At 44.6% G+C, this 72,089-nt stretch overlaps 1 protein-coding gene across 2 annotated transcripts; it reads right to left on the reverse strand.

Annotated features, from left to right (window-relative positions):
- Positions 1-12,699: 12,699 nt before the first annotated feature.
- Positions 12,700-40,763, reverse strand: BMF (Bcl2 modifying factor). Of its 2 annotated transcripts, XM_021009340.2 has the most exons (5): positions 40,657-40,758; positions 39,364-39,440; positions 37,434-37,730; positions 34,890-35,050; positions 12,700-12,946 (listed from the first exon to the last, which is right to left on the reverse strand). In XM_021009340.2, the coding sequence occupies exons 3-5, from the start codon at positions 37,723-37,725 to the stop codon at positions 12,845-12,847; spliced, it is 555 nt and encodes a 184-aa protein (XP_020864999.1). In that variant the 5' UTR covers positions 37,726-37,730; positions 39,364-39,440; positions 40,657-40,758; the 3' UTR covers positions 12,700-12,844. The 2 variants fall into 2 exon arrangements, with proteins under 2 accessions (XP_020864999.1, XP_020865001.1); XM_021009342.2 differs by lacking the exon at positions 39,364-39,440 and having other exon boundaries at positions 40,657-40,763.
- Between the last annotated feature and the right edge of the window lie 31,326 nt (positions 40,764-72,089).

Genomic DNA, 72,089 nt, shown 5'->3' on the forward strand with positions numbered 1-72,089 from the left:
TTGTGAGTTCCTCCTGGGGCCTCCATATTGTGTAAGGGCCCAGGCCATCCAACTTTTAGTCCTTTCCTGGCTCTTCCCCTGACTTTCCGGAGTTCAAAACTGTGCCCCACATCGGTGAGTGACACATAAAAAGCACCCAATAAATGCTCGCTGTCTTGCTTTGCTATGCCTCCCCTTACAGTATATGAATGTATTATTATTGTCATAAGAAAATTATGAAATGGACAGTTTCAGAGGAAACAAAGAGGACTTTCATGAACTGATGCAGAGTGAAATGAGCAGAACTAGAACCAATTTATACAATAACAACATTATTTTTTATTAAATTTATTTATTTTTAGTTTTCAACATTCACTTCCATAAGATTTTAAGTTCCAAATTTTCTCCCCATCCCTCCCCTCCCCCACCCCAGCACGGCATGCAATTTGACAACAATAGTATAAATAAAAACAGCTTTGAATGACTTTAGAACTCTTATCGATGCAATGATAAACCATTAATTCCGAAGGGCCAAAGATGAATCCCCATCTCCTGCTATGGAGATGGACTTGAAAAACAGAATGAGATGTACATTTTTGAATGTGGCCAAGGCAGAAATTTTCTTGTAGAACTATGTATATTTGTCATGAGGATTTCCCTTTTTCTTTTATGGTTCAACTGGGAAGGGGTAGTGGAAGGGAGAAAACTAAATGTTTGTAAAAAAAAATGTAATTGGGACAGCTAGGTGGTACAGTGGATAGAGCACAGTCCTGCAGTCAGGAGGACCTGAGTTCAAATCCGGCATCAGACCCTTAATAGCTATGTTACTGTGGACAAGTCAGTTAACCCTGATTGCCTAAAAAAAAAAAATGCAATTAAGAAAAGAGCATAAAAAAGAAAACTTGTGAGAATCAAGGGGTCATCCAGTCTCTGCTTAAAAATCTCCAGTGTTTAGAGGGAATCTCTCACTTTTTGAGGCAGTCCATTCCAGTTCTGGCATACAAGGAACCTCTCTGTTGCTGTTTGATTCAGGCAAATCACTAGGCCTCATTTTCTTCAACTGTAAAAGAGGGTTGGACTAGATGACCTCTAAGATCCCCTGCAGTTCTAAATTTATGATCCTATGATGCTCTCTGGGACTCGGTTTCTATTTTTGTAGAATAAAAGGATTGGATTAGATGGATTTAAGCTTCCAACTCTCAAGCTACGATCCTATGATCTGGGCCTCAGTTTCCTTATCTGTAAAATGGATGTGTTGTACTAGATAGCTTCTAAAATCCATTACAGCTCCAAAACTGTAAATTATTACTACTTTATCCTTTTACAGATGAGGAACCTGAGGCACATAGAAGTGATTTTCCACAGCAGAAGAATTAGGATTTGAATCCGAGGCCTCTGAGTCCAGAGTCAGTGTTATGGCCCTTCCTTTGATAGGAGGAAGCAGAGGGCTAAGAGCCCTGTAGCAAGGCTCACTGGACTAAATGTAGGATCCAGCCAAAGAATGATTGCTCTTGACCCTGCCTCTACCGTAGCCTTGCTATATGGCCACTGTCCGCTCTTTATTACTAGAGTGGGGCTGCTGACCTTTATCTCAAGTTTAACTTGATAAGCAATGAAAGGCGTCTTCTAAATCCGCCCTGAAGTCGACAGCATTTACTTAGCTGGGGCCTGCTGCACAAGGTCCACAAGGTACAGGAAAAGCAGGCTCCCTGCAATACCACCTTTCAGGCAACTGGAAGAACTTGAGTTTTGGTTTTCTAGGAAGCGGAGTAATGGAAGCTCTGCCACCTTGTTTTTCTTTTACTCTTTCGACCTCCCTCTTTCCATCTCTAAAAAGAAGAGGTAGCAGTGTGTGTTTTGAGACGCTCAGATGAAAACCCCTAAGCAGCAGGTGTGAAATGTTGGATCAAGTAATGCTGATAGCTGAAAATACTGATGATGGAACGGTTAACCTAACAACCCGATGCCTCCTCACATCAAATGAGGAGGGGTTTTCTTGACAAAGATACTGGAGTGATTGGCCATTTCCTTCTCCAGCTCATTTTACAGATGAGGAAACCGAGGCAAACAGGGTGAAGTGACTTGCCCAGGGTCACACAGCTAGTCAATGTCTGAGGCCAGATTTGAACACAGGAAGATGAATGAGTCTTCCTGATTCCAAGCCCAGGGCTCTATCCGCTGTGCCACCTAGCCAACACATCGGATGGCAGATCAGGATCTGAAAAGACGAACAGGCTGCAAAATGAGGATGAATCAAGTTAATAAGATGAATTTTCTGTATGTGTGACTTCTTTGGTGTCGGCAGGGTAAGGATATTCCCAGTACTGATAAAGCTCAGAGCTGTTCTGCATTTTATGAGTCTAAGAAGGTTAGTTGCCTGGGGCACTGAGGAGTGAGGTGATGTGCCCAGAATCACACAGCCAGGGTATGTCAGAGGAAAAAACTGAAGCTAGGTTTTCCCGACTGAGGCTAGCTCTCCACTCACTATAAAATTCACTTGAAATGAGTGAAAATTCCACGCTTGGGCTCAAAAAATCAACTGGGTGGTACCGAGAGAGAGAAAATGTAGGCACAGCATAATTCACTTTCTAAAAAAGATCTCGGAGTTTTAATGGACAGAAAACTCAATAGAAATTAGTTTAAAAAAAAACACAACGTGATCCTGGGCTACATTAATAGAAATATAATGTTCATGGTGAGCCACAGGAGTAGCACACCTGGTGCGAATACTTGCCGAGCCCTTTTCAGGGCTCCTCATCCACCTTTTGTGTCCATTTGGTCACCCAACTTTCACCTGTGGCTCCACGAAGCTGTAACACACACAACAGCCATACCCCGGATAAAACCATCTCTGCAGATCCGCTAAGTCAGGTTGGAGGCAACTGATAGGCCTCAAACCCTTCAGTGAGTTAGGGAGATGTCTATCCCAAGCATGTGAAGACTTCCCCTAACAGGGGGAACGGGTGGATGAGAACAAATTTGTTCCAACAGCCACGAAGGCAGCTGAAGCAGGCACTGTGGAGCACTTAGAGCTTGGTCAGACATTGAAGACTCCAGGGTCATCCACTGCATCGCAGGCCATCACCAGTTATCTTGACTTTTGTCTTGCCCTGGACTCTGATGACTCAGAAAGAGAGAGTGAGGCGGACAACTTGGTACAGCTCTGCTTCACCTAAATCCAATTCAAGAGCAAGTCAAGACATCACCCAAGACATCATTAGTCCTCCTGGAAAACAAAGATGAACAACAACGTTCTCGAGAAGGGTGGGAAGTGATTGTCTCTTTGTCAGGTGATAACACTACCTGAAACACAGTGGGCATTTCATATATGTTTTCTAATTGCGTGATGTAAAACTGGTAGGAGTCTTTAGAGCAGAGGTACTTAATTCCCCAACTCAGCTCCCATTTGAAAAATTGTAACTGATTCTAGGTGCCACGTTTTAGAAGAGATATTGACAAGCTGGAACAGATCCAGAAAAGGATAGCTGGGGTAGTGAGGATGCTCAAAATCCCAGCAGATGAGGAACAGTGGAAGTACCTGAGTCTGTTTAGCTTGGACAAGAGACTTGGTTGAGGGCCTGTCTTCCACTATTTGAAGGGCTGTCATAAGGAAAAAGGATTAGAAGAATCTGGGAGCCAACATGGCGGAGTGAAAGCAGTGACTTGCTTGAGCTCTCCTCCAAACCCCTCCAAATACCCATAAAAAATGGCTCTAAACAAATTCTGAAGCAGCAGAACCCACAAAAAGACAGAGTGAAACAAATTTCCAGCCCAGAAAGGTGTATCGCACCGGGCCGGGAGCGCAGCACGGCGTGGGCACACAGGCTGCAGCGAACCTGGAGCAGGCCTCAGAGGACTGAATCGTGGGCAGCTGTGGAGGTTTCCGGACTCCTCAATCCACAAATGCCAAAGACAACTTAGAAGGTCAGTGGGAAAAGTCTGTTTCTGTCGGTGCTGAGACAGGAAGGTGGGTTTTCAGATCCATTCCCCAAGAGCGTGGCTCTGGGCTCAGGAGCAGCTGCTTCCCAAGCTTCTGGCCCACAGACTGAGGGGGAGCCCAGTGGCTGATCAGAGAGGGACTCCAGGGATCTCTTTGCCAGTGCTGAGGCAGGAATCTCTTGCTTTGCCCCTGTTTGGATCTGGGTCACAGTTCTGGGCTGCAGTGCTGGGATGAGGAGGAACGCTGGCATGGTAGAGCTTGGCGTGGCTGTGGAGAGGAACCCTTCCTCACAGTCACGGACAGAAAGGAATACCTGTGGTCACAGGCCAGGAAAGGAGTAAATACCTCGCCCCTTATCATACCACCTTGGAAGAACTGAAAATTTATAGGTCCCTACAAGTATCTCTGAAAACAGCTATACAAACCCCTGAAGCTTGGGACAATACATTCTCCACATTGGAAGCAGACTCTTACCTTGACAAAGAGTTTAAAACTCAAGTAATTGGCTGGGATCATGAGCAAGCAGCACAAAAAGAGTCAGACCATAGAATCTTACTTTGGTGACAAAGAAGATCAAAATAGACAACCAGAAGGAGACAACAAAGTCAAAGCTCCTACATCCAAAGCCTCCAAGAAAAATATGAATCAGTCCCAGGCCTTGGAAGAGCTCAAAAGGGATTTTGAGAAGCAAGTAAGGGAAGCAGAGGAAAAACTGAGAGTGATGCAAGAAAATCACAAAAAACAAGTCAACAGCCTGCTAAAGGAGACCCAAAAAAATACTGAAGAAAATAACACCTTAAAAAATAGCCTAACCCAAATGGCAAAAGAGGTCCAAAAAGCCAATGAGGAGAAGAATGCCCTAAAAAGAAAAATTGGCCAAATGGAAAAGGAAGTCCAGAAGCTTACTGAAGAAAATACTTCCTTAAAAATTAGAATAGAGCAATTGGAAGATAGTGACTTTATGAGAAATCAAGACACAGTAGAACAAATCCAAAAGAATGAAAAATTAGAAAACAATGTGAAATATCTCATTGGAAAAACAAATGACCTGGAAAATAGATCCAGGAGAGAGAATTTAAAAATTATTGGACATCATATTTCAAGAAATTATCAAGGAAAACTGCCCTGATATATCAGAACCAGAGGGCAAAGTAGAAATTGAAAGACTCCACAGATCTCCTCCTGAAAGAGATCCCCAAAGGAAAACTCCTAGGAATATTGTAGCCAAATTCCAGAGTTCCCAGGTCAAGGAGAAAATATTACAAGCTGCCAGAAGGAAACAGTTCAAGTACTGTGGAAACACAATCAGGATAACACAAGATTTAGCAGCTTCTACATTAAAGGACCACAGGGCATGGAATATAATATTCCAGAGGGCAAAGGAGATAGGATTACAACCAAGAATCACCTACCCAGCAAAACTGAGTATAATCCTTCAGGGGATAAAATCATCATTCAGTGAAATAGAGGACTTCCAAGCATTCTTGATGAAAAGACCTGAGCTGAATAGAAAATCTGACTTTCAAATACAGGACTCAAGTGGAACATGAAGAGGTAAACAGGAAAGAGAAATCATAAGAGACATATTAAGGTTGAACTGTTTACATTCCTGCATGGAAAGATGATATTTATAACTCGTGAGACATTTGTCAGTATTAGGCTAGCTGGAGGAAAAAAATTACATATATATATATATATATATATATATATATAATATATATATATATAGTAGATGTAGATAGATAGATAGAGGGCACAGGGTGAATTGGAGATTAAGGGGTCATATCTGGAGAATAAAATTAAGGGATGAGAGAGGATTATACTCGGAGGAGAAGAAAGGGAGAGGTAGAATGGGGTAAACTATCTCACAAAAAAAGAACAGAAAAGTCTCTTACAGTGGAGGGGAAACAGGGGAAAGTGAGAGAGAATGAGTGAATCTTAAATTCTCATAGGATTTGGCTTAAGGAGGGAATAACATACACATTCAATTGGGTATGGAAATCTGTCTTACTCTACAGGAAAATAGGGGGAGAAGGGGACAAGAGAGCAGGGGGATGATAGAGAGGAGGGCAGACTGGGAAAGGGAGTAATCAGAAGCAAATACTTCTGAGGAGGGACAGGGTCAAAAGAAAGAATAGAATAAATGGGAGGGCAGGATAGGATTAAGGGAAATAGAGTTAGTTTTTCACAACATGTCTACTATGGACATGTTTTACATAACTGTACATGTACAACCTATATTGAGTTGCCTGTCTTTTCAATGAGGGTGGGTGGGAAGGGAGGAAGAGAGAAAATTTGAAACCTAAAGTTTTAAAAACATATGTTTAAAAAAATGTTTTCACATGCTACTGGGAAATAAGAAGTACAGGAAATGGGGTACAGAAGTCTATCCTGCCCTACAGGAAAATAGAAGGGGAAGGGGATAACAGAAGGGGAGAGAGATAGAAGAGAGGACAGACTAGGGGAAGGGATATTCAGAATGCATGCCATCTTGGGGTGGGAAGAGGGGGGAGATGGGGTATAAATTTGGAATTCAAAAACTTGTGGGGAGTGAATGTTGAAAGCTAAAAATAAATAAATTTATATTAAAAAAAATTAAAAAGAAAAAAGAAAAGAAAAGAAAAAGGATTAGACTTCTTCCACGTGGCCCCAGAGGAAAGAACTACAACCACTAAGGTGTAAGTCATAGGGAGATATAACTTACTAAAAATGAGAGCTGTTCAAAATTAGGATGGGCTATCTTGGAGCAAAGCAAGTTTCTCCATTACTAGAGGTTTTTAAGTGAAGGCTGAGATGTTCTATATAGGGTTCTTAATTTGGTTAGGGGTTGAACTAAATGAGTCCTGAGGTCCCTTCCAAGATTGTATGATTCTATGGTATATAAAGTGGTCAGGAAATAACCAGGTTTTACTGGGTTAAGGGCAGTTATTCTGCATTAAAAATAGACTAGGCTTGGTTTCCTCACAGAACTGAGCTAACGCGTAGTATTTTACAAATGGAAACACAAACAAGAGTTGGCAGCCCTAGTGGACTAAGTCATTTCAAAACCCAAATGAAAACTCATTTCATTTCCCTTGGTTTCCTCAACTGTAAAATCAGGAGGTTGAACTGACAGCCTAAGCTCCTATGAAATTACCAAACTGACATAGCTATTCTTCATATCAGAATCCAGATTTAGATCAGGAAGATCTTAAAGGTCATCTGGCCCAACCTTCTCATTGTATGGAGGCCAAGTGTGATTCAGTGATTTGCCAAAAGTCACACAGGTAAGTGGCAGAGTTGGGACTGGAACCCAGGTCCTCTGCTCTAAATCCACTGTTCTTTCCACTATAGTACTGAAAACTTACTAAGTTATGGTGGCCCAAGAACTCTGGGCCATTTGGGCCCAGGGCGAAGCCATGAGGAAAAACTTTAGAACCACCATCATACCTACGATTGCTAAGAGTAGGATTTGGTTTGGCTCCCCCTTGGGAGCCCTCTGACATGAGATTTTAAATGTTTTTTTCAAACCAGAAAAGATTAGTAAAAATAGCAGCTGTCTTTCCCAAGTCCCCCGACAACAAATACACCCCCTCAAACTTTACCATGGTGAAAGGAAGGAATCTGACACCATCAGTCTGACTGTGGGTCATGTTGAGCAAGGTCACTCTTTGGACTCTGCTCTCCCTCCCTTGCTGCCTTGGTGAGAAATCACTTCAGTAGCCAGAATGTTGGACTCTAATTTTAGTTAAGAGTATCTAGGACTCATATAAAAGGAATTTTCTAACTTCACCTAATTATTGCACCACAGATCTAGAGTCAGAAGAGGTCTCAGAAGCCATCTCATCCAATACCTTCATTTTACAGGTGAGGAAACTGAGGCCCATTGAAGTTAGGTGGCTTGCCCAAGGTCACACAGGTAGTAATATCAGAGGTGTCACTCGAACCCAGGTTCTCTGACTTTAGAGCTCTTGTTTTTCCAACTGTACCACACAGCTTCTGCTGATGAGAAGACGAAGGTCCAGAACTGAAGTATCTCCTCCAAGATCACAGAGTGAGTTAGCATCAAGGCCTGGACTAGAATCCAGGCCTCCACAACCTGCCCCTCCCCCACAAGTGCTGTATTTTTTGTTGTTTTGTTTTTCACAGCACCAAAAAACAATCAGAAATGTTCTCATTGACAAGAAGGCAAAGGCAATACCAATTTCCCTAAGGTTATACAAAGAGGCAGCTGAGAACGGACCTTGTAACCCTGGCTATCGCCCATATCATAGCATCGCTGCTGCTTAAAAAACAAACAAACCAAAAAAAAAATTCGTACAACGGAATAGACAAGAGAGGACATCTTTGCTTTAAATGATTTTATTAAAAATTGTACCAGTTGAAAAAAAGACTCCATATATATATATACACATATATATATGCGTGTGAAGAACATAAAGGCAGTATACTGTACAGATACAAAACAGGCTCCCTTTCCCCAATTCCCCTCCCTCTTCCCCCTCCCCCAATTCTCCTTCCCTCCCTCCTTCCCTGCCAGGTCGCAGGAGGCAAAGGGCAGAGTCCTGCAGCTACATCAGCAGGGGGAACACAATGCTACATTCTCACTGGGTCTCCATCCACAGCAGAGAAATGGGGTCTATGCCTCTTGGGAATAGCCCAGTTGGTGTGGATTGAGAGGGAAGAAGACAGGAGGTTAGCCAGCTGGCCAGCTTCTCCGAGCAGGGCCACTTCAATTCAAGCAGATGAGGTCTGCCAGCTGTGGAGAGAGAACGTGTGGAGCGCATGCCCTATCTCCAGAGGGCACTGAGCACCAAGGGCTAAGCACCAGTTAGAAAAACCTTCTCTGCCCAGCACTGGCAGCAGCCCAGGAAGCAGCAAAACCATGGCATTAGAAGCAAGTCAGGAAGTCAGTCACAACCACAAAGGAAGGCCCTGGGAAGCTGCTTGAGCTGGAGTCCCCATCAGATCCTAAATACTTACTGCCAGCCCTGGTGCCTGGGTATCCCTCCAGTCCCCACAAGTGAGCAAACTGCCTTAAGGCCCTCAGAGAAATGGGGGCGGGGGGGGGGATTCCTACTATCTCCTATCCTCCCAAGAACTGGGATCCACCCTGTCCTTCCCAGTAGGAGCCTCTGACTCAGGGAAGTTCCAGGACAAGGCTCTTCAGCATATGATTTGCAGCAAACACCAGACACCCACATGTATCTTAAGCCATCCCATTCCCGTTTCTTCTCTTACTCTTCCCCCCATTAAAAAAAAAAAAACAACTTCCCCCTAAAAGCAGGCAATCTCATGAAATGAAAGGCATAGGAATGGTTTCCCCAGTTCTCACTTCCCAGAAAGTAGCCACAGTGAAGGATCAGATCCTTCCCCTGACAGCTGGCAGGAGCACCGTTTCTGTCTGTGTCCCTTTCTCACATACATGCATACACACATACACACATACATACAAAAAGCACATACACGTTCCAGTGCATTCAATGTGGTGGGGCCAGGAGAACAGTCCTGACGTCTGCAACAGGCCAGTTGGGTTGCACTAAGTCCTCCCAGTGCTTAGAAGCCACAGTTGTCCGCTCTGAACACAAACACACCCCACTAGGGGACTGGTTTGTAGGTCATTGGGAGGTGATTTTTTTCCACTTTGGATTGAGCAAGAGTAGAAGGCTGTAGAGAGGTCAACTCCCTAGAGACCCAAGAGTGGGAGGCTCACACAGACACTTATTTCTGCTTCTCAACTCTTGGGGGAGGAGGAGGAGAGTACGTCTCAGATACCCCCTCCCCCTTCCTTTTCAAATCCAACCAACTCCACTGAGAAAAGGAGTCCCAGGGTTTGGCCCCAGGCTGTTACACAAACCATCTTGCTCCCATCTTTGGCTGATCCACTGCAGCAGCTATAGACCTCTAATTCTGGGACGCCAAGCTCCTGAGCCAGGGGACTGCACTGATAGTGACAAGGGGGCTCCCAAGAGAAATTCCAGGATGAATAATATGGCTTTGTCCTCCCCTCACTACCCCACTCCAGTCTTCAGCCGGTTACAGGTCACTTCTCTGGCCTGCTCCCCTTCCACCTCCCCGCCCCAAAAGGCAGCCAGGCTACTGGGGGGAGGGAGTGTCTCAGAGGCCAGACCTAGGAACCATTCCAGCCTTTTCATTCGGCGGGAGGTGGGGAAAGCAGGGGATAGAATCCTAAACAATACAAAATCAGCCCTTTCCTCCCCCTTCCAGTCTCCTCCATTTAGTTTTCAAATTTTGCCCAGGCTTGTCTGAGGATACACTCGTTCCTGACCTCACATCAGTTAGCAATTTTGAGGGGAGAGAGGGAAGGGAGGCTGTAGATGAGGGTGGGATGGGTAGGATGAATTCAGTGAGTCAGTAGGTGAAGAGGTGGGGTGGTGGGGGGTGGGATCGCCTGCTGTGGCTTGAGCAGCCCCTGCCCCAGTCACAAGGACTCTATGGCTCAGCTTGAGAGAAAAACCACAAGAAACCAAGCACTGATCCCACACATACGGGATAGAGTTGAGGAGGGAAAAGAAGGGGAAAGCTTCTGCAAGACAGAAGAGTAAAGATTTCGCCTTCAAAGCCCAACTTCAAGGACCCCAGGTGGAAATGAGGCATAAGGACAATGCTACCCCTTCTCTTCCCTCTCCAGCATGGAGGAGTAGCGGTAGGCCGGCAAACTCCTAGTTACTTAGATTGTTTGTAACAGTTGGAGTCAGAGCACTCAGTTACCTTGGCCTTGATTCACAAAAGGAAGAGGATGCACATACATCCATCACACTTTGGAAAGGATGCCAGAGTCCCAATGGCAACGTTTAGGGGAAGAGCAGTACTGGTTAAAAGATGGGCAGGTGAAAGGACCCCTTCCCAAAGGCCTGCCTCCCAGCCCCAGTTCCCTGGGAGACTTCTCTTTGTTCACCACAAGCTAACTTTCTTAGCCAAAAAAATACAGTTGTGTACCCTGAGATGAGATTCCAGGCTATAGCAGGGGAGGCCTTGGGATGAGACACCATGGAATCCAAGCAGAAGGGACCTAACACCAGCGATGTCTTCTAGTCTTAGGCTCAACAAAAGCACCAAGTCAGCAGCCTGCTCCACAGACTGACCTAATGTCTCCTCAACCCCACTAGTCCTGAGGGTGATCTGGTGCTGAAAGAAAAGAGAGATAGCAGCCCATCTTCCATTTCTGATGGGAGCCTTCTCTGCCCAGAGAGAACATCTTCTTCCATGAACCAAGTTCCTTTAGCACCAAACTGGATCCCTTCTTGGAGACTTTTCTCCCAAAGTATAATTTAAATTTGAGATGGTTGATTAACGTGTTTCCTGTTCCCTCTTCAGACCACACCTCACTCAAGAGATACCAGGCAGCCATTCTGATTGCTTTCTTTGGTGGAGTCAGGGAGAAAAACAGACAGACAAGTGCAGAAGAGTTATACCCAGGGGAAGATGGAGAAACGAGGAGACACCTGAAACCGGCCTTGAACTCTGCTCCATCTTTTGTTCCACAAAAAACAAAACAAAACACAAAAACCATAGTTCAGCAGATAAAAGCCACTAACCACCTGTACTCCTTATGCCTTGTTTTTTCCCACCTAGCATTAGGTACAAAGGAGGATGGTGCAGAATTCCATAGAAGCCAGAAATTTCATCTTCCTCAAGGCCTGACACTTCTTTCCCACCAATAAATGGGGAAATGGTTACTTGTCTAGTGCCCCACATAACCAAGAATTTTAAACCATGGTTCTCCTGTGCTCACAGAGTGGCTTTCCAAAGAGAAGCTGCCAGCCCTCCACCTCCCCTTTTCCTACTAAGGAAGCTGCTGCAACAAGCTGACTGACCACTCTGCTTATTTCAAGATGAAGGTCAATTTACTTTTGAGTGACTTCTAGTTCCTAGAAGAAAATGTTCTTATCAGTTCTGGGTCACTGCCAGACCCAGAGCCTGCTTATAAGTTTGGTTCACTCTATAGCAGGCCTCATGCAGCTGTGGACCCAATACAATCCCTGGGAATGCCAGAGTGGCCTTACCCACCCATCCACAGTCCTTGTGAGTGATGCTAGAGATCTTGAGGCAGCCCTCCATGGGATTACATCCTCTGGGGCTGCCACTGGTCAGGGTTGAACCTGGATTTGTAACCAATTAAGTGACTGCTGAACTTGCTAACCCTTTAGTCCTTGATGGCTGTATATCCAAGATGGAAGCCCTCTTGAGTAAATTTCCATTACACTCAAATGACAGTGGTCAGAACAATGCTACCGCCGAGTCCTGATCTGTATTGGGCTCAGCAAACCTATCTTCACTCTGAGGGGAAGGAATTCACAGCCACAATCTGCAGTAAAGAGCTGCTGGAAAGGGGACCATGGGAGAAGCCGGGTAAGGTGACCAACACAGGACTGATGTCAGCACATCTGGTTTGTTTTTCCTCACACAAACCCAGACTCCAAGCTTGGGCATTAGAATCTATGCCAAACATCAGCCACGGAGAAGAGCTGGTTCTTGTGAACTGGGAGGAGTCCAACCCAACTCCCTCTTCATTCGTTAGCACTATCCTTGGGAAGATGTCATCCTTCCCAGAAAGGACTAGTTGATGGTCATCTTCAACACCTGCTGCCTCAAAGGTCCATTTGCCAGGAGCCAGCAGAAGGTCTCATCCACACAGATACACCAGCCATTCCTCCAACAGTGTTTGACCAAGGCTCCCCAGCCTGGGAGATAACTGGGAGCAGAGCAAATGTCCCTTGTTGAATTGGTCTTATGTACATAAAGATAATAAAACAAACAAAACCCCAGAAACAAACAAAAAATTTTCAAAATAATAATAATAAAAAAAACTTCACAAGACACAGTGCCAGTTTTCCTGGAGTTCTGCCCGATGTCCTGCTCCAGGAGTAGGAGTGGAAGTGGAGCTCTCCCTGTGGTCCACACACAGAGAGGGGCAGCAACGTCTCACCTAGGGCCTGCCCCATTCCTGTTCTCCTCTCTGTTCAAGGCCAAATTGTGAAGGAAGAGGAGGATCTGCCACCACACATGGTTTCGGTTCTGCTGGTGCTGGAAGACAAAAAAAAAGGTCCACCTAAGTCCCATATCAACTCCAATAAAAGTTCAGTTCCACATTTCATGGGGCAGGCACTTTAATCCTATCAATACAGCAAGCTGAAAAAAGGAGGGGAGAAAAAAGGGTGATGGAGAAGAGAAAGTTAAGTTCTCCAAAAACAATTGTCCTTCTAACATTAAAAAGAAAAGACCAGACTCTTTAGGCATTGTGCACAAGAGGATTAAACTTCTTTCCCTCTCCTGCTTGCAAGATTTTACAGAGTTTAGCCAAGAGCTGTTTTTAATCAGATTGGCTCCTGAGCCTCTCAAACCCCAGCTGCACTAACAACAAACTTTTTTTAGAAAGAAAGGGAAAAAAAGTGCCCCTTTTCCCCCCAAAGTAACACAGAGAACAAGGGAGTGGAGAGGGAGAGGGGAGGGAGTCTCCATCTGCAAGTGATTTGACACTGTGAAGGTCAAAGGGTTAATCTTCAATTTAAACCACACTGCTGAGGCAGCAAAAATCTGATTTCATCCAGTGCAAACACACACACACACACACACACACACACACACACTCTCTCTCTCTCTCTCTCTCTCTCTCTCTCTCCTGTGCAGGCTCCCGCTCCCCCTGCTTTCCCTTCCCAGCATCTCCAGCTCAGTCCTGCCCTTTTTATAGCTATTCTTGACAGTAAGCCATAAATAATCCCTCTTGGAGCCCTTTCCTACTGACTGGAGCCAATTAAACCTTAAGCAAGAGCATACTTGAAAACAAAACAAAAACAAAGCGTGCACACTACACTCCCGGAGGTTATCCCAGGTCCTACTGTTAGGCCCGAACACTGGAGGCAAAGCTCAGGGGTCAGTGGTCTCCAGGGCGCCTGCTCGTGTCCTACTCAAACAGGTAACATTTTTGGGAGCTCAGTAGGGACTGGAGAGAGCGGGCACTCCTCCACCTCCAATCGCCCATTGGCTAGGAGGGTCTTTGTTCAAGAAAGATAGACTTCTCTCCTTATCCAGCCAGAGGACTGGGTTGGGGGAGTGTGTCCTGGAGGGAGAACATGGTGGAAAGCCCCATCAGAACCTGCAATGAGGAACCCGATGTACTGGAGCTTCTGCAATGGCTCAGTCAGCAAATAAGCATTTGAAGAGAAATTTCATAAAATGTTTTCCCAGGGGACTTGAACCTCCTCTTTAAAGGAGGCTTCAACCATAGCACCAGGCGACTCAGGGTATGAGTCAGATGGCCTGAAAATCACATAGTGAGTCAGTTCCAGCAGAACTGGAAACTGACCCCAAATTTCCTGACTCCCAGGCCAATACCAATAGCAATACCATCTGGCAACCAACCTTCCCCACGTTCTCCCTTAGCATAGGTGAATTTCCTTAGGTTCTCCCTCCCCTTTGACCTTGGCCACAGAGATAAAAGATACCTTCTAGGGTCCCTGGCCTGAGTGGTTTCACCACGAAGAGCAAAGAGATGCCCTTGAAGAGAAGTCTTAGAGCCCAGTAAGCAATAGCATTCCTCTCCCCTACCCAGAGGGATAATCAGCTGGAAAGGAGGGGTAGACGATTAGAAATCACGTAGGAGCCCAAGGGAAAACAGGGATGTGACACTGAAGGAGGCCTTCAGATACGCTTCAGGGGGAGACTGATAACTTCCTCCTGTTTTGTAAACAAAGACGGTAAATGAGGAAACACACGCTGGCCTTAGAATCTGGTTAGAGTAAAGCAGCATGAAAAAGGGCTCAGATGCAAACTTGACTATTCAGGTAGGCAGCAGCCCAGCAGACCTCTTCTGGCCCCTTCCCCCAGCTGCAGGGGGACACAGCTGCTAAGTCTGGGTGGTGCCACAAGGAAGGACATAAAAAGCTGCTCTTCAGGTGGGTCAGGTTGCTGCTCCCCTGGTGAAGGCTTCCCCCATTCTCCTACACACAACCTTTGACCTTCACAATCAACCCCCACCTCCAGGGAAGCGATAAAGCTGAATCCTCCTGTTTCCACCACACTACCCCTCTTGTATTATCAGAGTAGACCACCTGCTCCTTCTTTTCACTGGGAGTGAAGAACACAGCAGGAAACCAACTCAAAACCACAGCAGAGGTAGCAGGGTATGGTAGGAGAGGTCCAGCTCTGGAGTCAAAGACCTGGGTTCAAATCCCCCTATGAAATTGACTCCCTATGGGATCTTGGGCAAGTTGCCTCCCTAGGTCCCAGTTTTCTCATCCATAAAACAAGGAGGTTGCCAGTAATACCACTTCTAGGGCTGTATCCCAAAGAGATCATAAAAACGGGAAAAGAACCCACATGCACAAAAATATTTATAGCAGCTCTCACTGTGGTGGCAAAGAATTGGAAATTGAGGGCATGACCATCAACTGGGAAATGGCTGAGCAAGTTGTGGTATATGAATGTTAATGGAATACTGCTGTGCTATAAGAAATGATGAACAGGCTGACTTCAGAAAAACCTAGAAAGACTTGTGTGGTCTGATGCTGAGTGAAGTGAGCAGAACCAGGAGAACATTGTACACAGTAACAACCACATTGTGCAATGACTAACTTTGATAGACTTAATCCTTCTCAGCAATGCAAGGATCTAAGACAACTCCAAAAGACTCACCATGGAAAATGCTAGCCACATCCAGAGAAAGAACTATGGAGTTTGAATGCAGATGGAAGCATACTATTTGTTCTCCTTCTCCTTTGTTGTTTTGTTTTATTGAACTTCATTCTCATGGTTCCTCCCATTAGTTCGAATTCTTCTTTACAACATGACAAATGGGAAAATATGCTTAATATGAATGTGTAAGTAGAGCCTATATCAGATTGCACGGGCGAGGAGGAGGAGAAGAGGGAGAAAATTTATTTATTTATTTATTTGGCTAGGCAATGAGGTTAAGTGATTTGCCCAGGGTCACATAGCTAGTAAGTGTTATGTGTCTGAGGTTGGATCTGAACTCAGGCTCTCCTGAATCCAGGGCCCCTGCTCTATCCACCCGGCCACCTAGCTGCCCCAGGGGGAGAAAATTTGAAACTCAAAAGCTTACCGAAGTGAATGTTGAAAACTAAAAATCAGTTAAAAAAACAAATCAAGGGGGTTGGACCAGATGGCCTTGGGAGGTCCCTTGCAGTGATACAGCTATGGACCTAGGCCCTGTTGACCAAACACCTGGAACTCCATTCCAGGATGTGCCGCTGACCCATCTCCAGGATCTTGGCTGGAAGGTTAGACTGACAACTAACTTAACCCAGATCAAGAATCCCCAGCACAATATCTCCCATGGTCAAAGACCTCCATGAAGGGGAATGCACTCCCCAAGCTGCCCATTAGACTTCTAGGTAACTTCCTAACAATGAGAGGGTTTCTTTCTATTCAACCGAACCTTCACTCTGCCGCCTCTCGCCTTCCACTCACTGCTCCTTGCCCTGCCAGCAGAAATCAAATGCCCTTCCAAACAGCAGCCTGTCAAAGACTTCAAGACACCTGCTGTGTCTCCCCCTACTGTGTCTTCTCTTTCCAGGCCAAACATCCCCCAGCCTTCCATCATCATGGATTCCAAACCACAATGGTTCTCACTGATTGGCCAATAATACATCCCAGCCCAAGCCTCAATTGGTCATTAGGTTTTGATGGCTCAGAGTAAGTGTAAACAGTAATTGTTTCTGCTCTGAACAGAAACTCTGAGGGTCTTCCCCTCTCAAGATTCATTCTTTTATGAAGGCAAACTAGGCCATCTTTTGCCTCAATTCTTACCTGCCTTAAATAACTGAATGGGTGTTTCCTCAAACTAACTGGGACAAACTAACTTAGCTCAAAAAGGCCAAGGTCAGGGCAGCTAGATGGCACAGCGGATAGAACACCAGCCCTGGAGTCAGGAGGACCTGAGTTCAAATCCAGCCTCAGACACAAGATACTCGCCAGTTATGTGATCCTGGGCAAGTCACTTAACCCCAATTGCCTCAACAACAACAAAAAGAGGCCAACGTCTCTCACTGCATCGGGGGCCATCTCCAGTCATCCTGACCTATGTCTCACTACTGGACTCCGGTGACTCTGGAGGAGAGTGTGAGGCTGGTGACTTTGCACTGCTCTGGCTCGCTTAAATCCTATTCACTTGCAAATCAAGACATCATCCTCATGATGTCATTGGTCCTCTTCCAGAACAACATCACATCACGGGTTCACAGTATTATAGATTCAGAGCTGGAAGGAAACTGAGAGGCTAGCCCTCTTCATGTTACAGTGAGGAAGCTGAGATCCAGGGCTGACAAGGTCACAATGGCAGTAAGTGCCAAAGGAAGGGCTGGAACCCACACTGATGAATGAGTCAATAAATGAAAAGGCATTCGCTAAGCACTTCTTCTGTGCCAAACACTGTGCCTAGAGCTGCAAACAGAAACACAAAAAGCAGCGCGGGTCCTGACTTCAAAGAGCTTCCGTTCTACGAGGAAGACTACAATACAGGGGAGTGCAGGCTAAGGCGGGAAACAGTGCCTTGTTCTAAAAAGTTGCAAAGATAATGAGTGGAGTCTGAGGACAATAGAGTGAAATGTTCTTTCTAGGAATGGCAGTATTGATTTGATTACTGACCTCACAGCAAGCAGTGAAAAATGGGGAGGGTGTAAACAAAGAAGGAGGACGGCATGAGGGAAGTGTAGAGCAGAGGATCTAGTGCGGAGGGACCTGGATGACCCACTACCAATCAGGAGCACAAGGCCCCAAGGTTGGAGCTAGAGTACTTGGTCTGAGGCAAGAGTAGGGAGCAGAAGCAGGAAGACGGTCTGACAACTGTACCAGGCTGCCTTCTAGATCACCCTCTAGCTTACTATCGTTCTTTCTAAAATGTGGCATCCAGAATGGAGCACAATGCTCTAGCTCTGATCTGAGCAGGACAGCGTGCAATGGGATTTCCTATGTTCTGGACATTACGCTGTCCTTAATTCAGTCTAAAATCACATTGGCTTTCTTGGCTGCCATTTTGCTGAGCTGACTCGCACTGAGCTTGTGATCCACTGAAACCCCAAGATCAGGGGTGCTTAACTCTAGGGTCCATGAACTTTTTTTTTTAATGTTTTGATAACCACATTTCATCATGATTGGTTTCATTTGCAATTCCATGAACTTTATTTTAAGCATTTAAGAACATTCTCCTGAGAAGGAAAGGGTCCATATGATTCACTGGACTTCCCCACAAAAAAAGTGAAGCACTAAGACCTCATGCTGGATAATCCTTCCATTGAATGACTGTGTAGCTATCCCTTGCCCATCTCATACTTGCCGAGGTGATGTTTTAATCCAAGGGTAGGATTTCATATGTATCTCCATTAGATTTCATCCTATTCTTGTCAGCCCACTATTCTAAGCCTGTAAAGATCTCTTTGGATCCTAACTCTGTCTGCTAAGGTATATGCTATCTTACTATATCCATGTCTTCTACAAATACAACTAGTAAGTCTCTATGTGCTTCAATATTTCTCCCATTCCCAATAGGGAGCCGATTAATCTGTCCACGGTTAGACACTGGGCTTGGTACCAGAGTTGAAAAACAACAAGTAAAACAGTACCAGCACTCAGAGAGCCTACATTCATTCTATTGGAGGAGCCAACATGTGTATCAGAAAGCCAGAAACAACGTCCACTGGTGGACGGAAGCACCAGCATTCCCCAGCTGCCCCACCTTAATTGATCCCCCGAGGAACTGCCCCAGCCTCCTGTTAAGTTGTTGTTGTTCAGTCGTGTCCAGCTCTTTGTGACCTCATTTTGGGGTTTTCTTGGCAAAGACACTGGAATGGTTTACCATTTCCTTCTCCAGCTCATTTTCACAGCCGAGGACCTGAAGCAGACAGGGTTAAGTGACTTGCCCAGGATCATGTAGCTAGTAAGTATCTGAGTCTGGATTTGAATTCAGGAAGATGAGCCTTTCTAACTCCAGGCCCAGCACTCTATCCACTGTAGACAGCTTCCCAGCTTCCCATCCTGTTAAATAAGTATATACAAAGTAGATGCAAGGAGATAGAGATGAGGGTGGGGGAGGGAACTTAGCAATCACTGGAGTTAGGAAAGGCTTCCTTCTTAATGGGTAACGCTAGCAGAGAAGCTGCATTTTGGCTTATAAAGCACCAAGAATTCTTGGGAACCAAAACACTTCTAAGTTCATTTCTGGAGAGTAATGCCAATATTGTGTGTGGAGACACAGAATCGGCTGAGGAACTGAACTGCTGTCCACCCGGGAAGGCTGAGCTGATTCAGGAAAGGGAGGATCAACAGGGCAAGGCCCTAAACTGCTTACTGAGCTCCACAAAAGCCAATGTACGGACAGACTGTATGGTCAGATTTAGAGCTGGAAGGGACTTGAGAGGACAGCTAGTCCAACCAACCTTCTTCTTTTACAGATAAGGAAACAGAGGCACAAAACAGTAAAGGGACTTAGCCAAGAGCATATCAGTAGTAAGTGACAAGAGCTGAGACTCGAACCCAGCTCCTCTGACTCCAAATCTGGTACTTGGGTAGCCTGCTGTATTTATACTTCTCAGGTGCAATGAGTAAATAGAGTCCCAGATCTGAAGTCTGGAAGACCCAAATTCAAATCCAGCCTCATACACTTACTAGCTGTATGACTCTAAGCAAGTGACTTGATCTCCTTGGGCCTCTGTTTCCTCTTCTGTAAGATGGGGATAATCAATACATATTCATTAAGCACCTACTATGTGCCAGCCGCTGTAGTAAGAGGCAAACGATAATCCCTGTCCTCAAGGAGCTTACAATCTAATGGAGGAGACAACATACAAACAAACATATACAGGATCAATAGGAAACAATTAAAAGCAGGAAAGCACTGGAATTAAGAGTACGGGTAATAATAATAGCACCTACATCCCAGGGTGGTTGTAAGGATCAAATGAAACATTTATAACGTGCTTTGCAAAACTTAAAAGAGGGGCAGTTAGGTAGCACAGTGGATAGCGCACCAGCCCTGGATGCAGGAGGGCCTGAGTTCAAATCTGGCCTCAGACACATAACACTTACTAGCTGTGTGACCCTGGGCAAGTCACTTAACCCCACTGCCTAGCCCCCCCCCGAAAAAAATTTAGAAAAAACTTAAAAGAGTTATATTAATGCTGGCAAAGAAATAAACTGTGCCATGTTTTCGATGATTTGCAAAGTGCCTGCTACCACAAGAACCCATCTTTCTAACACTAATAGTCTTTCAGGGATGTTGTACGTGGCAAGGATTCATCATGGAGCACCACAATCCCAGGAGTAAGACTGCACACAACCCAAAGGGAGATGGAAAGACACACGGTGCGGCATAAACTAGATGCAGCACGTTAACAAGAACAGTCTGGGCCTCAGGTTTCTCATCTGCAAGATGAAAAGGTCAGACTAGATGACCTCCAGGTTCCCTTCTAGCAGCACTAAATCTATGATGCTATGGATGAAAAAGTGGCAACAGATACATTATCAAGGGCAAGGATAACCCAAAAAGGAGGTGAGCCTGTCAGATAGAAGGAGAACCAGAAGGTACTATGTTCATCATACTGGTTCCCTCCAAGATATTAAAAGAACAAGAGGAAGGTCAATAAGAGTATAAGCTCCTTGAAGGCAGCAACGGTCTCATTTTAGTCTTTGTATCCCTAGTGACTAGCAGAGTCTCTGACACATAGTAGGAGCATAATGCTAATTGACTGATTTCATCATATTAGATAGATTGATGGGAAAATATGGAAAAGAAATGCATATACCAGATGAGAAGTTGTGGAAGGAGTTTCCACACTGATGGAATCCAGACACCAAGTAGGTAGTTAGGGTACTAAAAGCCAAAGTCCTCCTGCCATAATCCCCGTGGGAGCCTATCCAAAGGTAGACCTTTGATTGAGCGAGAAACTCCCAGGGCTTAGTTTGTGCATCAAACTTACTGCATCCTAGGGTCATAAGATCATATATTTAGAACTCGAAGGGACCTTATAGGCCATCTAGACCAATCTCTCCTTTTTTTACACATGAGGAAACTGAGGCCCAGGAAACTGAAATGGCTTGTCTACATCACATAGCCAGTAAGTAACAGAGCCAGGATTTGAATTTAAGTCCTCTGACTTCAAATCCAAGACTCTTTCTACTAAGCTATGCTGCTTCCTTGATAGATGACAATATTTGTGGTGGATCTCCTTAGCATTTGTTGGTAACAAATTGAGACTAGAGACTTAATTTACAACCAAGGGAAGGAATCTGGTGTAGTGGGAACAACACTGGGAGTGTGTATCTAGAGAGTGGGAGCCTCGGTGGCCTTACCAGTAAAATGAGAAGGGTGCACCAGATGATTTCTAACATTCTCTCCAGTTCTAAATCCTATGATCCTCACCCTGGTTCAGCCATAGACAACCTATGTGATGATAGGAATATCTGTACCTGAGTGTCCATTTCCTCACCTGCAAACTGACTGAAAGCATTGGGTGAAGCCTCACCCAGCTCTACCATTCCACATTTGTTATTCACGTGTCTTCTTAAGATTCTGACTCAAGAGTTCCATCTACCTAGCCCCACTATCCCTGGAGGGTGGGGCATGAAGGGAGCCTGGAGACCAGACTAAATCGTCCAGGAAGCATCTGAACCCCACTGCATCGGCAGCATTATGCGACAAAACAAGGAATGGGAATTGTGAAATATGCACACAGCCCTCACATGAGCTCTCAGGGCACAGCCAGACACAGACATACATACATAATCCACTCCATCTTCCCTTGTCATGAAGTAGCCCCCAAAAGGCCCTTCCTAAAAGGAAACCAAGCCACCTCGAGCTGAGAAAAATCAAAGAAGATCCTGATTACAAGAAACAACTTTTTTTTTTGTAAGTTTGAAACAAAGAGGTTTAACTAGTGAGGAAAGAAAAACTGTTTGGAGGGAAGGCAGTGGGAGAAACACGGGAAGAAGGAAGGAAACCAATTTTTTTCTGAAAAGAACACAGGGAGCTCAACAACACCGAAACACTGGAGCGTCAGATTTATTGTTCAAGAGTCCTTCAGGGGCAGTGGGGACTGGGAGAGTCTGTACTTGGCATTCAGCTATCAAGATGACCCCTTTTGCAGCCTGCTGTAGATCTAGACTCACTAGATGGACTTTGGCCTAGAAAAGGAACCAGTGGCCCAGTAGCTCCTTCCAAGCTCCAGGATATGTGGTAGGGCCATTCCCTTTCTTTTTTTTTTTTTTTTTGGCAATTGGGGTTAAGTGATTTGCCCAGGGTCACACAGCTAGTAAGTGTCAAGTGTTTGGTCTAAGGCCGGATTTGAACTCAGGTCCTCCTGACTTCAGGGCTGGTGCTCTATCCACTGCACCATCTAGTTGCCCCATTAGGGACATTCCCAAGGATGCCAAGCTGGACTGGGCCTCACAATGTAAACTCATGCCCCGGCCTCCTTAGTGTCTTCCCTCTCAAACTATCCCTAGTTTATCCTGTATATAGGTTTTACACAGCTATTTTCATACTGTCACCCCCATTAGACTCCTTGAGAGCTGGGACTGGTTGTTGGGGGGGGGGGTTGCCTTTCTTTGTAAACCCAGAGCTTAACACAGTGCCCAGCAGACAGTATGCACTTAATTAATGCTAGATGACTGACTGAGTGCCTCTATACCAGTATTATATAGGATAGTGAAGGATAAGTTTAGGCAGTGAGGAAAAGAATACATATAATTATAATAGCGGTTATTATTATTATTACTGGCCATTATAAGGAAAGACAGTGGATAGTAGCAGATAGAGTTGGCCTCAGAGTCCTGATGGCCTCTAGCTGTGTGATTCTAGGATAATCACTTAACCTCTCAATGCTCCAGGTAGCTCTAAGAATTGCTGATTCATTTCAGTCATGCCTGGTTCTTTGTGACCCCATTTGGGGTTTTCTTGGCAAAGGTACTGGAGGAGTTTGCCATTTCCTTCTCCAGGTCATTTTACAGATAAGGAAACTGAGGCAAACAGAGTTAAGTGACTTTTCCAGGGTCACACAGCTAGGAAGTATCAGAGGTCAGATTTGAACTAGGCCCAGAGCTCTAATGACTGCACTAACCCAGTTGCCCCCAACTTTCTAAGGATAGCAGTGACCAAGCAGGTACTGCTCTGTGTTGGGAGAGGAAATTCCCCCCCTGGGAGAGATCCTTATGTCTTTGAAATCACAGGTGAGGTCCAAAAAACATTAGCCATAGCTGATCTTCATATAAAGCTTTTGAGTTTAAAAATACTTTTTACATCCAACCCTTCATTTATTCTTCACAGCAACTTTATGAGGCAGCCAATATAAGTATTATTCTATTGTCCCCATCTTACAGCTGAGGAAATATTAAGGCTAAAGAAAGTTAAGTCAAGGTCACACAGTTAGTCAATGGCAGAACTGGGATTCAAACCAGGTCCTCTCCAAACTATGGACATGTTTGAAGGGGCCCCCAAATGAAGCAGTGAGCAACTGGGACACAACCATTACAAAATAGGGTCATTGCTGCATTCAGGAGAGCATTACCAGTACTGGCATAGGCATTCTAGGCCAGTTCCCAGCTCACCATTACTTCTGGCCAGAAGCTCGCCTGCATCATTTAGAGCAGAGGTTCTGGGATCCACACGGTCCACAGACAGATTTTGGTGGGTCCATGAACTTGGACGGGAAGAAAGAAAGTTACATCTTTATTTTCCCCTAGCTGAAATTTAGAATTTCCTTCCCCCCAAAAAACATTATTCTGAGAAGGGGGCCATAGGCTGGATCAGAGTGTCAAAGGAGTCTAATTAAGAACTCCTGACCAAGCGGGATGAAGAAAACAAAGAAAGGGAGTGACCACATGGCGTAGCTTATCTTTATATGATGTATGATGGTTAGGACCACGGATTTAGAGCTAGAAGGGACTTGGGAGATCTTCTCATCTAACCCCCTCATTTTACAGATGAGGAAACTGAGGCCCACCCAAAACCACACAGGTAGCAATTGGTAGAATAGTTACAAAGTGCTTCCACACACATACAATTCTAAAAACAACGGTGTAAGCATCATTATCCTCGTTTGACAAATAAGGAAACCAATGCTCAGAGAGATTAAGTAACTTCCTCGGTTACAAAAGTATTCAATGGCGGGGATGGGGACTCCAACTCAGGTCTTCTGACTGGATGGATCTTTCCAATAAACCACACGCTGCCTCCTCATCACTCTCTCTTCAAGACCCAGAACATGCAAGTACCCAAAGCAGGCACCCAGTCATCAGTCACTTGTGGAATGGAATACAAAGAAATTAGTCTCGGAGAAACCCCTTGCCCAAGGCCAGTATTAAAAGAATTATTTTGTCTTACAATATAATATGTTCATTGCTTATAGGGAAAGCCAACTAGTCAAAAAAAAATGGTGGTTCATTTTATCTGACAAGGTTGAATTATACAATCTAAACCTTGCCCTGACCTACAAGGCTTCTGTCTGAGGGAATGGGGACTATACCCTGCCCTCAGTATACAGGATCTTAGCTCCCAGTTTGATCACCAGGATCCGTTTCTCTCTCTCTACCAATGAGTTTGTATATACTTTATGGTCATTTATGTCCCAATCGCACTCATAAGCTCATTTTTAGCTCAAAGAAATACAAAGAAGGAGAAGGAATACAGGTGTGGCTCACTTTAAGAAAATTCAACCTATGGGATTCCAAAATGACAAAGAGATAAAGCAAGGCAGGTAAGGGAGCTGCCTGGAACACACAGTGACTTGACCAATGTCATCCAGTCAGTATGGGCCAAAGGTAAGATCTGAACCCGAGTCATCCAAACTCTGGGGCCAGCTCTCTGTCCTCCACATGATGCTGCCTGCCTCTGAGGTTACAGACTGCCAAACTGTTGCAGATCTGCATTATCAGAAGGAACTTCCTCACAAAGAAGCCCTCTCCCCCAACAAAAATACAGGTCCAGAACGAAGCGGGCAGGAAAGGCGTACAAACCACACTGTAGATTTTAGAGCAGAGTAGCAACATCAGCCATTGCTAGTCTTTAGGTTCAGGGATAGTTTCACGGGTGTGGGAGTTTCCTCCTGTCCCCCCCCCCCCCCCCCCCGCCATCAACTGCAACACCCTCACCTCTCCAAATCTCCTCAGGATTCTCAACCATTCCATATGAGTCAACAACGTGAAATGATGGCCTAGAAAGTTAATTGGATCTTAGGCTCCAAGGTCAGAGGGATGGTAACCAAAATTGGGGAAATGAAAATAGCTGTACTGGCTGATAAGAGAAATGGTTATTTTTAACCAAGGATATAGGGAGATCCAAAGCTCCCCCCTTTTTCTATTGTCTTCATTTCAAAAACTCAGTCTCTGAAGATTGGGCTAATTTTCTCCTCTCTCCAACCCCACCCAACCTTACAAGCAATCTCTAATCTAAAGTGAATTCCACTCCACTCAGTCAAGCTTGGGTGGAGATAGATCCTTTTATCTAGATTGCCCAAGGCTGGGGGTGGTGTGGGTATAGAGATAGTCTCTCTGGCCAAGAGTGACATGATGTCACTCTCAGCTCCTCATTGTAATATTTATTTTCTAATTAATTATTAGCCAACCAGAGTTGATTGCCACCCTCAGGAACAACCCTCTTCCAAGGGTATATAAGACATGAGCCGCCACCATGACTGTCTTTGGCATTCGAGTGTGCCACTGACGTTTTATTAAAAATCTAGCATTATTAATAAAATTACTAATTACCCAGAAAATATATCACTTGAACTTTTTAAACATTGCAATGAACTCTATCTGGAGTATTGTGCTCATTCCCATGCATGGCCTTTTAGGAAAGCCACTGATAAGCCAAGAGTATCCAGAGGGTGAAGGAAGTCAAGATCATACATAGCAGGATACATACATATATATATATATATATATATATTATATTTATATATCATAGCAGGATAAGTTGAAGGAACTGAGAATGATTAGCCTTGAGAAATGAAGGCTTGGGGGAGGGGAAAAGGTATGTAATACAGTTTAGGGAGGGTGGGGTGTGACAGCTGTCTTCAAGGATTTGAGTGGCTGTCATCTGGAACACATCCTGATTAGTCCCAGATGGCAGGACAGGGAATACTCAAAGGAAGTCACAAACAGGCAAATTTAGGCTTGATATAAGGAACATTTTCCTAATGATAAGAATTATCCAAAAGTGGAAGGAGTTACTTAGAGAGGCAATTGGCTACCTCCCCACCTTTTTGGTGGAGGGCATCAAACAAAGGCCAGATGACCACTTACCAAGCAGTTTGCAAAAGAGATTGTTGCTTGGGTATGAGAGATTGGGCTAGATGGCCTTTGAGGTCCCCTCCAAATATGAGATACTGCACCCCATTTCATAATATTGCCTTTTTATAAAGAGCTTGATATCTGACAAGCTGTTTCCATGTGTCTTATTCACTTGTCACAACAGTCCTGTGATGTTGGAAGGACAGGAGCTACTTCTACTCTAATTCGGAGAGGTTCAAGGAGATTGAAGGACTTGTCCAAGGTCACACTGCTAATTAGTCGTATTGCTATTTAAGTTTTCTGCCACCCCAACTTAGTGCTCTCTTCACTATGTGATAAGCAGATTGTCCCATCTTTGCCAAAGAATTAATCACAAAAATAACATTTAAGGGAATTTGTTTCCTGATCAATGATTGCTTGACAAAAAGACTGGAAATAAGAGTAAAGTAAATTGTGAAGGAGCCATGGCTCAATGAAGATAGAATCAGAAAACGAGATAAAACATGCCTGAAGTTACAATGCAGATAACTGTGAAACATGATTCCATTTCTGAAAATGCTGGTGAATGTTTCAGGAATGGATCTATACCTTCTCATGCTATTTTTCTCCATCTATATGAACCCTAGAGAAGGGCTGACGACAAGGTCCTTGTAGCCACTACAGTGTGAGAGAGATATCAGGAAAATCCAATTCAAAAGACTCAAAGAAAATCCCAGATCTCTTGCTTTTGACATGAGTGACTTTTCTAAAGTCACTCAACCCTTCTAGGCCTCAGTCTCTCATTTATAAAGTGAGAGGATTTGACTAGACCTCTAAGGTCAGCTCTAAATCTGTGACTCTCCATTCTACCTGTACACAACAGAATGTGAGTTCCTTGATAGGTAGGGACTATTTCATTTATGCCCCTGTATCTCCAGTACTCAGTACTACCTGGCACATAGTAGGCACTTAATAAATGCTTGGTTATTAACTGTATTTGGGGAACGTGGACTGTTGTTATTGTTGGTTAATAATTTTCACTTGTGTCTGACTCTTCATGACTCCATTTGGGGTTTTCCCAGTAAAGATAATGGAGTGATTTGCCATTTCCTTCTCCAACTCATTTTACAGATGAAGAAACTGAGGCAAACAGGGTGAAGTGATTTGCCCAAGGTCACACTGCTAGTAAGTGTCTGAGGCTGGATATGAACTCAGATCTTCTTGACTCCAGGCCTGGTACTCTATCCATTGCACCACCCAGCTGCATAGTAGGCACTTAATAAATGCTAGTGTCCTTCTGTCTTTTCTTTCTACCTAGCTTCGATGTGGACTAGTGAGGAATGAAATGGAGCCCAAGGCAAGAATGGGCCTTATCTTCATTTTTGCAGAGAAATTCTCTCAATATGGGAAAGGTCACCAGTTCTGGTGGACCCAATTTCAAATTCAGCCTCTAATGCTTATTACATGTGGGACTCTGGGCAAATAACGTATTATTGTCCCTGCTGGCCCTCAGTTTCCTCAATTATAAAATGACAGGGTTAGACTAGATTTCCTCGGAGAGCCCTTTCAGCTCCATGATCCTACTGAAAGGGGCCTCAGGCTCCAAGGCCCACCAGAGAAACACTCTCTTCCCCTCTAGACAGTCAGACCTTATAGCTATTCCCATTCTGTTCCCCCCCCCCCGCCCCGGCACCAAGATCAGAGAGTGAATTCTGTACACTGTCCAAGGGGAGATTAAACCCCACAGGTACAGACCTGGACAGGAAACAGACCAGCCAGGGAAGACAGATTGATAGGACACTTCTTAAAATTCAATGTTTCGGTTTTTCTGCCCTAGGGGAAGAAATTACACCAAAACAGAAAAGAAAAATACCTTGCCAAGAGCTGTGTCCTTTGACGGCTATGCCTACAGGAAGTGGAAGCCACTCGCCACCATGGCAACGCCAATCGCCTCACGGGGAGGAGAGGGCAGCCTTAGGACAGCCTGTTCTCATGCCCAGCAGTAGCCGGGCTTCCCTTCTTACCCAACCCAAAAGGCTGACTTTGGTGGCTAGTGGGTGGCTACAAGGAAGGGAGGGCTAAAGAGGCTGGGGGAGAGGTGAAAAGGTCTGGATTGACTGCTCTCCACTCCCCCAAACCCACAGGCCCTCCTTCCCCTCCTTGTCCCCTTATCACACTGCCAGTCTAGGTGATGGAGCAATTTGAGTATGGGTCTCCGAGGCAGGAGCTACAGAACCCCAGGCCCAGTTTCTCTAAAAGCCCCCTCAATGCCTCACTTCCCTTTGGTCTACAAATGGAGAAGTGAAGAAGACTCTTGGGAGCCTGGCACAGAATTGTGGTATCTAACTCCCCTAGGACACAAGGGTAGGAGTAATAGTTCACAGGATCAGAGATTTGGAGCTGGTAGGAGCCCTAGAGGGCATATGGCCAACTCCTTCATGTTACAGATAAGGAAACTGAGGCCACAGGAGATAAGTGACATGCCCAGTGAACGACTGGAATGGGATTTGAACCTGGGTCCTATGACTTCATGGGGGGTTTGGGGGGACAGGGTGCTATTTGGATCCAAAAGGCTGTGGAGAGGTAAGACTGGGCTCCTTTCAATGACCCCTGTGGCTAGCTGGTTCCTGCCCCACTGGGGCTTTCTTTCCTGGATGCTGCCAATCTAAGCAGGGGAGGAGGCTCTAGTTCCCGTCTCTCTTATATACACTTTGTTCTGGTCATGGTAGGAATAGCAAGGGTATTTTTTTTTCCACCAGTAGGTAGCACGGGTTAAAATCCAAGCCAAACCCTTACCTCTGTTCCCACTGAGCACACCAGTATAATCTCTGCCCCCCCCAACATACACACAACAACATACACACAACAACACACACACACACACACACACACACACACACACACACACACACACACGCCTACCACCATGGGGAGAAACTGACTGGCCCCTTCTCCTGGAACACTGAAGGAGGAGCTGTCAGGTGCAGAGCCTGTGGGGAACTCGGCCCCTTGTCAGCCACACAGATGACTCAGAGGCTAAATATAGCCAGCGATATAAACAGAGCCAGCCACAGAGCAAACACAGGGCCCAGAAGACCGGGCTCTCACGCACAGCCTCTCTCAACAGCTACCCCTCTGCCCACCCACCCCCTCACCTCCATTCCTGCCCAGCATCCCCCCCCCACCTCTCTGAAGTGCTCCAGGCAGGCTTTCCACTTCAGTGGCAGAGGCTGACTCCCCAGGGACTCCTTCTCATCAGTCTCTGAGGCTTTCCTATCCCCCAGCCCAGGACCACCCCCTCTTAGAGGCTAAGCTACAGTGCAAGCAAGCCACAGTTTTGGTTTAGAAAAACCACCCAACAATGGGAGGGTTTTAAAAGGCCAAGAAGCTAATGAGCCAGGCACTGGCCAAAAAAAGTCACTAATAAGTCTAATTATACCACATAAGACAACAGCTTAGCCTGGCCTTTTCTCTCTTTTAAAAAACGTTTCATTGATGCTCTTCTTTTTTTATACATCACTCTCCACTTTCCTCCCCTACAGCCCCCCCCACCTCCCTAGCATTAGAATTTCCTCCTGAATAAATAGCATAATCAAGCAAAACAAACCAAAATGTTGGCCAGGCCTGAAAACGTATGCCTCATTCCACACCCACAGACTGCCACCTCTTCTAAGAGGCAGCAGCCAACCTCCACCATCAATCATCTGCAGTCATAACTGGTCATTTGCAAGATTTCTCCCCCAAGGTGCCTAAATTTTTATATAAACTACAGGCTATAGGCCTATGTCACAAACTAAATTTATTTTTTAACTCCCTCTGGAAAAAAAAACACCAAACAACCACTTGCCATCAAAGTGGTCTGATGATACTTTTGCTTATAGCATAGGTGAAACCTCATCCAGAATTAATTTTCTAAGGATCTAATAACGATTATACTCAGGATTTCTAAGTCAGATTGGTCAGGGTGGAATTATTCCCCAGTGCAAACCAAAGAACAGTCTCTAGGTGCCTAATTCCTATCTCCTTATAAGTTTGCTTGGCCAGTCGTCCTGAAGTGAAGGGTGTCTTACCTTCACGAGCTCTCTGGGAAATGTCCCAAGGTTTAAAGAGACCCATACGCCTCTTCTTCAGGGAGACAAGGAGACCCACTCACCATCAGCCCAATGCATGATGGCTGAGCCACACATGCCCTCCTTCACGCCATGCTGTGTTGGGGCAAAAGTAGAGCAGAGCACAGGAACTAGTCCTGTGTTGTAAGAAGCAAAGATCCCTCTCTGTGGAGGTCCTAGCAAGGTATCTATTGAAGTAGCCAGGAAATGTTTCTACCCTCTTCCGGAGAAGGAAGAACACATGAACTCAGAGAACACCAAGGTCAAACCTAAGTAACCAAACCCTGGGTGCCCTCACTGGACCTCATACTGGACTACATACTTCATCAATTCACGGATGCATCAAGGAGTCGGAAGCCTACACTTCTGGGTTTAAACAATGGAGTTAGCAGGACAAATAGGACTGATAAGTATGTGGGAAGAGGTAATACTACATTCTGCCTCCAAATGCCTTGGAAACCCAAAAAGCCATTAACAGGCACACCTCAGACTTTGATTTTCTGTCTCCAAGTTATATTCTGTCTCTAACCTAAATGTCCGTCCCTAAATGACCACCATCACAACTGTACTAGTCCCCAGAAGACAATGCAGCTCGGGAAATAAGCCAAGTCTTCAACTGAAAAGCTATCAGAGAGGTTTTGGCTAACACAATCAATCTTCCGACAAGCATTTTATTAAGTGCCTATTATAAGCCAGGCGTGTGCTTGACACTGGGGGGACAAAGGAAAAAAAATTAAGCAGTCCTTGCCTTTACGGAGTTTACATTCTGTTTCAGACAATTTCCACATTGGGGTTCTGTTAGGTGACACATTCAGCTCTCCATGCCCTCCATGTAGTCCCATTTTTCAGTACCACAGATCCATCCCTAACTTCATCTAGTCTTCTGACCTTGACCCATAGCTCCCCATAGGAGGAAGGCTTCCCTGACTTTACAGAAAGAATATCTGAGGGAAGACACAGAAACTAGGAATATAAGATAGATACCCAGTCCAACATGCAGAGTGAAGTGTCTCAAGATGTGAGGAGGTAGGAGGAAGGTGATTAGATCTCCCTTCGTCCTTCCTAGGGACCCTACCACACAGCGGGCACCTCTCTCCCCCTTGGCTCTGACTGCATCACTCAACTCATCAGGGGCCACAACTGAGGCATTTAGAGTGAGAAGGAACCTTAGGGGCCTCCAGAGATTGAGTCACTTGTCCAAGGCTTCGTAGATAATAAGAAAATAGCAATCCATCAAATCCAACGTCATCCGATACTAAATACAGAGTTGTTTCCACTATACTGGAGCCTCCTTAAAAAGACTGTAGTGTGTGTGTAGACATCCTGTAACTGACTGACCACCTGATGAAGATGAAGCTATTGGGCTGTGCCTCAGTTTCTCTTGGAGGATCCAAATGACTCCTCTGTTTGCAGCATCCGGAAAAGGGAGGGGAGCCTCTTGGCATCCCACTATTCTAAAGCCAAGGTTCCAGACCAGGACCAGCATCAATGCCCCAAGAAGCAAAGGAATGACCTCTTCTGCCATCGGGAGCGGGAGTCCAAGTCGGACTCATGAGGCAGTCATGCCATACCTGTCCATGAACTTTGCAGGAACAATGTTATTTAGGAACTGAGCTAAAGGGTGAGCCTGCTCCCTCAGAGACAGAAGGGATACAGGGGAAGGACGACTTGGAAGTATTGCAGGAAATGTCTATATGTTTATTCTGACAACATATTTAAAGTAAAAATTCCTTTGTAAAAGCCAAAAAGAAAAAAAACAAACCTGGAAAGGAAAATACTGGCCTTGAATCAGAAGGCCTGCGTTCAAACATCACCTCTGATCCTTACTACCTGTGTGACTTTGTGTAACTAGAAGGCCTCAGAAGTCCCTTCCAACTTTAGATCTATGATCCGATGATCTCCCAGAGCCTGGACCCATGGGAGAAAGCCTTAGCCAAAGCCACAGGTTACTTCGCGGCTATGTCTTAGGAAGGGACAAATGGAACATAAGACCAAGCAGGGAGAGCAGCAAAGAGGGAAACAGCAAAAGCAGGAATGGGCCACAAGGTGCTTTGTAGACAGCAGATGCCAGCCAGCAATGGATGCAAGAGACGAATGCAAAAAGTGACTTACTTTCTAAAGTCAGTTTCTGAAAGGTCCAAAAGAGAGAATATCTATGGCCATTTTGCTTATGGTTATTAGACCTCCTAGTTTCCCCAAAGGCCCTAGTGGCAGGAGTGAGCCTGGTGTTAGAAATGAGAGGAAGGAAAGGAAGAAAGAAATGCTAGGGGAAGTTTTCAAAGAGAAAAGAAATAACATTAGGGCCTGGCTTTTACATAATGTTGGAGCTGAGAAAACAGGTTAGAAAGTCAGAATTTAAAGTCACTCCAAAGCCACTGGCGGGGGGAGGAGGATCAGTCAGGGTCCATCCATTGCACCCTGAGTATTTGCTTCCCTGGAAGGTTGTACTCCAGTTCCCCTTCCCACCGCCCCCCACCGCCCCCCCCACCACCCCTCGAGCTGAGATGGCCAGGGCCCTGGGAGGTCAGCAACCCAGACTGAGATTGAATAGTGAGCGCCTCTGGCTCACAGCCTAAGTAGGACTGGGGAAGTTGACTCTGTGCTCTTAAAGGGGCCACTCTAAACTCCTGGGTCACCTTTTCTTGTTTAGTAGCCAGAGCTGGGGGACTGAGGTTGGGGGCTGGAAGAACTTTAGTTGCAGCCAAGCCCTGGGAAGAAAGGATTCCCTACCACTTTTTCTTAGGTGTGTTTGTAGGGGGAAATCTCCCTAGGTGAAAATGTATTAATGTAACACAGAGGAGTCAGACAACTGGGCAAAAGCAGAGCCAGGAGTGCAAGCCAGGCCCTAGGAAGGGGTGGGAGGCCTTCACCTCACATTCAGATCCCACACCAGACTAGCTAAGCAGGAATTGCCCTAGAGAAATAACTGACCAGACAGCTCCCACCACTGGTGACCAAGGACAGACTACAAGAGAATCTCTTCCAGCCAGAGGAGGGGAGCCAGTGTGTGGCCTAGCTCCCGCCAGTTCTAAAAACGTGACTGCAGAGAAGGAACAGTTCTGAACAGCTCCTCCCTGCGCCAAACCACTGTGTAAGGTCCAGTAACGGAGACAGTAGATTAGGGGACAGGGGTAAGGATGGAAAGGAAGGCCAGGAAAGAATTAGGCCAAACTGGAACTAGGTCAAGGGCCCAGAGTGGGAGCCAAAAAGGGAAGCTCTTGGGGCCAAGGCATAGAGCAATTTGGGATCCCTGGGGTAGAAACAAGGGGATGGGGACTCTGGGTCATGATTTCCAAGCCACCTTTGGTGACGTAACCCTTCCCCTTCCCCTAGAGATTACTCTTGCTACCCGATACTAGATGACTGCTTCTGTCCTTACATAACCCACCTGCCCCCACCATGAGTAAAAGCCCAGCAAAAGAACCAGAAAGTATTCATGGGCCCATAGTGGCAACCCCATATTTTGTCTCATTTTCTCCCCTTGCCCCAGATTCTAATCAGAACTAAACCTCACAGGCCTATCCATGCCTGGGAAAGGACTGTGGCCAAGTGGACACAATAAAGATATTCCAAGATCCAGCTACTGTTCAGCTCTGATACCAAAGCGGGCATTGGAGACCAGGTCTACACCTAGTCAGTCATTCCCTCTGAAACCTCTGCAATCACTTATTTAATCTTGTATCCCTAAGTGAAGTATCCTTTAGTATGGGGGTGGGTGGAGAACACAGCCACCACCAACTTAACGTAGATCAGCTAGGATGGTGCACCTCAAAGACTGGTTAATTCGATTTCTAAGTGACTTGAATTCACACTTGGCATTTCCTGAGATACCTCTCCCTGCCTGGGCAACACTCCAAAATGTTTGCCAGGGGAGGAAGGGTTAAGTGTTCTGGCTGGGAGGACCGGCGCAGAAAGGCCCAGTGCAGGGGGGCAGCCCAGGGCCCTCCACAGCTCCTCCTGCACGAGCCAGCCGGCCGCTGCCACCTTTGTTGACTAACTCTGCCACATGCTTAGCTGACACGCGATGCTCCACTGAGGCGCTGCCAGGGTTGGGCTGCTGGGCTGCCACTGGGCACCCAAAGCCCCAGGCCAGGAGGGATTCTCAGAGGTACTATTTTCTCCCGAGTCCCTGGCTCTGGTTCCCAGACAGAGACATCAGATCAGGCGGCCTCCCCAGCTGGAAAGTGTCAAATTACAACCGGTTCCACAGCTTCCCCCTCCCATGCTAGAGCCCCACTGCCTGGGTTAACCTTCCCTCTGCTGCACTGAATGCATGAGCAGGCAGTGGGGACTGAGCATCCACTCCAATCCACAGGGGTGACAGTGCTGGGGCAAGGAGGTGGGGAGGTGGGGATTGTGACCAAGCTGCTGCCCAGCCCTTTCATAGCTCCCATCTCACCAGAACCCTCCTGTCTCCCAATCAAGGTGAGACTCTTCCTAACTTTCACCTTCAGCGTTCAAAACGCTCCCCGCAACTGGACCCAACTATTCCTCAAAAACCATGGCAAGTCAAAGAAGAGCTCGAGAGTCCAACTGAAGGATGTCCCATGTCTGGATGAGGATTTCGAATGAGAGAAAGGCAGCATAGGGTTCTTATGGTCCTGGCACCTGTTTAAGCTCAGCGTCTATTACCTGATACCTACCCGCTGCATGTGGAGTCTGTGGAACTGGTCCGCTATGCACTGAAGCTTTCGCGCAATCTGCACCTCAGCTCGATGTTCCCACTGCTCTTGAGGGGGCTCCTCTCCAAGCCTCAAGCTTGCAGGAAAATTGGCTGGGAGGGGAAGTCGGTATCCAGCATTGCCTGCAAAGATGGCAGGAGGGAGACGGTAGACACGAGCCAGCATTTTACACAATAGCCAGAGTCCTTCCTACAGGCTTCATCCACAAATGCCTAGGAAGGTCCACTGGTAAGCATCAGTTCCAAGTGCAAATCTGGAAGGATCTCATTGGCTATGTAGTCCAACCCTCTCATTTTACAGATGGGGAAACTAGACTCAAAAAAGTTAAATGATTTGCCCAAGGTCACATGGGAAGTTAGCACCAGAGGCCATATTTTAACTCAGATCCTTTGACTCTTTCCACTGGACTTACTGGAGCCTTGATCAAAAATCAAACAGTACAAATTTCAACTTTGGCATGACTCCATAGCAGACATAGTCTCTCATCTATTTTCCAAAGTTGATTAATTACGAATTTATGCAAGGAGAACAGATTTCATTTTTATAACACCCCCCCAAAAAAAGAGCCTACTAAGTGCTATGTTGTATTATAGGGGGAAAAAATAAGGGAAATAAAACTCAGTACCTGAGTACATAAATAGCTATGGTACAGACTAGAACATGATAGGAGTACAAGAAAGATTAAAACAGTACTTTAAGAGTTGAGAAGAAAAAAATGATCACACATAGTTGGGAGGTGGAAGAGAAAGAGAGAGTGAGGAAGAAGAAGAAGATGGAGGAGGAGGAGGAAAAGCTTACTATACAGGTGGTATCTGAGCTAAGCCTTAAAGGATGGAGAAGAAGAATAAGGTAGGGCATTCCAGGTATATAGAGCACTGTGAGCAAAGACAGTGAGGCAGGAAAATACAAAGAGTCCAATCTGGACAGAATACAGAGTAAGTGATGGAACGGGGCATAAAATTTGGCTAGAAGGTCAGAAAGGTCCATTTGAAAGAGCAGACTGGTAACAAATCTGAGAGTTATTTTTATGGCTGTATATTACCATAATTAAGCACTCATTCCCCTCCAGGGTGAAGCCCTGCTCTAGAAGGAATTTTTAAGCTCTCCAGGGTTTTTGGTTCCAATAGACTAAGAGACTGAGGAAAGGGCCAAAAGGTGGAGCTGCAGAGGATGATACGCCCTGGAACATCCCCAGCACGCTTCAGGCAATACTGCCAAGACCAAGAAGAGAGCGCCTTAGGCCATAGGAAAAACAAAGTCCCTGCAGGCAGCCTGAGCTGGGACTCCTGGGATGCCCTCTGAATGTAGAGACTGTAGGCATCCCTTAAATCGGAGACTCTCCACTCCCTCCCCTCCTTTTCTAATTACTCAGGCCAACTCTGTACAGAACTAGTCTGCCTTATCACTGTAAGGCAGTGCCTTCTGGAAAGAAATGCAGTCACCAGAGGTCCTCTGCCTCGTCCTATACACATAAGATAACTTCAGAACCTGGTTTCCCTTTCCTCTCTTTAAACTAAAAAATGGGCCTAATGCCCAACCTCACTCCTTATGCCTGCCTCTCACGCCCCTTAAATTTAGGTAATGGAAATGGGCTCTGCCCAGATTTAAGCCACCCTGTTCCTGAGGACCAGCCTCTCTCTCAGCATGAAGCCAAACCCAGCCAGCACTTGGCAATTTTCTCCTGTTGTCCTTCCAACCACAAGTAGTCTTCAATAAAAGCTGGGAGCCAAGCTTGGCCCCTAGGAACCGTTCTCTTCCAGAGGGAACTACAATGTAGCAGCAGAACAAATGATAAGTCCAGGGGGAGTAGGGAAGCACTTTTATGTCTTCCCCACCACCACCCTTTCCTTACCACCACAGGTCACTGATAACCAGAAAGGGCCTTTCTTCTAGCTCACCTCCGAGACAGAACATCAACACCAAAGCAAGAAGGCTTGGCCAGTCCTTTTCTACCCCCAAAGCCCTCTCCTGGGTGTGTGGAGGTGAGGAGAGACCCAACTAGATCTAAGACTGGGTTGTCCCCTATGCAAAGGAAAAAAAGCTTGCCATACCCACTGAACACAGTAACAGATAAGCAGAGCCAAAAGGGACTTTAGAATACAAGAAAAAAAAAAGAGAAAGAATGTTAGTGCTGGAAAAGAACTTAAAAGTCACCGACTACAATCCCCTCTTGTACCAGAATAGTGGTATTCTTGGAATAGTGAAAGAATACCTGCTCCAAATTCCCACAGCACTGAACCACAATGCCTTGCACATAGTAGGTGCTCAATAGTTATTTGTTGACTGGATAAATGAATGGTAAATGATGAGAAAGGCAATCCAGCTTTATGAGGACTGGCCACTGATCCAGCAAGGAGCAGAAAGAAACGAGGGCTCAGAAGGCAGAGAAGAGAGGACTCAATTTCCCTGCTGCCCCCGGTCCTACCTTTATTGGAAGGGATACTTTCCCCTCTACCCTGAATTCAGGAGAGAAGGAATCCAGAGGGAAGAGACACTCAAGCTCACCATAAAAGAGTCGGTGGGGTTCTTCAGTCACTCCACAAGGCAGCATGACACCCTGGCTTGGGGATGCCGGACTGAGGGTCTGAGTGGCCTTGTCTTCCTGGCCAACAGACCGAAGCCCTGGGCCACAGCAGTGGGTGAGAGGGAAAAGCTGCAGCCCATCCAGCATATAGTCGGGCTGGCTCTGGGCAAACAGAGCAGCTGAGGTCAGGCCCCCTGGCTGTGCACCAGGCTCTGAATCCTCCGGGTGGAACACATCGTCCTCCAGCTCTTCAACATAATGAGGAGGTTCCATCTCTCCTGCAAAAGAAAGGCAGTCAAGTCTGGAGGGCCACTCCCCCCCCATCCTGAAACACTCATGCCCATGTTCCTCCTAGCCAATGAAAGATAAGGTCAGGGACTGCTGGCATACAGCCTTGGCAAAGGGGACCAAAAAAATATCCCCCCAAACTACCTGGGCAAAACCCAACACACCTGGCCCCTCTATCAGGCTGCCCACAGTCTCCTCTACCCTTGGCTTCTTTTCCTGAACAGGCCTGTCTGTGGAGTTCAGACTATGAGAGCTCTTGGCAAGAGCTATTTTGGTTGCTAATGAGACTTACAGAGTCTGGGTGCTACTATGGGGTATTTAGGAAATGGTAAACAATGAAAGCAGTGGGGGAGGGGAAGTGGCACCCAAGTCATTCACCTGCTCCAGGAGTGCAAGGTCACCCAAGCAGGCTCCAGACACAGTGTTCTCTACAAGTGAGAAAGCGGCATAATCCCCGCCCTAGGGAGCTCACTACTACACTCAGGCAGAGCTGAACTCCTGGCTAAGTAACAACTACGACAAAAGCCAACAATAACCTTGCAGCCTCCCTTCCAGCTCCAGAACCTGCTCAAGTCCCTCCCAGCTGCCTAACTTTCCCCTATGCCCCACCCCCTCTTGCTCAACACTCACCAATAGACACTGGAGGGTGGTTTGGTGGTGGTGAGATTCCTGGGAGGCCCAAGTCACAACAAGATGCTCTGAATCTGGAGAGTCACTGAACTGAGCTCTCTGCTCTCCAGAAGTCCACTGGGAGGGTAAGCTTATCACCTAGAAGCCTTCAGAACCTGCCCTTTGCAAAGTCCCAAACCCCTACCCCATGCCTGTCCCTAGCTGAACCCGGGAGCTGTGTATCCTGTCTCCTAGGAGGAAGTAAAACTCAGCCTCACTGCTCTGGCATCACTCCTCCTTCCCCTACCTATACCATTCGGGTAACTAAGAAGCACCTCTTGCTTTAACGGACAGCTTAGAGAAGACTAAGTCCTGGGGCAACATATTCCCCAGCTCCCACAGTTTATAACTCAGTACTATACACTTGTCCCATGTATTCAGTGACTCCAGTGTCAGTGTGTCTTAGCTTTGCTAGCACCCCAAAGCAGAAGTCACCTACATTCTCTAATGCCCTTTCTTCAACTGAGTGCCGTGGCATAAAGCTTGTCAAAGACAGCAAAAAAACCCAGAACTCGGGACTCCTGTATCCCAGCTTATCTCTTGCCTTCAAACACAATCCAAACTGAACTGTTTTTCTAAAGCATTCGAATAGATCATACCTAAATTTGGAGAGCCTGGGTATCAAATACTTCTACTTTCATCAAATCCAACACTCCAACACTCCCTTCTCCCAGATACCTGAGTTGTTAATGAAAAGGGCCAAAGGAGACATGCAGATGACTGGATGCTCTCTCTCTCTGTCTCTCTCTGTCTCTGTCTCTCTCTCTCTCTCTCTCTCACACACACACACCACACACACACACACACACACACACACACTCACTCTCTCTCTCTCTCTCTCTCTCTCTCTCTCTCTCTCTCTCTCTCTCTCTCTCTCTTCTATGCACCAGGATGCAAACTTTCTAACTGAACTGACCTGAGGCTGCTCTACCAGAGTTATGTAGTAGTGGTTACCTGTTGCCCAGAAGAATGACAGCCTTTAGCTGATAACAGTAATCCCAAAGAGGGTTCCCTTTAACGCTGCTGGGATCCTACAAACACAGGCAAAAGACAGAGACTCTTTTTCTCCTCTGAAGCTTGTCAGCTTTTACCCTCCAGGCAAAGCCCTAGTTCTAAACTGCCTGGGTTGGGTGAGTGGGGGAGGTGTAGCCTGAGTGGGCTGGATCAGCAATCCCCAGGAGATCCTTTCCATTCTCTACTGTAGGAAGTGCACAGACACCTCCCCCCCCCTCGCCCCAACCTGATCTGACTTTCCCCAGTGATTCAGCTCCAGACTCCTCTGCCAGTACAAGCTAGTACAGAAAAGTTGTGGTACGCTGACTGGGGGAGGGGTGGAAGATGAGGCAAGTGGTCCCTTAAAACCCTTGGGGTAAATGATGGAAGAGATCCCCATGGAGCTGAGCATGTGGGACACTGAGCCAGAGGGCTCGGTTTCCTCAGGAAGACACTGCCAGGTAAGAAGTTACTCCAAAGTGAAATCCAAGCCCTTCTGGACCTGCCCAAACCTTTTCCAACTGTGACAGTGGCTTCCAAAAGTTGGGCTTGGCCCCAGAGGGCACAGACAGAAACTAGACGCTGCCAGAAACCAGGGGTCATGTGTATACTACAGACCTGGGTCCACAGTACAAGATAACTCCAGGAAAGAGCCTCAGCTCTAGGGTTATGATGCCAGGGCTCAGAGCCAAAGCCCAGTGATGAGCGCTTGGGGCTCAGTGCCCAGACTGAGATGGGAAGGAGGTAAAGCAAGCCAACATGTAAAGGAGTAGTCAGACCCCTCGTGAGGCAGTACACCCCAAAACTCTTCACCACCTTCCCTTCTTTGGAGTAGGAATCTAAAAAAAGAGCTAGGGCATTCCACACACCCCCAAAGACCCATAGACACTGCACCCCCAAGCTTCCTTAGTCATTGCAACCTGAGCCCCTTTTCTGCCAGCGACCTCCCTGGGGCAGAGTGCACCCCAAGCTCCTTCCAGGGAGCCCCACGCTCACAAATCACTGGGGTTTGAGGCAGCTCACTCCTCTCTTGGGTCAGCCCTTTAACTCCTCCTCCCTACTCCCTGCACTGCCCCCAAGTAGTGGCCACCACTCCAAGCCTTCCCTGCCTCGGGTCACGGATCCCCAAGGGTCCACTCTGCCCCCCACACGGGGAACTCAGTGCAGCCCGCTCCCCGCCACGTGGCGCCGTCTGCCCCCCACGGGGCGCTGCACCCTGCTCGGCCGGTCAGCCCCCCATCCCCGGGGGCTTACCTGGCGAAGGGGCACAGGCGGCAGGCGCGCGCGCAGGGAGGCCACCCTCTGCCGCCGCCCGCGCGGTATTGTTTCCAAAATACCCCCGCTCTCTGGCATCCCGCAAACAGCTGACGAAGCCCCGCCCCTCAACCACGACCTGACCAATGGTGAGCGAAGCTCCAAGTCCGGGGCTGGGCAGCAGGCAGGGACAGTCGCGAATGTGTGAACCTTCCAGGAGATGCGCGGCAAGGGGGCAGGGCAAAATTCTGAACCTCCACAAAAGCGAAGAGTTGGCTCCCCGGCCTTCACGTCGGCTGTGCCACTCCTTCTTTTGGAATCCAGAAAACAGAAAGTGGGCCCCAAAAGTGTTCCTATGAGACCCAGGGTTTTTCGTGATCGGACTACATAATTACCTGGGGGAGGGGAAGATATCTTCAATTTGCTTCCCCTACAATAGCCAATGGGATCACAGCTTCCTGTTGACAAGTGATGTGGATCCTCACGGCTCTGTATGCCTCATGACCCAATATTATCATGTCCTGTCGGAACACAGCGTCTACACCCATGCCAAGGGCTGTGACTTTACAACCTAAAAGCGTCATCGAGTGGAGAACCTTATCAGTTCACCTAGTAGTTTTAAGTTACTGCCCAAGTTTCATATTCTGGACTCCAAAGCAAAAAGAAAAAAGAAGGAAGAAAAAGAAGGGGAGAGAGAGGAAGGAGGGGGAGGAAGGAGAAGAGGAGGAGGAAGAAGAGGAGGAAGAGAAAGAAGAAGAAGAAGAAGAAGAAGAAGAAGAAGAAGAAGAAGAAGAAGAAAGAAGAAGAAGAAGAAGAAGAAGAAGAAGAAGAAAAGAAGAAGAAGAAGAAGAAGAAGAAGAAGAAGAAGAAGAAGAAGAAGAAGAAGAAGAAGAAGAAGAAAAGAAGAAAAGTCATCACGTCTTAGTTTGGAATTGTAGTACCTTGACTACACCTAGCAAGCTGCAAAATAAGTATCTCCACGAAGAAGGGTCCTGTCTGTTATTCAGGGGCTGTTTGGACAGTATGCCTACCTGCAGGGCAAGTGAAGATATAGTGTGTCAATGTCACATTTCCATTGGGTAGTGGGAAGGGTTGTTGACTATTCATCTGGTGAAGACATCTGACTTTTGTGTGTGTGTGTGTGAGGCAGTATGGATTAAGTGACTTGCCCAGGGTCACCCAGCTAGTGTGTCATGTGTCTGAGGCTGGATTTGAACTCAGGTGCTCCTGACTCTAGGGCCATCGCTGTATCCACAACATCTGACTTCTTAATCCATGGGTTGCAAATTTAGCCAGACTGTGAGTTTGCTTGCTGTAGCTGGTCCTGAAGTACATGGTAAATATTTCCCCTGGATGGAGATGTGATGGTGTGGTTAAACATTTCACTTACTTCATTTTTGTCCTGAATTCAGCCATTTCCCTGCCCTTGCCCATCCTTTGGAGGAATCTTGTTCTTCCTGGGAACTCTCCCTTCCATCTTTCCTGCAATTTCTGCCTTCACTGATGAATGATGGCTCACCAGCACCCCTCACTCCGAGAGAAGTTTCCACCTAGAGTTCCATTAAAGTTTGTAATATCACACATAGCTGCCATTCCCAGCTGTAGTCATGGAAAGAGCACAGGATTTGGAGTTGGGGGATATGGGTTTGAATCCTGACTCTACTGCTTATAGTGCAGTCACCACAGGTAGGGCAGCCAGAGCTTTGCCACAAGTTAGCAAAATGAGGGAGTTGGACAAGATGTCCACCTCTAAGTCAATGACCCTGTGAAGTGGAGTCTACAATTCCTTTTTCACCCTTTACCAATCTAGTATGGTATGATGGGAAGAACACTGGTAATGGAGTAAGAGGACCCTGGGTTCAAATCCTTCCTTTGATGCTTGCTCACTGTGTGACCTTGGGCAAATTACCTAACCTTCCTGAGCCTCTGTTTCCTTAACTGTAAAATGAGAGGTTTGGACCAAATGGCCCTTAAGTTCTCATCCTACTAGATGTCTGAACCTGTGATCTGCCCCACCCTGCTTAGAAGAGGTACCTCTTTAATGGAGGCAACGATTCAATTGTCCTTAAGGATTAATCAGGGCCAAACAGGGAGACCTGCTTGGTAGATTGGGAGGGATTTTGATCTTTCAGGTGGGAAGAGGATGTCCACAAAAGGTAAGGTAGAGGTAAAAGGAGGTTGAAGAAAATGACCAAGATATCCCCCTTGTCCTTTCTAAGGGCTGATATTCATCCTGGCAATAATAACAGCTCATACATATTCATTTTCCAAATGAATTCCAAATTTCACGATAAAGAGGTAAAATGAGTAACACAAGTATGATTAGTCCCATTTTAAGAATGAAGAAACTGAGACTCAAAGAGCATGTTGTACCACAGACAAAGTTCTATTACTTTTATTCAATTTAATTCCACAAGTACTTACTGTGCACCTACTACATACCAGACATGGAATAAGTGCTGAGGATAAAAAGACAAAAACAAGATGCAGAGGCAACATTGGGTAGTGGGCAGAGATTCAACCTTGGAGTCAGAAAGACCTAGGTTCAAATCTGACCTGTGAAGCCTGCTAATGGTGTTCCCCTGCGCAAGTCATTTCACTTCTCCCTACCTCAGGTAACTGACCTTTCGCAAAATCTGTTGGACCATACTTTGTAAGAGGTTCTCAGAAGGTGTGGCTAGATATGATCTGAGGTCAGGACCAACTCTGAGGAGAAGAGAAAAGTCCAGGGAGGGGGCTGCACAAGCACTGAGAGGGTAGGAGGGCAGGCAAGTCCCCAGAATGCCATCAGGCAGAGCACACTCTCAGAAAGGGGTGGTGTTGTTTGGTTGTTTTCAGTTGTGTCCAACTCTTTGTAACCCTATTTGGGTTTTCTTGGCAAAGATACCAGAATGAGGGGCAGCTAGGTGGAGCAGTGGATAGAGCACCAGCCCTGAAGTCAGGAGGACCTGAGTTCAAATCTGGCCTCAGATTTTTTACTAGCTGTGTGACCTTGGGCAAGTCACTTAACCCCAATTGCCAAAAAAAAAAAAAACCAAAAAAACCCCTAAGATACTGGAGTGGTTTGCCATTTTCTTCTCCAACTCATTTTACAGATGAAGAAACTGAGATAAACAGGGTTAAGTGACTTGCCTATGGTCACACAGCTCGTGAGTGTCAGAGGCCAGATTTGAATTCAGGTCTTCCTGACTCCAGGCACTCTACCCATGGCGCCATCTAGCTGCGCTCTAGAAAGGGGTACCACAGTTGAATTACAGCTATATGCTCCCCTCTCAGTATTGGTGGTTTAGAGATGCAATCTTAGGGGTTCAAAACAAAAGCCACTTCTCTGATCACCGTAGCTTAGCTATTTTAACTCCTTCCCACCAAATGCTAGTTATATAAAAGGCCATCATAAATAGAGAGTAAGGAGTAAATAAGCAGACAGGAAGCAGAAATCAGAGAAATTATGCACACTAAAATATACCAGAAAATACACAAGAGTGAACTAACTCTTTACTGGGAATAAATGAAATCTCAGGGCAAATCAAGACAGAGGAGACACACTAGTCTCAGATGAGAGAGTGAGTTCAGAGTCATGGCTGCAGGATAGGGTTTGTCCAGGATAGCACAGAGTCTGAGAAAGACACTCCTGACCTCTAGAAATCTGAGTGGGAGACGTAGCCAGCCTTGCTCCGGGACAGTACATTCAAAGTTATCACTACATATTTTGTTTCAGAACAGGTGTTTATCTGCCTTGGTAGAAGGAAATTCTCATTTGGAGGTCTCTATGCCCTTGAATTTGGGCAAATAGGTGGTGCAGTGGATAGAATATTGGGCCTGGTGTCAGGAAGACTCCTCTTCCTGAGTTCAAATCTGGCCTTAGACACTTTACTAGCTTTGTGACCCTGGGCAAGTCACTTTACCCTGTTTACCTCAGTTTCCTCATCTGTTAAATGATCTGAAGAAGGAAATGGTAAACCATTCCTATATATTTGCCAAGAAAAGCCCAAATGGGGTCATGAAGGGTCTGAAATAACTGAACACACCCCTCTGAATTAAAAAAAAAAAAGTAGGTCCCAGGCACATATGTAACAAGGATCATGGGAGTGAGAGGCTGGAAATGTCTGATTTGCTGGATGCATATCCCAAAGCACATGTCCCTCAGCACTCATCTATTCCTTATTCTGATGCTTTATCACTGGACAAGTGGTTTTGAGAATCCCTGGGGCAATATACAAGTCTGGAATGGGGAAAAAGAGCTGGGTCTGAGCTTACATTCTACAAAGGGTCAATAACATATATGCAGATAAGTTAAGAAAAATATGTACAAAGTGATTTTAATGTATTGGGAAAGGTGGGACTCTAAAGTTGGGAATAAAAGAAAATGCTGCCTCTTCTAGGAGGTAACGCTTGTGCTGAGATTTGGAAGGATGGAGGGAGATTGGGTCTCCAAGACTTAGAGGTGAGTGGGAAGACATTTAAGCATGAGGGGAAACTTTCTCAAAGGCACAAAGGTAGGTGAGAAAATGTTATATATAAAGAGCATTAAGTAAGCCTGCCTTGACCTGGAGCGAGTGTTTGAGGAAGTTAATATAAAATCAGTCTGCAAAAACAGGTTGGAGTCCGAATGTGAAGGGCTTTACACAAAGACATTTGTTCTTTGTCCTAGAGATAATAGGGAGCCATTGAAGCTTCTTGAGCAGGGGAGTTATAGGTCTAAACCTATGCTTGGGCAGTTCTGTGGAAGATAAATTAGAGAGTGCAGGGATTGAAAGCTAGAGGCAATTGCAGAAGTCCAGGACAATGAGAAATAAGGAGGTCCTGAATATCTGCGCAGAGAGAATATCACATGATGTACTACTCTTAAGGTACATTTCAGCATTAGAAGTCTAAGCTTCTATAGTTCAGGGACAAAACCACTAACCCAGATCCACCTTTTGGGCAGGGGTTCTTAACCTGGGGTCTGGGGTCTTGTTTTGTTTTGTTTTAATATTTTGAAAACCATCTTTCAGTAATATTTCCTTTTTAATACCATATATTTTCTTTTACACATTTAAAAATATTATTCTAAGAAGAGATCCATAGGCTTTACCAGACTGCCAGAAAGGTCTGTGACATACAGAAAAAAGGTTAAAAACTCCTGCTCAAGGACAGTAATAGGAAATGATGACACTGAGTTAAAGCCAAAGTCATTGTTGATGTGACCCTGGGCAAGTCATTTAAGCCCAATTGCCTAAAGCAAAACAAAACAAAAAAACCCAAAGTTTTGTTGAGTGTTTTCCATCCTGCCCTACCACACTGACTTTTTGTCTTCCTTTTTTCCTTTCTCCTTTGCTCTTTTGCTTTCTTTAAGATCATAGGATTTAGGAGCAGCTAAGTGGTACAGTAGAGAGGACACCAGCCCTGGAGTCAGGAGGACCAGAGTTCAAACCCAGCCTTAGATACTTACTAGCTATGTGACCCTGGGCAAGTCACTTACCCCTGATTGCCTAAACACACACACACACACACACACACAAAACATAGAATTTAGAACTGGGACCATAGAAATCATCCATCTCAATTCCTTTATTTTATAGATCAGACAGTTAGTAAACATTTATTAAGTGGCTACTATGTGCTAGGCACATAGCTAATCCGACAAAGTGATGTGACTTGTCTAAGGTCATACAGGCAGCAAACAGCACAACCAGGATTCTAACCCCAGTCCTCTGACTTCAAATCATAACATTTCCACTGAAGTCAGGCTTTCTTCCTTATGCTTTCCTTTGCCTCTCCTGCCTGTTAATAGCCACTCTTGTGACCCCATGTACCATGGGTCCACGTTAATACCGTCCATGGAGTTTTCTTGGCAAAGACACAGGAGTGGCTTGCCATTTCCTTCTCCAGTGCATTAAGACAAACAAAGCTAAAGTGACATGCCTAGGGTCACACACCTAGAGTGTCTGAAGCTGGATTTGAACTCAGGTCTTCCTGACTTTAGTCCCAACACTCTAAACACTGAGCTACCTAGATGACATTCATAGGAATTGCTTAATCCTGTTAGTAATGCTCAAAATGAAAACATTTCCTACTGATAGCTCTAGAGGAAACTGAATATGGAGTGGGCTTCTGGAAGGTGCTGGGCAAGTTAAGAGTGATAGAGAAAACTCCAGGGAGTGCAAGGTGGTCATTTTACCCAACTTCCTTTGCCCCTGCTTTATTGCTAGATATCTTTTAGATTTTTTTAGAGTGAAATCAGCCCTGTAAAGCAAATCAAAATGTCGGGAGTCCTCTGTATGAATCTGGAACAGAGCCATAACTAGGTTAGGGCAACTAGGTCTTTGTCTCTTGTCACTGACATAGGAGGGACACACTTCCTCTCTGGGTCTGTCCGCTAGGCTGACATCTCTATGCAGTTCAGTCCTCCACCAACCCTTCACCACTTGGTACCACCCAAGGGTACCACAGCCAGAATTCCTACTGAGAGCTCCAGATGTGGGATGCCTGTGGGATAGGAGCAGACCAAATTCTGTTCACATTTCTACCAAGATATTTTCCCCCACACACATACCTCTTTCCTAGACCACTCCTGCCAGTGCAGTTCTAAAGAACATCCCATGCCCTAGGCAAGGTTGCGTGGCCTTGTCCCCTTATGAGAATTAGTAGAAAGGGTGTCTGCCCTTCAGAGTCAGAGATGTTTGGGCAAAGACTTTCCGGGGACAGGATCTGAAATCTCCCCTCCTTCCCCTGCATCAACATCATTTAAATATGTTCCCTGAAGGTTGAGCATACCCTCCATTACAGGGATCTAGGCAGAGCCAGCTGTGCTTAGGACCCTGTTGGATTAGAAGGGTTGGGTGTTGCTATTCCTTGACTGACAAGAGCCCCCTAGTAACAGATGTGCGCAGAGCTTTTTGACTGGGTTTAGGAGAAAAGGCAATCTTGCTACAACAGCAGCAACAGCCAATGATTTTAGAGAATCTCCTGATGGGCCCTTCCCTCTTTCCCCCTTCCACCCCTCAATTTGTTTTTTTCCTTGCTAAGAGAAGCTAGCTTTGGAGGGCAAGGTCCCCCTCACACACCTCCCTCCTTGCAAAAGGCAACCCTGCTCTATCAGTGTGGCCTCTTCTCCAGAGGCCCAGGAGGGGATGCAAAGAGTTAAGCTCCCTCTACTTTGTGAAATCCCTAAACTAGGATTGGGGGAAATGAGCTGGGAGCCTTTACCATTGTTTCACCTGGCTATAGGATTTCTCTCTAACACAAGGAATCGGCTTTAAAACCCCAGTAACTGGATCTCACCAGGAAAGGAGGTTTTTAAAAACCAGCTGACAGCTGAATAATAGGAATTACCAGGCAGGCCGCCCTGGGGTTACCGAGGTTTGTAATTCAACCTCAAGGGAGGGCTTAGATTGGAAACTGATTTATGGGAAAATCAGAAGTCAGAGAGGGAGAGCCTTGAGTATCTGACCCCTTACCACTGGATAAGTGGCCTTGAGACTCCCTGGGGCAATACAATAGTCTGGAAAAAAGAGCTAGGTACCAAAAGACTACTCCCTCTTTGGCTTCTGGCTTTCCATGTGACCGTATGAGGTTGCTTTTAACCTCTCTGTGCCTTAGTGGATCTATCTGTAAAGTGGGCAGAATAGCACCCTCCTTTTGATTTTCAGAGCCTGTGGGTATGTTAGGGGTATACCAGAGGAGATAGACCAGAAAGGGCAGAGACTCAGGAGTCAGAGGATATGAGTTCAAATCTCCCCTTTAATTTTTACTTCCTGTGTGATCTTGAGCAATTAAGTTGTTTCCCCTTGCAGAAGGATTGTCAGTGCTTTTTAAATGCTGTTGCCCTGGGACAAAGCCCCAGTGGCTCCACCCTAGTTACTGCTCTAAATAAGACTACTCCATTTACCAATCCACGTGATGGATAGGATTTAATTGAGGGATAGGAGGTGAGAAGAGGTTTAAAAAGAGAATTTGGAAAGTTAATAGCCTGGAATAAAAGTAGAAATTATTTCATAGAACCTTATCCCAAAGCCTATAAAATATTGGTTTAGATCAGAGTCCTAAGCCTTGAGACTTGGGCTTTATCCCAAGATACCAACATATAACTAATAATTCATTAAAATGAGAAACTAATAAAAAAACATTCAATGGCTTCATGGTATTCCAGAGTATCCCCCCACTGGAACCAGTGTCCCTGGCCCTGGGTCTCTGTGTCCCCTACATAAGACAGTTTCTCTACCCAAGGGGCCTTGTGTCCTGAGGTCAGAGGTCAGGGACTTTCCCAGAGTTTTCTTTCTCTCTCCACACCCCTCTCCTATTGACTGCTCACCCTGGGCTGTTTTATGATGCTTTTTCTTTGGGTACCAGAATGCCTGCTATTGGCTCTTGTTCAGAAAGAGAAAGTTTTTGTGCTCCATAGGTTAAACATCACATTATATGCAAGGTATTATTTGAGGGATGCCTGTATTTGTTGAATGAATGGATAAATGAATGAATGAACAATCCACATTAGCAAATGCAGACCAGTTCTGTAATGGGCAATAGGAATGGGAGGAGAAAGGGAATTCTCAACAAAGTAAGCCATTTACAAAATTCATTAAAGAAATATTCCTGTTTACATCTTCTAAATATGCTCCCCAATGGTTGAAAACACCCTCCATTGCAGGGATCCAGACAGACTCAGCTGTGCTCAGAATTCTGCCTTAAGAGGTAGGGGGGCCTGCCTTTTATACAATCTTAAAGTCAGATAATCTCTTCCGTAAGGGTAGATTTCATGTGTTATACTTTTAAAAGATCCCCAGCAAAAGCCTAGCATATTGTTTGGCATATGGTATGGTAGGTGACAGATAGATAGATAGATGGAGCAATAAATAGAGATAGAGATATCTGATGTCTATGTGTAGCCTCAGCATCTCTCCCTCTCCCTCTCTCTAGACAGATGAATATACAATATATGTATAGATATACATGTACATATATAACATTAGTTATAGTTTGGTCCTCTTGGATGAAGGAAGGACACACAATAACAAGGCGACTTAGGCTCCCATCTCTGCAGAGAAGGGAGGGAGGTGCATTTTCTTGGTTCTTTTCTAAGAAAGAGCAAGTTTCTTGACTGATAAAATTATACAATATTCCATTTCTTTTCTTTTTTCTTTTTTTTTTGTTCTTTCCATTTATTCCGTAAATATTTGTTGACTAAGTAAATGAATTAATCTGAAGTAATAAAAATAAATGAGAAGATTTAGTCCATTCTGGAACTGTCCTCCCACTCCCATTATCTCTAATATGATACAGCTCTTGTCCAACACAAGAAAAGAAGTTGATTTTTTCCATCATGAAGTGCTAAAAGATTGAGTTAAAATATAATTCCTTACCCACTCCTTGAACTATGCTCAGTCAGTATGGAAGCTTAAGGTGAGCCTGCATGACAGAAAGGCCCTTTCCTTAGACCTCCAACTTCAGAATAGGGGACCACTTCTTGTCAGACAGCCATAAGGACTCTCAATTGGCTTCTGTGCCAGGATTGTGTGGATCTACTAAAGGGAACAATCCCTATCCCTCAGGCTTCTTCTGCCTACCAGCCTCCAAACCTAAGGACAACTTCCAGGTCTCTAGGTCATGGGGAGACACCCTTCCCTCCCCCAGGGTGAAGGCTGGGAGCTCCTGGCTTCCTAAGTAAACATGTGTCTGGAAGGACACTGCCTCCCATATGTGTCTCTTTTCCTTTGGTACTGGGCTTCGTGAGATTGTGAAAGACAGCGGGCATCTTCCCCCTTCCTGGGCAACAGAGGAGCTGAGTAGTGGCTATGGAAGCAATTTTGGTAGAAACAATAGCAGAGACAGACTGGCCAAGAAGGAAAGACAGACCACTGGAAAGAAAAGAACCTACTCAGTGTTGATTGGGCTGCACGCAGTGGGGATGATGTGTAAAATAGTTAATAAACAGTTCTTAATAATAAGAATTAATAAGCAGTTCACAATGAAGCTATTTGCAAACATTCCAGCTAAGCTTGAATATAAGCCTCTCAACTGATCGCAGTCTTCCCTGATTCTTTATTGCTTAGCATTCCTCTTTCTGTACGGGAGTGCTTGCTCTCTCTCTCTCTCTCTCTCTCTCTCTCTCTCTCTCTCTCTCTCTCTCTTCTTCCTCCCTCCCCTGCTCTGATGCCCTCCATCCCTTCCTACCCCCCTCCCTCTCTCCCCTCTTCCTCTATCCCTACCCACCCCCCTCTACCCCACTCCTCCCTCCATCCCTCCCTACTCCCCCTCTCTCTTCCTTCTCTCTCCCCTCCCCCCACATCAGCAAGCAAAGGAAATCAACCAGGCTCCTCCTGTCTAGTTCCTAAAATTCTATGCTCCTGTGGTCCTAGGTTGCTTAGTGGGAGGCCAAATGCCTAATAAGAAAGGTGATTTATGTAAGCTTGGTCACAACCACCCCACCCAGCACTATAATATTCCCAGCTCATTAGCTCCTACCTGCAGAAGTTGAGAAAGAAGCAAGAGGAGGGGTTGGTGGAGAAGGGGAGAAAGGTGAGTGCTGTAGGAGCTACTTACCTAGAGGGTTAGGGGCTAAACAGGAACACTGACTTCACAAAGCATCATGGGATTAAAAATCTAGAGCTGGAAAAGACTTTCAAGACCAGTTAGACACTCTCATTTTACATATAGAGCCAGAGAGGCCACATGACTTGGTTACAAAGGTCCTAAGTGATAGAGGCAAGATTCCTACTTGAGTAGGAAATTCCAAATTCAGTACTCTTTCAATTGTTTCTGAAACCCTTATTTTACAGATGGGATCTGGGGAGAGTAAACAATTTGCCCAAGTTCACAAAGGTAGTGAGTGGCCATCAGAATTTGAACTCAAACCCCATGACTTCAAATTCAACATTCTTTCTGCTGATTTTTTTTCTTTTGGTGAGGCAATTGGGGTTAAGTGACTTGCCCAGGGTCACACAGCTAGTGAGTATCATGTGTCTAAGGCCGGATTTGAACTCAAGTTCTCCTGATCCCAGGGCTGGTACTCTATCCACACCACTTAGCTGCCCCTTCACTGATTTTCAAACAGCTTGTCCTCTACAGAAGAAGAGAAAGAGACTATTGCCTCATCCCACACTTAGACACTCTGACCACTAGGTATGATTGCTGCTTTGGAAGACTGGGACTTCACCTCTAGAAAACTGCTCCCTAAAATCATCCTTGGGGAAAGTGTGTTCACGGCTAATCAATATAGTATCATTAAAAGATCAGTAGGTAAAAAGTTAGGAAACCTGAGTTCTAGTTTTAATGTTGCCACTAATTAGCCTAGCCTCACAGGATAGTAGGATCAGAGACTGAGAGCTGGTCAGAGACTTTAGAAGTCATCTAGTAAACCACCTTCCTTTACAGGGGGGGAAACTGAGCTGGGGTGTACTGGTGAATGTTTAACAACTAGTTTTCCAAGACCCCCACAAAAGTACACAGAATACCCTTTTAAGTTTAATCTGCATTATTAACATTTTCTCCATCACCTTCTTAATTCCACCCCATTAGCAAAACAGTAATTCAAGCCCTGACTTGTAGCATTTGCCAATATCTGATCTATAAATGCTCTCCCTGGAAATTTAACAATTGGCTTTTGGGAATTGTTCCAGCTAGCTCCAGCATCCCTGAAACTGAAGCTCAAAGATGTAAGTTGAATGTATCCAAGGTTACACAGGGAGTAAGTAGCAAGGATGGGATTTGAATCCAGTTCCTCCCTCCCAAGCTAGTTGACACAGTGGATAGAATACTGGCCTCAAATCTGGCCTCAAACACTTCCTAACTGTGTGACCCTGGGCAAGTCACTTCACCCTGTTTGCCTCAATGTCCTCATCTGTCAAATGAGCTGGAGAAGGAAATGGCATAACTACTCCAGTATCTTTGCCAAGAAAACTCCAAATGGGGTTGGAAAGAGTCAGGCATGGCTGAACAATAACCTCTGACCCCAAATCTAGCACTCTTTCCCAGATAAGTCATTCAATTTCTTTGGTCATCCTCATTTATAAATAGGCTTCTTAGGCTTTTTTTTTTTTTGCAATGGACCCTGTGGGTAGTCTGGTGAAGCCTTTGGACCCCTTTTCAGAATATTGTTTTTAGATATATAAAATAAAATACATTTAAATACAAAAGAAACCAATCATATCAAAATATAGTTATCAAAATATTATTTAAAAAGAAAACAAGTTGCTGGACCCCAGGCTAAGATCACATAGTACGTGATTTCCAAGCTCCCTCCCAGCTTGAGTTTCCTAGGATTCCCCCTCTCCATATATTGGGAAGCTGTTGAACATGGGCAAACACAAATATATGCTCAGCCTCCAGGCTGATGGAGGTCAGAGGCCTAGCTAACACTTCACCTTTAACCTGATTGTGCCATATGTTTGCTGGGCTGGTCCCAGTTTTCCCCTCTTTAAGATGGGAGAATATACACACGTGCTCTTAGCCTCAAAGAGGTCAAAAAGTTGCTCCCGTTCCCCAGAAGGCCCAAATGGCAGAGGCCCTGAGACAGTCTTTTCAAATAAATTTTGAATATTTCTCTGCTTATAAAACTCCACCCAGCAGCTGGGCTACAGGAATATTGCATCAGATGGCAGGAAGCAACGCAGCACCACGGGCGAGTGCCACATTTTCAGTTTCTACTTCTGTTCTCACTAGCCCTCAGCCTGACTTTGAGACCTGTGCCTAGGCAACAATAATTGACATTTGTGCAGCACTTTAAGGGACAGCTAGGTGGTGCCGTAGATACAGTGCCTGGTCTAGAGTCAGAATGACTCTTCTTTCTGAGTTCAAATCTGACCATAGACACTTTCTAGCTATATGACCCTGGGTAAGTCACTTCACCCTGTTTGCCTCAGTTATAAAGTGAACTGGAAAAGGGAAGGGCAAACCACTCCAGTATCTTTGCCAAGAAAACCCCAAATGAGGTCCCCAAGTGTCCAGCATGACTGAACAACTACATAGCCCTTTAAAATATACAAAATGCTTTCCATACGTTATTTTGTTTGAGATGTACAACTACTGAGACTTAGAGAAGTGAAATGACTTACACATAGTCACACAATTAATAAATATTCAGAGGAGGGATTTGAATCCGTGTCTTCCTGGATTCTACACCTAGCATGTGAAGTACCAAATCAAGCTGCTGTTCCCCCCTACCCCTTGGTTAAGGAGTTATTGGGATGCTCTTTTTTGTCGTATCTGATTTTTATTGATCCACATTTTGATCAAATACGTATGTTCTCTTAGTAAGAGCACGGCATAGTGGATAGAGTAAGGAAGAGGGGAGTTCAAATCAGTTCACTGATATATAATGGCTGTGTGACCTGGGGCAAGTCATTTTCACCTCTAAGTGCTCCCAGGCAGCTCTAAACTGCAAAGAATTGCAAATCTGCATTGTTAGAGGGAGTTTCTTCATAATGAGTTCTCTATACGATATAATTTTCTATGTATAGTAAAATCACAAGTATAATCCAATCCCATTTATTAATTAAAATTAAGAATTTTAACATGACTTAATTTAAAAAACTTAATATTAATTTCAATGTATTAATTTTAAAATGAATTTAATGATTCATTTTAAATTAATACTAATTTTAATATATTAACTTTCAAAATATATAAATCGGCAAAATAATAAATCAAGTTTAGTTAATTTTTTAACATAACCCCCTCCTCTCTCCTTCTCACTGAGCCCCCTTACCCCCACTCCCTCCACATCCGGGGTAACAAAGATATAGAAAGAAAGAGAAACAAAGCAATTAAGCAAAACCAATGAACACATCCATTGGGTCTGACTGTATAGGCAACAGTCCATCCCCAGAAGATTTGGGACAGTTCATTCTAGGAATAGCCTTCCTTTCCCATTATCCTCCACATGAAGCAGCTCTCACCCAGCACTGAAGGAAAAATTGGTTCTCTTCATTTTGAAGAGCTAAAAGATTCAGCCAAAATACACCAAAATACATTTCTCCCTCCTCACCTCCATTACCAAGAATAGCAGACTCTTTCCTGACCTAAGATAGGTAGGTCCTTTTGAAACATCCAGTCATAAATTGGGAGCAAGAAGGTATCTTAGAGTCCAGATCTCTAATTTTCTAGATGAGGAAATGGAACCTTAGGAAAGTCAAGTGACTTGCCCAAAGTCACGTAGGTAGTGACAGAAGCTAGACTTGAACCTAGGTCCCTCCACTATGTCATTCTTCCACCTTAACTTCCTCTATGAGCTGTCTCCACCGAAACCAAAACTCACCTTCCAAGTGTTTGACCTTAACTGAACCTGCTATTCAGCTGATTTATCGATTAACAAGGGTGAGGCCATTTGAAGAACAAAGAGCAAACATTAGAATATTAGAATTAGAACATGAAACATTAGAATATTATTTATGGGGGAAAGAGTACACATGTGTGAAATAGTAATTCATTCCCCAGTAATCTGGATTTAAATTTTATTTTTGCAGGACTTGCCCAGCCTTTAATGAACAAAGTTGTTTTCCTCTGTTTTGAAGAAATCTCTAAATCAAAATGAAGTCTGATACTATTAGGGTTTGTGAATCGATATCAGGAAGGTAATAAGCTATCCCTCTACTACCATTGTTCTGCTTACTAAAACCATTCCAAAGATAAGAGAATCGCAGAGCTGGAAGGGGCCTCTGTCGCCTTTGAATCCAACGCACAACTGGAAAGAATCCTCTCTACAATCCACCAGAAAAGAATCATCCAGCCTTGGCTTCAAGTCCTCCATTGAATAAGAGCCCATTACTTCCCAAGATGGCCCATTCTAGTTTGGCATAGCTCTAATTGTTAAGAGGGTTTGCCTTGTGTGAACCTTAAATCTGTTTCTTTGCCACACCCACTCACTGTTCCCAGTTCTGTCCTCTAGGACAGCACAGCACAAGCATCAATCCTCTTCCTTGCACCAACTCTACAATACTTGAGGAAGCTGCCATATCCCATTTGTTAATCTCTTCTCCAGACTTCTATTGTTGTTTGGTCATTTTTCAGTCACTTCCCACTCTTCATGACCTCATTTGGGGTTTTCTTGTCAAAGATACTAGAGTGGATTACTCTTTCCTTCTCCAGCTGGTTTTACAGATGAGAAAACTGAGGCAAACAGGATTAAGTGACTTGTCCAGGTCACACAGCTAGTAAGTGTCTAAGACCAGATTTGAACTCAGGAGAACGTCTTCCTGACTCCAGGCCTGGCACTCTATCAATTGTGCCATCATCAAAGAACTACAGGAGTGTAAAAAAAAAAAAGCAGTATATGACACAAGTGAGGAATGACTCATGGACATTCCTCATGAACTCTATCTACTGTGCCACCTTGCCGCCTTTTTCCAGACTGACTATCCTTACTTCCTCCAATCAGTCTTCATATGACATGAACTTGAGACCTTTCATCATCCTGGTGGTCCTCCTCTTCTCATAACTACAGCTTATCAATGCCTTTCCTAAAATGTGCCACCCAGAAATCAGCATAATATTCTAGCTGTGCTCTCGCTAGGACAGAACACAAGAGAACTCTCATCTTCTTATTCCTGAACATTACATTGACTCTTAATTCAGCCTGAGACTGTATTTGCTTTCTTGGCCATTGTACAGTTGACTCATATTGACTCAGCCAGAAGGGTTGGGGGTGGAAAGCCCCATAGCAAAGGACTGTGAACTCTTACCTTTCATCAGAACAAGTTACTAATTGCTAAATAATAGCACCTTGCAGTTTTATCTTTACATTCCCTCCAGATGATCTTGTTTAGATGGGTCTCATGTTTACTTAACTGACTCATTTTTTTTAAAAGGCTCAAATCGAGGACTCCCCCCCACCCCTCCCCCTGCCTCACCTTCCTCCTCCCCCCTTAGAGGTAAGAAAATGAACAAAATTAACCTTATTTCCTACTTACCTGGCATAATTCTGACTCACCACAGAGGAATGCCAACTATCCACATTTATAGAAGTCCCATCTAAAGGAAGGGGCAGAGGGAGCGGGGGGAAGGGGGCACTCATAACCCAAGTCTAAAATCCCATTTACCATAAATAGTATTACAAAGCTAATAATAATTTTTTAAGAGCAGGAAAGTATGTTGGTTTGGGATGCTGATTCTTTTTTTAAAAAAACCCACAAGCATTTTATATTCAGTTTGACGAGGTGAATGTTTTATATCTTCAGCATCCAAATGTTACTCTCTGCCCACAAGCAAAAGAAATGTCATAATTTCTTATACTTTTGAATTTATATTTATCAGATTATGTTTGAAATATACTAGCTTCGAACAATTAATCTATGGATTTGAGCATTTCATTTTAAATGCATGCTCTACACACCCACACCCACACCCACACACACATTCAGGACAACTAGCTGGTGCAGTGGAACAAACACCAGGCCTGGAGTCAAAAAGATCTGAGTCCAAATCTGGTCCCAGACATTTACTAGCTGTATGACCATGGGAAAGTCACTTAACCTCTGTCTACCTCAGTTTCCTCAACTAAAAAGAGGATCATAATAGCATCTACCTCCCACTGTTGTCATAAAGATCAAATAAGGTGATAATTGTAAAGCACTTAGTACAATGCCTGGCACATAATAAGTGATATATAAATGTTAGCTATTATTAGCTATTATATATATATATGTATGTATATATATACATATGTGCACATTTATATATAAATGTTAATTTTGTCCAGAAGTGATTTCACTGGTGTAAGGAATTTTTATTCTGCCAGTGCTTAACAGAGACCGTTCTACAATTTATAATCTTAAAAATCTGCTAAGGGCACCAGGAGGCCAAGTGACTTGTCCAGGGTCCCTCCTGCAGCCAGTATGTATCAGAGTAGATCTTGAAACTAGGTTCCCCTGACTTAGAGATGAGCCATCCAACCACTGGGCAACACTGCCTCTTACAACACATCCAGGAATTCTGTTCTTCAAAGGGGTGTCAAAAGACTTGCTGTTGTTTACTCCTGTCGGACTCTTAGTGACCCCATTTGGAGTTTTCTTAGCAAAGATACTGGAGTGGTTTGCCATTTCCTTCTCCAGATCATCTTACAGATGAGGAAACTGAGGCAAACAAAGTTAAATGACTTGCCCAGGATCACATTGCTAGTATGTAACTGAGGCCACATTTGAACTCAGGGAGATACATCTTTCTGACTCCAGGCCTGGCACGCTATCCACTGTGCCACCATCAAAGAGCTACATGAGTAAAAAAAAAAAAAGCAAAGCAAAGAAAAAAAAAAGCCATATATGACACAGGTGAGGAATAACTGGACGCTCCTCACAAGGGCAAGACAAAGCCCCTAGAACATCTTGGGCCTCCCTGTGGCGAACTGTGGGAGGATGTGGACAAAGGTCACACAGGTCAGGTCAGGGTAGACGTGCTGGGATCTGTATCATGGGAGGACACATCCCCACTAAGGAACTCACAGATCCCTGCGAGCACATGAGTATTCAGGACATGAGAGGTTTTCATTCGGTCTCTTCTTGTACTCTGACAGTGTGATTTTCAATCTTACTTTTATTGGTCTACAAATCCTATAAGTAACAGTGTTTAAGGGAGATAATCGGCAGCTTCCTTTCTGAGGAGAACCTATCCTTTGGGGCTCACCTAGCGCGGTGCCTGGCACATAGTAGGAACTTAGTCAATGTTTATTGATTGGTTGGTGCGACAAGCATTTATTAGGTGTCTACTAAGTCCCCAGAACCATGCTAAGTGCTATGGGAGGTATAATTGAAGCATAATCCAGTATCTTGCGCTTAAGAAACATAATATCTTCTTGTAGAGAATAAATTAATTCTACCAAATGAAATCCAATCAAGAAGCAATACACGTAGCATTGATGGTCAGGGTTAAAAAGTCATAAAATCACAAGAGCCTAGATTTAAAGTTGCAAGGGACCTAAGAGAATACCTAGTCCAATCCCTTCCCTTTACAGGTAAAGAACTCTCGGAGACAGTGAGTCAGCTAGTTAAACATTTATTAAGATCCTACTATGTGCCCAGCAAGCACCAAGCACTGGGAATGAAAAAAAAAAGGAAAATACAGGCCTTGTTCTCAAAAAGCTTGTAGTCTGATGGGGGGACAACATGAAAACAACTATGTACAAGCAAAATACATACAGGAAAAAATGCAAATTATCGACAGACTAGAATCCAGGGATATCAGGAAAGGTGGGAAGCCAAAGAAGCCAGGAGGTGGAGACGAAGAGGAAGGACGTTTCAAGTATGGGGGAAAGCCAGTGAAAGAGTCCAGAGTTGGAGTAAGTGTGAGAGATGATCTCTCAGAAATGAAGCCTCAGTTAATCAATGATTCTTGTTAATGGTTCTCGATTGTTGCTTTCAAAACCCTCTGCTGCTCAGACCCTGTTTTTTTAAATGCTTAGCAGAAAGAATAAGCCCTGCCCCCAACCTGAACTGCTTGCCCTCGCAAAACATCCCACCTTTTTCTTGTCTCTGGGCAAACTTGTGTAACTACCTTTGTTCTAGATTTCCATGAAAAGATTGTGCCCCCTGAAAGTCCAGCCAATGGGATAAGGGGAAGGGAGTTAGGGAGGAGGAACTCGCGTTAGGGTATAAATAAGCCTGGATTTCTAGAGCGAATTCGTATTCTCCTGGCCTGAAATGGCGACTAAGAGGGTAACCTTTCTCATGAGAAAGCAATAAACTCCTTTCTACTTTCAAGGTATCTAAGTGTTTATTTTTGAGTAAGTGGCCTCTGTCCCACACATAAGTGACTTGCCCAAGGTCACACAGCTAGTAAGCATCAGAATTCAAATCCAGATCCTCTGATCCAAGATTCAGCACACTTTCTATTGTACCAAACTGCCTCCCTGAGGTCAAAGGGCAATGACTTTAAAACCATCATCCACAGAGATAGGAAGCTCCCACTGAAGGTATGACACTGAACAAAGGCTCATGGGATTGCAGGATTTAGAACTGGAAGGGACCTTGGCAATTATTTAGTACAACATCCTTATTTTTCAGATGGAGAAACTGAGTCCCATAAGTCACAGAGCTGGAATTTAAACCCAGGTCCTCTGGCTTTGGGGATAGTAATCAGAACTCCTGGGTTCACTGCCCCAGCTTGTCACAGATATGTTATGACTCAGTTGCCCTCACTTCCTGGGGATCCCTTGAGGTTTCTTGTTACCAAGAAGAAGTGAGGGAGTGATTCAAAATAATCCCAACTAGAAAATTAACGGAGGATGTTCTCTCTGAGTGTTACATAGACCCCAACCTCATGACAACCTTTCTCCCTTTTGTCACCCGGCCTGCCCTAGAAGGAGAGAAACAAAGGGAAAAAAATAGAAGCCTTTCTTCTGAGTCCCAGTTTGGGACTGAGGGCATATCCCTTCGATGGACAAATAGGAAGGAATTATAATTTGCTAGGATTGAATTAGCCCAATCCGTGGGGCCTCTGTACCTACTTCCCTCTCCCCTCAACTGGACAACTGGTCCCAGAGGAAAGAAACTGAAAAGGTGAGCCTGAGTTCATTTTTAATTACTAAGCCTCATGTTCCCTGGGGAGAAGATGGCGTCTTTCATGGGAGACAAGAAGGCCCTGTGTCACATAAATCTTTACTTATTGATGAGGGCAGAAAGTTCTTGTTACAAACTCCAGCCAGGCATCACCTGAAGTCTCTCTGGGTTTGTTCCAAGATGCTGTCATACCCATTTTTTAAATGACCGCCCCTCTAGCCCACCAGTGTCACACCCAAAGGAAGGACTATCCCTTCTTTCCCCACACTCCCCTTCTCTTCTGCCTCCCACATCAGTTCAGCTACTGGAGAGAGCCAGGCATCAGAGCACATAGTGTAGGTTCTGCTTGGAATTGTCTCTAATTGTCCTCGTCTTATAGAAAGTGTGATATTTCTGGCCAACTCCTAACCAAGCTACCTTTACTCCTGCCATCATCCCCAACTCCTCACCTCTGGAATCACGGCAGCCCCTGAAACTACCCTAGGTTCTACTAGGTGAGTTTTCACCTTATCTTGCCAGGATCTAGGCCCCTACCTCATTTCCTAATCATCTCTAAACCATGCCATACCAGTCCCATCCCCTTTGTCTTCTCTCATTAGAATATGTAACAGGAGACTCATTGTCCAGTATGCCCCACTCCCATAGTTACAAATGTAAGCTCCTTGGGGGCAGGGAATGTCTTCCTTGCTTAGCACCCAGTGAGAAGATGGTAACAAAGTAAACACTTCATAAATTCTCTATCAACTTACCTATTTATCTATCATCTACCTGTCTGCCTATCTGTCTGTCTGTTGGTCAGTCAATCTGTCCATCTATTTATCTCTCTGACTGCCTGTCTACCTGTCTATCTGCCTGTTCCTCTGTCTGACTGCCTACCTGTCTGTCTGTCTATTTATGTATCTATCTATCTATTATCTATCTATCATCTATCTATCTCTACCTCTCTATCTACTTGTCTGTCTGTCTACCTCTCTATCTATCTAGCTGTCTACCTATCTGTACACTAGCGTGTGAGAGGCTGTTAATTTCCCACTGGTTATTTAATCTGTTATCAAACAAAAAGTCACTGTGCTAAGCATGGGGGACCAAAAGAAAAGGCAAAAACAGTCCCTGTTCTCAAGGAACTCATGTTCCAGTGGAGGAGATAATATGTCTGTAAGATGCATACAGATTAGATACAAGGTAACCTCAGAGGGGAAAGCACCAGCAGCGCTCCTGCTAGGAAGGCCTTCTGTAGAAGCTGAGGTTTGAACTGAGGTAGGTAGTAGTGTCTTGGGTTGATCTCTAAATAAAGCAGAAAGAGAAAAACAACAACGGTGACTTGTTATCATCATGGGCCTTCTCAGTGACTGATTTTCCACAACTAACCATTAATTGGTCATGTCCTACTATGTGTTTCCCAAAGACTGCTACCTAAAAGTAAAACTGAGATTTATACAGGGAATACTTCTCTGCTGATCTCATTGTAAATTCATTCAACGAGCATTTACTCAGCACCTACTATGTGTGAGGCCTTCTCTAATGTGTAGAAGTGACTCCACATTATCATCAGTCAATAAATATATATTAAACTCCTGCTATGTGCTAGGGATACAAACACACAAAAAAAGAAAGACGATTCCTGCCTTCAAAGAACTTACAATCTACTAGGAGAATAACATACATAGAAGGAAGCTGAAAGAGGGAGGGAGGAAAAGAAAGATACCCAGCTTGATGGAGATGATGATGGAGATGATGATGGAGATGGTACGATGGAGTAATTCAAAGGAATGTAGCCAGGTGGCAGATGACGAGGTGGCTGACCTGGGTATCCTCCTTAAGTGGAGGTTTTTTGTGTGGTCAATCAGAGAGGCAGAGGGAGTATCAAGGCTGATGGGTGAAGATGGCTCTGCATTGTCCAAGTCTGTGCCTCTGGAATACAAACTCTGGCTGGTCCTAATGAATTCAAATTCTGCCTCATACACATATGAGCTGTGGGACAAGTCAATTAACCTCTCAATTAGCCTTAGTTTAATCTTCTATAAAATGGAAATAATAATAGCACCTACCTCACAGGGATATTATAAGGATCAATTGAGATGATATATGTAAAGGGCTTTGCAAACTATAAAACAACATATAAATGCTTATTATTATTATCATCATCATTATTACTCAACTGGAAAAAAAATAGAATATAAGCCTGAACACAGACTACATCTGTTATCCAAGAACGAGCCTAAGTTCAGAGACCAGTTCCTGGTCACAGGATGATACATTCATTTTTTTGACAATAGCAATTCTTAAACATCATCTAAGCCCCCAGTGGTAATAATCAATCAATCACTAAGCACTTATAAACACCTGGAGTGTATGGGTGTTTGAGAAAGACGAGCACCTCTGATGTGAGCGCTTGCTGAGCCCTTTTCAGGGCTGCTCATCCACCTTTGGTGTTTACTTGACCCTCACCTGTGGCTCCAAGAAGCTGTAGCATGCACAGCAGCCATATCCCAGATAAAACCATCTCAGCAGATGGACTAAATTAAGTTGGGGGTAATCAACAGGTCTCAAACCCATCTATGAGTTAGGGGGATGTTACCCGAAGCATGTGCAGACTTCTCCCCACCAGGGGAATGGGTGAATGAGAACAATTTGTTCCAACATCTGTGAAGGCAATTGAAGCAGGGACCCATGGAGTCCATAGAGCTTAGTCAGACATTGAAGACGCTAAGGGCATCCGCTGTATCCCAAGCCATTGCCAGTCATCTTGACTTTTGTCCTGCCACTGAATTTTGATGACTCTGGAAGAGAAAGTGACAACTCTGTGCATCTCTGGCTCACTTAAATCCAATTCATGCACAAGTCAAGATGTCACCTTCTTGATGTCATTGGTCCTCTTTGAAAAAGGACGAATAACATTAAGCACCTAGTGGGCACCTAGTACTATGCTAGATGTAGAGTATATTAATACAAAGAATAAAACATGGAGATCTGTTTCAGTTGAAGGGAGTACCCACTCTGATAGAATCAAAAACCCTGAAGTACTGATGAGTTAAAGTATATTAAGGCACTCAACTGGACCTGGCAGATAAAGATTTTTAAAAGGAAGAGCTTACATTATACTAGAACAATGAATAATGATGAGCTTAAGGCTTCCAGTTCAGTTATAAACATGCTCCCCACTCAATCTACTTTCAACTAAAATCAAGAATCTAAGAACATAACTTGTTACTGTTCTATTAATGCCTTTTCTTTCTGATATCAGTCCTTTCCCAATAACCCAACCTTCTAACCATCTCCTGTAATAAAAAACAAAACAACACCTACTTAGGCAAAACTAGCCAACACAGTAATTGTATCAGACTTGGGAGGCGGCATGGTACCGTGAAAAGGGTTTGATTTTATAATGAAAGGATTGAGCTTTGGATCCCAACTCTGCCATTTATTAACTGTTCTGATCTTGGACAAGTGAATCTCTCTGGAGTTCAGGTCCTCATTTGTAAAATGTAGGGTTGGACTAGATTTGAAAATAGAACACTTGGATTCCATCCCACTTCATCTGTTGGGGCAGTTAACTCTTCCTCTACTTCCACCATTACGGCTCCTCCCTGCCAAAACACCTTGGTCTCTGCCCCTGGGTCCCCATGTTCTGATAAGTGAGTTTTATTTCATCTTACCAGAAACCAGGCCTTCCACCACCACCATCACCACCATTCCCTATCCCCTATTAGTCTCTAGGCCATTTCCTCGCCATGCCTTCTCTTACCTACCTCCTAACTCCCCTTTATGTGCTATTAGAATATAAGTTCCTTGAGGGCTAGGCATGTCTTGTTTATTTTGTATTTGTAGCACCAGATGTTAGAACAGTGTCTAGTACATGAAAAGCACAATAACTTCTCTCTGTCTCTGTTGCTCTTTGTCTCTCTTCATCTCTTTCTGTCTCTTTCCTATTTATCTGTCTGTGTCTCTGTCCCTGTTCCTGTCATTCTCTTTCTCTGTCTCTCTTCTCTCTCTCTGTCTCTCTGTGTCTGTCTCTGTCTCTGTCTCTGTGTCTGTCTGTCTCTCTCTCTCTCTACCTCTCTTTCCCTCTCAGTAAGACAGTCCCATAGTCCATATACTCAAGAAGCTCACATTCTAATAGGGACAGATAATACATAAAAGAGGGTAGGTAGGTAGTGCAGCGGATAGAGCGCTGGACCTGGAATCAGGAAGAACTGAGTTCAAATCTGGCCTCAGACAGCTTATTAGCTATGTGACCTGGGCAAGTCACTTAACCCTGTGTGCCTCAGTTTCCTCATCTGTAAAATGAGCTGGAGAAAGAAATGGCAAACCACTCCAGTATCTTTGCTGATAAAACTGCAAATGGGGTCACAAAGAATTAGATGCTACCAAAATAACCGAACAACAATACATATAAGAGGTTCAGCTATGAGTCAGATGGAAAGAACCAATGATCCTTAGGATGAAGCAGCAAAACAGATGGTAATGAATCTTTTAAAATGTTTTTTCCATTGATAAAATCAGTATTTCTGATGTTGAACATAAAGTGCTGAAGACAGTGGTGAGAACTTATTTTTGTGGGTCTTTGGTAGCTGTGGCTGCTGACAAAGTGGGGGCTTACAGCATCTGCAGAGGCATTTGCCAGGCCCGTTTCCACCAGGATTGCTTCCCCAGACTGTGGCTGTGAAGGGTTGGCTGGTAGCAGGGATAGTAGTTAATGCTAGTGGTAGCAGATGGGTTGGGCCCTCTCTCCACAACAGTTGCTCCCTTTGATGATGGCCGTAGAGGGACAGAGAGAAATCAGGACCAGTGGTCTGTGGTGAGGGGGAGGACACTATATTTCCCAGGGTTCTTGGATTCTGGACTAATTCCACTGGGGTCTTCTTTGAGATGAAAATCATTGTTACTATTATATTAGAAAAAGAGTTCCTCTCATCTTGCTTGATAAAATTAAAATAGCAGTAGTCCTGGAACAAGTTACTATCCTGCTATATTCCTTTATATTTAATGTTCTGTGGGCTGTTGCACAGATGGAGAAAATAACTGCTTTCTGTAGTTGAATAAAAATATTAAAATGTAAGCTTGTCTTCTGTAGGCTCATGAAAAGAATTCTTGTTACAATTCCAGTAAGAGATAGGATGACAGGAATGAGATATACATCTGTCAGTCAATGAATGATAGCAAGCTTCTGATGAATAATTCTAGCCATCAGGTCATGTTTCGCCAGGTATTTGCTAGATGCTAAATTTTTGTGTCCTGAAATGATGTATTATACAATTTCTACCTGGCATGATCTGTACTGATCGCTGTCTGAGCTCCTTAAGGATACGCCTCTGTAATTTCTTAGAGCAATGATCTGGTCCTGAATTGCCACCATAAGCCCCTCTGTTTCCATAAACAAATCCAATTGTCCAATTGTTCGATACTTTTTTGTTGACACGTTGTTGCTTGAGTTCATGTGGATGTTGCACATGCAGGAACTTTTGATTCCATTCTTAGAAACTGGCTGTTCAACATCTAAATATGAATTGCTTTCAGTTACATACAAGAGTCCATTGGTGAATTTGATCGTTAGTATTTACTGTTACTCAGTGAAGGGATGTGTGCTTGTTCCAGAAGCATATCTGTGGCTTCTTCTTCTTTTTGGAAGCAATTGGGGGTAAATGACTTGCCCAGGGTCACATAGCTAGTAAGTGTCTGAGGCAGGATTTGAACTCAGGTCTTCCTGACTGCAGGGCCAGTGCTCTATCCACTGCATCACCTAGTTGGTCCTTATCTGTGGCTTCTTCACTGGTTTATCAACATGTGCTTCTTCTTATCATTGTCACCATCACCATCATCATCATCATCGTCACCATCACCATCTTCATCACAGAATCTCACCGGGTACCAATGTTTCCAGATGCAAATTAAAGATTATGTTATTCCTGGGAGCAGCTAGGTGGTGCAGTGGATAGAGCACTGGCCCTGGAATCAGGAGAAACTGAGTTCAAATCCAGACTCAGACACAAAACACTTACTAGCTGGGTGACCCTGGGCAAGTCATTTAACCTCAATTGCCTCATTAAAAAAAAAAAGATTGTTATTCCTATTACCATCTTTCTCCTGGAGGACCCAGGACTAAACTTTAGCAGACATTCCAACAGGTAACATATAGGGCAGCAGAAGGGAAATTTTGTCTCTTTACTTCCCTAATGAGGCAAGTGGTTATTCCAGTGATATTTAATTGCCAAATCTGATAGTCTTTTCTCAGGCCTAATTCTCCTCGATCTTTCTACTACATTTAACACTGTTGACAACCATCTCTTCCTAGATACTCTTCTGTCTGGGTTTTCATGATGCCACTCTCTCCTGGTTTGCCTCCTACCTGATTGCTCTTTCTCAGTCTTTGCTGGCTCATCATCCATGATATGTTCCCTAACTGTGGATGCTTTCCAAGGTTCTAACGCAGGCTCTCTTCTCTTCTCCCTCTGCACTTTCCTATTTTGGTACCCACAGAAGCTTCTATGGCAAGGGTGTGGAATCTGCGGCCTCGAGGCCACATGTGGCCCTCTAGGTCCTCAAGCGCAGCCCTTTGACCGAATCCAAACTTCCCACAATAAATCTAACACTTGAGGACTTAGAGGGCCATATGGCCTTGAGGCTGCAGGTTCCCCATCTCTGTCCATGGGTTTAAGTACTATCTCTGTGCAAATAACTCCAGATCTATATATTCAGCCTGTCTCTCCACTGAGCTTTATTAACACCTCACCAGCTGCCTATTGGACATTTTAAACTGATGTCCCAGAGACATCTTAAACTCACTATGTCCAAAACTGAGCTCATAATCTCCTTCCCTATGCCCTCCCCTCTTTCAGACTTCTCTATTTCTATCAAAGGTACCACCATCCTTCAAATCTCCCAGGTTTGTAATCACCACATTATATTGGGTTCCTTACTCTCTGGCACCTCTTATATCCATTCAGCTGCCAAATCGTGCTGTTTCTACTACTATGACATCTACCACATCCGACCCCTTCTCTCTACTCACACAACTACCACCTACTATCAGACCCTTATCATCATTCACCTAATAATGTACAATGGCCTCCTTGGCCATTGTATCAATATCTCCTCAAGTGTCTCCCAGCTCCAGTCTATCCTACATATTATTGCCAAAGTCATTTTCCTAAATTCAGATCTGACTAGTTGAGTTTCCTTCTTAATTAACTCTAGTTGTTTCCTACAACTTCCAGGTTGAAATGTCCCCAACCTATCTTTCCAGCCTCATTGGACACCTCTCCCCTTCTCAGGCTCACTGATCTAGTTCCTCCCACATGGTGACCCATCGACCACTTCTCATCGTTTGCACTGGCTGCCCTCCATGCCTGGAATGCCCTCCCTCCTTACCTCTGTCCCTTTCTTCCTTTAAGATTCAGCTCAAGCATCATCTTCTGCATGAAGCCTTTCCTAATCTTCCCAACTGCTAGTTCCTTTCCCCACAAATTACCTTGCACTTAACTATTTTGTATATATTTGTGTTTATTAACTTTATATTTATGCTGTACGTATTTTGAAATGTCTTCCTCCTTTCTTCTTCTTCATCATCAACTTCTCCTCCTCCTCCTCTCCCTCCTCTCTCCTCTCCTCCCTTCCTCTCATCCTCTCCTCTCCTCTTTTCTTCTTCTTCTTCTTCTTCTTCTTCTTCTTCTTCTTCTTCTTCTTCCTTCTTCTTCTTCTTCTTCTTCTCCTCCTCCTCCTCCTTCTCTTCCTCCTCCTCCTTCTTCTTCTCCTCTCTCTCTCTCCCCCTCTCCCTCCCTCCCTCCCCCCCTCTCTCTCCTTTTCTGTCTCTCCTCCCCCCCACCTTAAAATGAAAGCACTTTATGTGTAGGGAATGTTTCATTCTTTGTACTTATATCCCCCAATGCCTACCGTAGTGTCAAGCTCATAGTAGCTGCTTAATAAATACTTGTTGATTGTTGATTTTTGACTGTGCTTCCTTAGGAGCTCACAGTTCTATTCTTTTTCCTATATCTAGGCTTCTGAATGGCTTATATGCTAGGCACTGAGAATCTGGTGATGGAAAGTTATGAGGGCTTTTGGACAACCTATGATTTTTTTTTTGTTTACAAAAATATGTATATTGTACTCTTAAAGACCTAATTGAGCATATAAAATTAATTAAAGCATCTCATAGTAATTTCTTTCAGCCCCTAGATTAAGACCATGACATATGTGAAATATAAATTGTATGGGTTGGACTAAACAAGTGTTTCTCAATATCTTCACAACTATGGAAACTTTGAAGTAAAATCTTAAATTATTTGAATGGTATCAAATTACATAGAGCTGATTGTTTTCAAGTTAATTTTACCATATCATTTTAGATCGGTTTATTCCAAATCCAACAATATGACAAAAAAATAAATCAGAAGCATATGATTGTGGGTGGTTGATAAAAGTTTGATCATTGGGAATGATTCTGAATACAAGAGGTCACTTTATAATCTCACAACAATTTTCATCCTTTCCTTCATTTGCATTAGTCAGTTGGAGTAGAGGGGTGGCGGTATTTGTGTTTGTAATGTTTTTGCTTTAAAAATGGGACAGTCAGGTTAAAATTTGCTTTGTTTTGTCCACAAATGTCTTTTGTCATTGTGCTGGAACTAATGAGCTATTTTTAAAAATTGGTAACATGACACACACACCACACATCAGGATCACTAGAAAAAATTCAAAATTGGAAAGAATTGTTGCCAAATTAGTGTTTCTTCTGTATTTGGATTTTGATACTTGAGCTAGATCCTTAAATGTTTGTTCCATCATCAAAGGCTTTGGTTATTACTAGCTTTTTCATCTTTTCAGACTCTCTGGTACTACCAAAGTATCCATAATAGGTGTTGGTATTTTTAAAAAAACACCAAAGAATATACTTTTGGGGGGTACATTCCCTTCTTGGACAGATAGACAACAATCAGTTTATTGTACATTATTGGCCTATCTAATAATGATAACAGCCCATTAAGAAGCCAAGTTTTTAGCCTTGTATTCAATTCTGACCAATTTCTCATTGTTCTCTACCTCAGTTTGAACATACATGAGTTCCTTACCCATAAGTCTCTGGGCAATTTAGTTCTCCATAACTAAGCAGACAACAAGGACAGGTTTTCTGTGTGTGCTTGTCTACCACTGCAACTTATTTCTTGTAGAAACTTAGACTAATGGAATATTCCATGAAATTGTAGAGTTCTATGGAAGACAGTTTGAGAAATATTAGATTAGATCATTTCTAAGATCCCTCTCTAGCTCTTTTGCCCTGTGAGTCTATGAATTACAAAGCCCAGTCGCAATGCCTGTTAATTGAGCAAAGATTTCTATCCAACATCTTCCAAGATATTGAGATGGAGGACTTATTAAATAGTACCTCTGCATGGCTCTTGCCTCCTGCCTAGGTTCTTGAAGGCCCCTCTTCCTTATATGTATAACTCCTTGTAGCCTCACAGGTCTTGCTTCTCCCCTTGGTAGGTCTTGAAAGTAGCCAGCCCAGACAGAACACATGGGTAAGCAGCCTCCCAGCCAGAAAGAGCTAAGTCAACGTGGGAACATGGTCTAAGGAAGGGCCCAGGCCATAGCAAACACTCTAACATTTACAGAGGAAGTTTGTTGAACACATGCCCACTTGCCCAATTGAATCCTTTTTTTGTCTCTGTCTCCCAGTAGAAGTTAGTTCAAGTCAGCCCCAGTGGGGTACTTAGATACAAGAGCATGCAGACATTAAGGGAAATTGGCTGGCTTTCAGCAGGCTTCCTTGTAAGGAAATCTCCAACAAGGGATATGAGGGGGGAAAGGAAGAGAGACAAAGAGCTAAGGACAGTGGGTGGCTGCATAGGTAGGGGAGAGGGCCGCCCGTGATCCATTACACCTGCTGCTAGAGAACTCTGTTAAAGTTTCATGGTGTTTTTTCCTGTGCCTCCAGAGCTTTTTGTTCCACACTGGCCATCACTGTCCAGTCTGGCTTCCAGACAAGACCAGACAGATTGCTCTGCAGTTTAGGTTTCAGCTGGCTCCTTCCTTCTAATGAGCTGTCATTCAAAAGCCCCTACCCCATAGAAAGCCACATGATGCTTAGGAAGGCAGTGGAGAGACGGCACAGGTGGCAATGTCCATATGTGGGCAATAGACCATAGTGTCTAGGTCGTAGGGGGTTCTTGGGATGGACCTGTCCTGACATCTTTGATTAAGCATGCCTTACCAATATGCTTCTAGGCAATCTGGTTCTCCATAAGTACAGCATACTTAAATATTCTCTGAATCAATCCTAATTTCAAGTAAAGAAAATGAACTCTCAATGAGAATTTGCACACACACAAAAAACTTTTGTTAGGACATGTGTCATGATTTTTAAGATGGGGGGGGAGTGATCAACATACAGTACAGAGCCTGAAAGACAGATAATCATCTGGGCCCTGTTATTCCTTAATGTGCCAGCTGCTAAGGGCCTGCTGGGAGAAGCTAAAACCAATGAGATCTTGGCAAGTTTTGTCCTTCCATACAAAGATCTCAAAGCACTTTCTCAGTGCTAAGAAGTTCTCTATTCTGCCTTATAGAAGTACGGCAAAGTCAAGGAATTAGCATACCACTATTGGTAGGGAATCTGTGAATAGAACTGAAATGACCACAAAGGCACTCACCAAATTGGTATTAGAAGTATTCTTTTCCCTATGGATTACTCTTTCCTCTGGAACCAACTCCAGTTGTTCTGAGCTATGTCTTGCCCCTGGACTCCGATGATTCTACAAGAGAGAGTGGGACTGATGACTTTGCATGACTCTGCCTCACTTAAATCCAATGTCAAGACATTACACTCATGATGTCATTGGTCCTCTTTGAGAATGAAGAATGAGGGGCAGCTAGGTGGCGCAGTGGATAGAGCACCGGCCCTGAAGTCAGGAGGACCTCAGTTCAAATCCAGCCTCAGACCAAACACTTGACATTTACTAGCTGTGTGACACTGGGCAAGTCACTTAACTCCAATTGCATAAAAAAAAGAAAGAATGAACAACAACACTCTTTCCTCCTGAGCAGGCCTGTTCATAACCAGTCCTGGTCCACAGCTTAGTACAAATTCTTAGGACAGGGTATTCCCAGTTGGTTGGTAAAATAAGCAGCTGCCTCAGTACAATTTGAGCTGTAGTTAAAGTCCTGCCTGTGCCCAAATATCATTATCACTAGTAAGAGTGACCAGGGGATGCCTAATGTTTTCATAGCATCATTCCTTTGGAGGAAGGCATTTTATTCAGAAGGCTCTTGATGAAAATGTAATTAAGTTGCGTGAGGATAGTTATTTCTTCATGTGATTTTGTTGTTGTTCAGTTGGGTCTGATTCTTCATGACCCCATTTAGAGTTTTCTTGGCAGAGATATTAGAGTACTTTGCCATTTCCTTCTCCAATTCATTTTACAGATGAGGAATTGAGACTTGCCCAGGGTCACACAGCTAGTAAGTGTCTGAGGTTTGATTTGAACTCAGGTCTTCCTGACTCCAGGCCTGGTGCTCTATCCACTGTGCCACCTAGCTGCCCCTCTTTTGAATTTACTATGTCATTTGCATTCTAGTTACTTGGAACCATGTCCTATCATACCACTTAGATTGTTATTGTTTGGGGCAGCTAGGTGGTGCAGTGGATAGAGCACTGGCCCTGAATTCAGGAGGACATGAGTTCAAATCCAGCCTCAGACACATAACACTTACTAGCTGTGTGACCTTGGGCAAGTCACTTAACCCCATTGCCTGGCCAAAAAAAAAATAGATTGTTATTGTTTGTCCTTCATTCTGGAAAAGGATTATGACATCAGGAAGTAGATGTCATGACTTGCAAGTGAATTGGATTTAAGTGAGGCAGGAATATGCAAAGTCACCAGCCTTACCTTCTCCTGCTGGGTCTAGTGGCAAGATGCAAATCAGGATGACAGGAGGCAGCCCAGGATACAGTGGGAGACCGTGGCCTTTCTA

This window comes from Phascolarctos cinereus, unplaced genomic scaffold, assembly GCF_003287225.1.
Source record: "Phascolarctos cinereus isolate Bilbo 61053 unplaced genomic scaffold, phaCin_HiC Scaffold_3;HRSCAF=262, whole genome shotgun sequence".
Classification (NCBI taxonomy): Eukaryota; Metazoa; Chordata; class Mammalia; order Diprotodontia; family Phascolarctidae; genus Phascolarctos; species Phascolarctos cinereus.

Coding starts and splice junctions, on each gene's coding strand:
- BMF (XM_021009342.2), bottom strand. CDS start 37,725: ATGGAACCTCCTCATTATGTTGAAGAGCTGGAGGACGATGTGTTCCAC. Junction 35,051..37,433: donor ACCCCACCGACTCTTTTATG/GTGAGCTTGAGT, acceptor CCATCTTTGCAG/GCAATGCTGGATACCGACTT. Junction 12,947..34,889: donor ACAGACTCCACATGCAGCGG/GTAGGTATCAGG, acceptor TTTGTCTTCCAG/CACCAGCAGAACCGAAACCA.